The sequence below is a fragment of the Triticum urartu genome, chromosome 3 (genome assembly GCF_003073215.2).
Source record: "Triticum urartu cultivar G1812 chromosome 3, Tu2.1, whole genome shotgun sequence".
Classification (NCBI taxonomy): domain Eukaryota; kingdom Viridiplantae; phylum Streptophyta; class Magnoliopsida; order Poales; family Poaceae; genus Triticum; species Triticum urartu.
Genome location: NC_053024.1, coordinates 340422567 through 340485625, shown reverse-complemented (window position 1 = coordinate 340485625; position 63059 = coordinate 340422567). Strand labels below are relative to the sequence as shown.

General features: G+C 47.5%; 2 protein-coding genes across 3 annotated transcripts; one reads left to right on the top strand and one right to left on the bottom strand.

Moving 5' to 3' along the window:
• Positions 1–3033: 3033 nt before the first annotated feature.
• Positions 3034–39648, bottom strand: LOC125543952 (protein LNK2-like). Of its 2 annotated transcripts, XM_048707462.1 has the most exons (9): positions 39365–39648; positions 20230–20599; positions 19997–20114; positions 19797–19902; positions 19605–19700; positions 8322–9029; positions 8042–8199; positions 3605–3747; positions 3034–3508 (listed from the first exon to the last, which is right to left on the bottom strand). In XM_048707462.1, exons 1-9 carry the CDS (start codon positions 39395–39397, stop codon positions 3423–3425), a joined length of 1818 nt encoding a protein of 605 aa, XP_048563419.1. In that variant the 5' UTR covers positions 39398–39648; the 3' UTR covers positions 3034–3422. The 2 variants fall into 2 exon arrangements, with proteins under 2 accessions (XP_048563419.1, XP_048563420.1); XM_048707463.1 differs by lacking the exon at positions 19605–19700 and having other exon boundaries at positions 39365–39646.
• Positions 25445–29613, top strand: LOC125543953. Its single transcript, XM_048707464.1, has 3 exons — positions 25445–25940; positions 26019–26063; positions 27242–29613. Exon 3 carries the CDS (start codon positions 27784–27786, stop codon positions 28594–28596), a length of 813 nt encoding a protein of 270 aa, XP_048563421.1. The 5' UTR covers positions 25445–25940; positions 26019–26063; positions 27242–27783; the 3' UTR covers positions 28597–29613.
• Positions 39649–63059: the final 23411 nt, after the last annotated feature.

Here is a 63059-nt window from a genome sequence, read left to right as displayed (position 1 = left end):
GGTGCACCCCTGCAGGGAAGTTAATCTATTCGAATAGCCGTGATCTTCGGTAACAGGACGACTTGGAGTTGTACCTTGACCTTATGACAACTAGAACCGGATACTTAATAAAACACACCCTTCCAAGTGCCAGATACAACCGGTGATCGCTCTCTCACAGGGCGACGAGGGGAGGACCATCGGTTAGGGTTATGCTATGCGATGCTACTTGGAGGACTTCCGTCTACTCTCTTCTACATGCTGCAAGATGGAGGTTACCAGAAGCTTAGTCTTCGAAAGGACTAGCTATCCCCCTCTTATTCCGGCTTTCTGCAGTTCAGTCCACATATAATAGCCTTATTCCAGTTGATACCAATGCATACATATGTAGTATAGCTCCTTGCTTGCGAGTACTTTGGATGAGTACTCACGGTTGCTTTCTCCCTCTTTTCCCCCTATCCTTTCTACCTGGTTGTCGCAACCAGATGTTGGAGCCCAGGAGCCAGACGCCACCATCGACGACGACTCCTACTACACCGGAGGTGCCTACTACTACGTGCTGCCCGCTGGCGACGACCAGGAGTAGTTAGGAGGATCCCAGGCAGGAGGCCTGCGCCTCTTTCGATCTGTATCCCAGTTTGTGCTAGCCTTCTTAAGGCAAACTTGTTTAACTTATGTCTGTACTCAGATATTGTTGCTTCCGCTGACTCGTCTATGATCGAGCTCTTGTATTCGAGCCCTCAAGGCCCCTGGCTTGTAATATGATGCTTGTATGACTTATTTTATTTGTAGAGTTGTGTTGTGATATCTTCCCGTGAGTCCTTGATTTTGATCGTACACATTTGCGTGCATGATTAGTGTACGGTCAAATCGGGGGCGTCACACAATATGGGCATCCAGGTTTCGCTATTGGTTATTGATCGGAGAGGTGTCTCGATCATGTCTACATAGTTCTCGAACCCGCAGGGTCCGCACACTTAACGTTCGCTGGCGATATAGTGTTATATGAGTTACATGATTTGGTGATCGAATGTTGTTCGGAGTCCTGGATGAGATCACGGACATGACGAAGAGTATCTAAATGGTCGAGAGGTAAATATTGATATATAGGACGATGGTATTCGGACACGACACCGAAAAAGTTTCGGGATGCACCGGGTAGTCATCGGGTCACCGGAAGGGATTCCGGGCACCCCCGGTAGGTGTATGGGCCTAATGGGCCAATGGAGGGACAGACCAGCCCATAGGGGGCTGGTGCGCCCCTCTCCCTGGCCGGCCGGCCCTACGGAAGGAAAGGGGGAGGGCTAGCCCCTCCTGCCTTCCCCTTCTCATGGGAGAAAGGAAAAGGGGGGGGGCGCCTCCCTCCCCTGCCTTTCCCCCGCACCTAAACATGGCAGGGGGCGCCACTTGGGAGGAGACCCCAAGTAGGATTCGACGTAATTGGGGGCACCTCCTGGCTGCTCCCTCCTCCCCCCCCCCCACCTATATATATGTGGGAGGGGGCGCCTAGCACACCCTGAACAATTGCTTAGCCGTGTGCAGCGCCCCCTCCACCGTTTACACTCTCGGTCATATTTTCGTAGTGCTTAGGTGAAGCCCTGCGGAGATAGCTTCACCATCACCATCCCCATGCCGTCGTGCTGCCGAAACTCATCCACTACCTCGTCGTCTTTCTGGATCAAGAAGGCAGAGAACGTCATCAACGTGACTGTGTGCTGAACGCGGAGGTATCGTATGTTCGGTACTCGATCAGTTGGAACGCGAAGAAGTTCGACTACATCAACCGCCTTGTCAAACGCTTTCGCTTATGGTCTACGAGGGTACGTAGACACTCTCCCCTATCGTTGCTATGCATCTCCATGGATAGATCTTGCGTGTGCGTAGAAAAAATTTATTTTCCATGCAACGTTTCCCAACAGGATTACCACTATCTCTATCCAAACCCAAGCTAGCATTTTGTGCCCCTTTTGCAAAGAGTGGAGAGAAGATTGACTGGTTGCTCAAATATGCTACCATATGGAGAGAAACTAGTGCTAGTAAAATCAGTTTTTTCAAATCTCCCAATTTTCTTCATGAGCTCACTCTCTCTCCCTGTTGGAGTGGTTTCTTGGCTCAATACATATCTCAGGCATTGTTTTTGGAGAAAATGTGGGATGGGAGGTAAGGGCACTCTTTAATTGTTTGGGACAAAGTCTGTCTTTCTAAAGAGCAAGGAGGTTTGGGGTTCTGGATCTTGCAACTCATAACAAGTGTTTGTTGATGAAGCACCTTCATAAAATTTTCAATTCTGAAAATTTGCCCTGGATTAAATTAATTCAGGAAACATACTTTGAAGGTAAGTCACTCTCTAATAGATATGTGGGCTCTTGTTGGTGGAAAAGCATATCAAACTCATAGCAGGATTCAAAGCAGTGACCAAATGCACTATAGGGACATCATCATGATGGGTGTGGGCACATTTGGATGCAAAGAAACTCCTGGATTTTGAATCATGAATACCCAAGTGTTGCCTCTTGGAGATACCTCCTTAAGTCTGATCTTCTATTATTAACTCACACGATCAAGGATAAGTACTCGACAGAGTTCAAGAGCTAGATCTTTGATTGTCTTGCCTAGTTAGCAACTCTTTTCATTAGAGTTTCCTAGGGCTGGAATAGGTTGAGCCAATGGCTTTGTTTTCTCTTTTTTGTTTTGTCTTGTAAAACTTCGTAAATATTTATATTAATAAAAAGTATTAAAATACCATAGAATGATTGTTCTACAGCTTGGGCTTCAAAAAAACTTACCAACCCGGACATTAATTTCATTACATAAAAAAGGAAAACTGAAAAAAAAATATAACTTCAACAAAATTCAGCCCGATTGGTACGTGAGTGATCAAATCCAGTGGATGCATGCCGCCTCAATTAATACAGCCAAATTGGCACTGCCTCTATGCACATATATAAGACGTTTTTGTTTCACATACAGATTTGAAAAACATCTTATATTTGTTTACAGAGAGTACGAAATAAGTTCATCGACCAAAATGACCGTAACTTGCACCTTCGAAAATACAATGACATAAGTGAACTTTAGCGCGGGCGTATTTTACCCCCAAAAATAAGTACAGAGCAGCTGTCTTAGAGCTCTATACACGATTCCAGTCTCACTCTCATGTCGACAAGTCCACATTGGTCTAGTGCATGCAATTCTTGCTGGATCTGATGCAAAGGGGTCAAAAAGCCTGAAAACGGCAAACGTGCTATAAAATACAATACAAAGACCTGCGGGACGCTGCGGCCGCTGTCTATAGAAGTAGGGTACCATTCGGATGTCACGTTGGTCTCCATCTGCGTACTCTATGGAGAAAAACCAACCATCCAGGGGAAATGGGCGTATCAAAATGCAAATACAGAATTCCTATTTTACTATCATTTGAGTAAACTCTGAATACACATCCGTTACACTGAAGGCTGAATTGCCATTTCCTGCGCAGTCTGTTGATCTCCTGATGGTCGCCCAGGCATGGCCCCAGGCATCTTGGAATCTGCAAAATATTGCAATATTCAAGCCATCATGTTTGTTTGTTCTACACGTAGATCTCATGCTAGTAGTCTAGAGATATAGATAATAACATATTCACCAGCTTCAAGTGACATCAGAGTCGAGGATGCGATTTCTTCCTTTGCAAGTGTTGCAACCGTCGAACATGGTCTATGAAACAGCAAATGGGCTACAATTCGATCAACTGGATTGGTGTCTGTTTCTGCTTCCTTCACCAGAGATCTGATATCCAGATACAAGGATGAGCCATTGTGAATATTCGCAGAAAAAAGTACTATTAACTACTCCCTCCGTCCCATAATATAAGAGCGTTTTTGACAATAGTGTAGTGTTAAAAACGCTCTTATATTATGGGACAGAGGAAGTACAAAAAATGCACAAAAGGCAGCTTGCTGTTTACATGCCACAAAAGAAGACACACACGACATGACCTTAGGCTTGACCTAGGAGCATGTGAAGTTCAGATCCTTTCAATTACTTGCTAGGGTTATGAAGGAATTCCAGAGCATCTTACATGTGGACATGGTTGTATTTATTTACGTGGCAGTCCCTTTTCTGAATCTTCTTGTATCAGCCAACAACGATGCATGTTCCAACTACACCAGTAAATACCACCTTTACGCCTGCATCCCCAAGCGACGCCGAAAGATCCGTTGCGTTGCCGACGGGCTGCACGACCATGTTTGGGCTCGTGATATCCATGGCAACCTGGGCGTTCATGAGATTGGCCAACATCTCCTTCTATGGCATGCGATCCAACACACTACCCTCTCGGAAGAGCCGGACCAGCTTGTCTGGAGATGGAGCGCGAGCGGGAGGTACACTGCCCAATCATGCTACCTTGCCACTTTCCAGGGATCAACCAGCTGCAGCGCCTTGACACTGATCTGGAAGACCTGGGCTCCGCCAAAAGTGAAGTTTTTTCATTGGCTAGCCAACCTGGACAGATGCTGGACTGCCGAAAGACTACAACGCCGTGGCCTGCAGCACCACCCCTGCTGCGTCCTTTGTGACCAGGAACCAGAGACGATGCAACACCTTCTTGTCACATGCCCCTTCTCGAGGCAGGTATGGCACGACACCCTTGCCTGGCTAAGGATGACGTGCAGACCACCTGACCGGGTCTTTTTTTCTGGGTCAAGAGGAACTTGTCATTTTGAATTCTTGGGTTCAGGAATTCTTCTATAATTTAAATGACTCAATAAAAGCTTTTTTTATTCTTTTAGTTACTGATTTTTTTGTTGGATTTCACTCCACTCAATGGTGGGCCAATAATGAATTTTTTTGCATATGTATTAAGACGCTTGGCCTGATTTCGAAATTGTCCAGAGTTTTATATGTTGTTTTCATTGCAAAAGCTTCCATCTCCGAATGGTGGCTTGCTGCCAAGGCACTAACCCCCAAGCCACTCCGCAAGGGACTGGCATCTGCAACGCTCTTGACGGGATGGATGATCTGGAAACAACGAAACGGATGTGTATTCGAAGGGGATCAACCATCAGTGCACCTGCTAACAGAGAGAATTAAAGCAGAGGCTGCCTTATGGGTTCGGGCCGGGGCTTCAAGCCTCCGATTGGTGACCCCTAGCACCTGGGATGTCCACTAAGATCATTGTAAAATAAACTGCCAACCACCTCCTAGGAGGCGTGTAACCTGTTCCCCACTTTTCAATGAAAAGAAACGCAAAGTCTTTGCGTTTTCTCGAAAAAAAAAAACCTAGAGCTTCCAAATTTCAGGGGAATATTTGCCTGTTGCCTCAAGCACACCAAAGTGTCCCTATCATCAAAATGTCCATGCCAAAGGAACACTTGTAACCAAGGATTTCCTAGAGCTAAGTAAGAACCAATGAAATGTATATCTTTTACAAAATATATGTTACTTCAAGAAACATGATAAGATTTCCTATTTAACTAGTTTAATTTCTTTTTTTACACAAACCCCAACAATTTTGATATTTTTGGGCATTGATATACAAGTCTTCTTTTCTTTGCATTTTTTCAAGCTAAGCAATTCTGATATGTTGGTCAAATTTGGTATTTCAAACAAAACTAAAATCATTATAGTTGAAGTTGAACTTAATTGAAGCAACAACTATCATGGCATGTTTCGAGCCTTCTTTGCCCTTCTTTTATTTTATTTTCTTTCCCCTTTTTCTTCAGCAGAATAACACATATTGTGTATGAACTACATAAAATAATAAATAGGACCCCAATTTTATAAAGACAGTACAGCAAGTCTGCCTAGCTATACAATCTATCAGGGCATATATACATGCCTAGCTATACAATCTGTCAGGGCAAGTCTGCTTGAGCTAGATGTTAGATCTAGAATCACAGTGGAGTCACCAATAGCCCCTACATACCAGCACACATTTCAAGATTTAACTTTGACCATCAACTAGACCAACACTATAAGTTATGTGACTTCAAAATTATACTAATGAAAATAAAAATGTTGGCGCACATAACCCACATTTTGTTGGTTAAACTGATGGTCAAACTTGATTCTTGAAATGTGTGTGCACCTTATTCACCCCCTCACTTCCAAAACCGGGATTTTAATCCCCTCAACTATCCAAAACCAGGCAAATCATCCCCTCATGCCCTGGTAAGTGGTTTTTGATGGTGGTTCTGCAAACGTGGCAGCGAGGAGACATGGAAAAGGTCTGCTGCACTGGGTGAGGCCATGCGCTGAGCTGGGAGCGTGTTGAGAGCTTGCCGGAGGCGTAGTGAATCGAAGGAGGGGGCGCCATGTCCAGGCACGGAGGCGCGATTGAGGCTGCCGACCGTTGTGACAGCAGCGGAAACTATCCACAGCAGGACGCGTCACTCCATCCCGCACGAGCCATTGTTTTCGGGCTCCACCTGCGTCCATCCCATGGGAGGCTTCGTGTTGCAGAACAACATTAGGAGCTCGTTTCCCCATGATGTCTGTTGTCCGGTCACAGGCCACGTGCATCAGTTCGGCCGTTGTATGGAGCCAGAGAAAAAAGTGATGATGTTGCTCATGGCCTGCGTCTCCAGGGACATGAGATGGACGTGAGAAGGAGCAGGACGAGAGACGTGCAGATCATGTTATCATGGCATGTGCTCGTTCGGAGGTGGAGTTCTTGAATGCCATGGCCGAGGGAGTAGGATAGTCACTGCTCCACGGCACAAGAGTCTTCAGAGGTGCCCGCTCGAACGCCCCCACAGTACCTGCGCAGGGCGACGCAGAGGTGGTGTTGCAGCGTGTCGCCATCGCCACAACATCTCCGGACGAGCAGCGCGTTGGGGACCCTGCCGCTTCTTCTTTGCAGAAAACTTCATGACAATTGTGTGGGTATTGTCATCCCGACACTTGCGGCCTGCTTGATAGGATTTAGCATCTCCGGACGAGCAGCGCGTTGGGGACCCTGCCGCTTCTTCTTTGCAGAAAACTTCATGACAATTGTGTGGGTATTGTCATCCCGACACTTGCGGCCTGCTTGATAGGATTTAGCATCTCCGGACGAGCAGCGCGTTGGGGACCCTGCCGCTTCTTCTTTGCAGAAAACTTCATGACAATTGTGTGGGTATTGTCATCCCGACACTTGCGGCCTGCTTGATAGGATTTAGCATCTCCGGACGAGCAGCGCGTTGGGGACCCTGCCGCTTCTTCTTTGCAGAAAACTTCATGACAATTGTGTGGGTATTGTCATCCCGACACTTGCGGCCTGCTTGATACTCCCTCTGTAAACTAATATAAGAGCATTTAGATCACTAATATAGTAATCTAAACACTCTTATATTAGTTCACAGAGGGAGTAGGATTTAGCAGCGCCCAAAGTCGCCGACACTTGTCATCCCGACGCGCGCAGCAAGCGGTCATGCACCTCGGCCCTCGGCATTCCCACGGACATCGGGGCCACCATGCATGCTGACTATGGGGAAGGCGGCAGCACAACACTTCCGCCATAGCGCTGTGTGGAGGTGCGCGTAATAGGAATACGCTGACGGCAGTATCAGGTGGACACCCACGCTGGCCTACTCGGATTGTGTAGCGGCGGGATGGCAAGCTCCCTGGAGTCAGGGACTAGGGGCCGTATCTGCTAAACGCGTGTCTTGACTCTTGAGGAGATGGACGATCGAGTACCCTGCTGCTAGTTTTCCTCACCGGCATGCGCCACGGCCTCGTCAGGGGAGCACACGACGGAGTCGCCGGAGATGCGGACATGTGCAGCTCCATTGATGTGTCTTGAGGAAAGAAAAACAGGTTTTCTAAAGAAACAATTGATTACACTGACATGTGAGTCATGAGATGAGATGGCAGTGTAAGTCAAACAAAAAAATCTGGTCAGCGTGCCATGTGGGTAAAACCACCTGCCAAAACAGTTTGAAGGGGGTGATTTGCCTGGTTTTGGATAGTTGAGGCAATTAAGATCCCGGTTTTGGACGTGAGGGGGTTATCTGTCCAAAATGTGATAGTTGTGGGGTTATATACACTCTTTTCCTGGAATGGAGGGAGTACTAACCCACTTTGGCATTAAGCAATATACCTTTTTCTCCTGTTGGATGCGTCATTTTCTGAAACTTCATCTTCATCTCTTTTAGTCTTGTTACTGCTAGTTCTGTCACCAGCAATTTGTCTCTGTGAGGAACTATGAGCCAATCGAAGCAGACTGTCTCGAATGCAGAGTCGAGTTCTGGCATCCAGCTGCACAAGGAATAAAATATTTAGTCAATTTCATTTTCATAAGACCAAATCCTGCAACTGAAAAGTGTTTCACTCAACACATGAACATCAATAACGTTTTACAGAAAGAATAAAGAAATGACCTTCCCAAGGGCATCTTTAAGCTCATAATATATTTTTTCCTCTATAAAGGGATCATCAGGAATTCCAGAATTCTTATGAATCTCTTTACGACAAGCTGAAGTCTGCTCTGGTGCATTTTCGTCTATGATACCTGAACTCCCTAATGAATCTGAGTTCTTCTTCCTTCGGGAGTATGCTCGAGGTACCAAAGTGTCCCTGCCCGAACCCTCTTGACGAAATTGCTGCTGCTGTTGTTGAATAGCTCTCAGGGCATGTTGTTGTTGCCGGAGCCTAAGCTTTTCAATCTTTTCCTGGGGTGTCATCATCAGTGCCCTTGATGGCATATCTTGTGGCTTTTCTGTGGAACTTGATTGCTTCAGAGGATCTACTGAAGTTTGGTAACATGCAGCCTTTGGGTTTGTCTGATGGCCTTCAGCCTGAATATTTGACACCGCCGGAATGGTAGGACACAGATATGCAGGATATCCATAGCCAGGGAATACAAGCTGAATAGCATCTTGAAATAGCTCCATATTCTTGCTATCGTGGAGTAGTGCATATTGACGAGTCTGAAAATGCTGGACAGGAGGTTCGGACAATGAATGCAAACTGTCTGGTTGCTGGTGTCCTTGCTTCTGGGAGAAACCACTTGTATTGTTGGATGTTTTACTTTTGCTTCCTTCATCTGGTTTTCTTTGTGATTTCATTGGTCTCTTCTCTACATCTCCCTACAAAAGTGTCACATTTATACTGGGTTGTAACAAGCCAGGTCACTCACTGAAACAAGATGTAACCAAGTACCTATTGTTTTGACCAATTTTAAACTACATATAAATTCTAGGCTATCAAAACGGCAATTATAGTAGTGAAGACAGTTCCCAATAGGAGGGGGGGAAATGTCATACAGGATGAATCCAGAGAGGATCAACTGAATACATGTATAGAAAAACAGCATACATTACAAGTAGCATCTTTTGTTCAGAGGTGTGTGGAAACTTGCTATCCATGTGCCAGAGCCATGAGTTGGTCGCGAGATCTTATGAGTTTCACCTCTAGCCTACCCCAACTTGTTTGGGACTAAAGGCTTTGTTGTTGTTGTTGTTACTTTTCTGGTGAACATCAACTATTGGAGCCTTAGGCTGGATAACAGATATCAGATTGGTATAGCCAAATTTATCAGGATATGACCATCAGCTCCATTCAGGCCAGTTCAAAAGATCTCTAAATTGCAAGTGAAAAGTAAATGATAACTATGAAGTGAATACGTGTTTAAAAATCACTATACTGGACAATTGACACTCTTATACTATGTGTTAATTTATATGTTTACAAAGGATAGCAACCATGTGAAGAAAACAATATTCCAGATCATCATGAAAGATGGTGATGAATTCATTCATAAAGATGAGCATATGCATCACATGGCTAGCTACCACCTTCAATATCTATACCAATATAAAAAGAGCGAGTTGCAGAGAACCGACAAATCTCACCTGTTCAACCGCATCTATCCAACGGTCTACGCTGCTCTTGTGTTTTGCGTTAAACATTTTTAGCATTAAACATGTTTAACACCCTCCACTAATTAAAAGCATGCCTAATATCAATGTTAGCATTAACCAGGTAATTATATCTTTCCCTATTTAATAATAAAGCGGCTAATAATAAAGCGGCTATTGCTTCTGCCCGCTCACCGTCATCGAAATTACCCTCAAAGTTGTCAAGAATTACCCACCAACGCCACCCGTAAGTGGTAAATAAACGTACGATAGAAAAAAAACGTTTCGTTTTTCTTTTTCCTTCTAAAATTCGTAAGCGGCATGGGCTTCGGTGAAGCAGCACAAAGGTTGTGAAGGAGCAACTCCACCTTGCTGCTACAATGTGTACAGCACAAGTGTTGAAGGAACAGCTTCAACGTGCTGCGCTAGATATCGCTCTAGAGGCGAATGTAGGCTGATAGGGCAGCAAGAGTTCAATCCAGAACTCCTAGGGCACAAGATCTACTCCAAGATCTTAGATAAGAACAACAAGTTCTATTATAGGTAGGGGTACATAGTCTGGGTACAAAGTGGAGGTGAGGACCTCTATTTATAAGGCTTTGGGAAGCCTTCACATACTTCTACTTATAGCTGGAATACTCTAGAAAACATTATGTAAGTTTCACCATTCTACTCATAGCTACTCACAACTAGAAGACTCTAGAAAACAGTAGGTAGGATAGAAAAGAAAAGAAAAGAAATACTACACTAGAGTGGAAGCATTTAGAAGTAGCCAAACAGATCTGGCATGTGTTTTCTTTCTTCTCATCTAGTGTTCCTCATCATTCTCCCCTGGTTGTTTGGAACTCGCCCTCGAGTTATCTTCATAGAGCGTTTCTTCTGGATGGTAGAGAGTCAAGTCCGCAACATTGAAAGTGTTGGAGATACCCATGTCACTTGGAAGATCTATCACATAAGCATTATCATTTATCTTCCTCACGATAGAGAAGGGCCCATACCTTCGCTGCCTAAGTTTCCCTTTTAACACCTAAAGGCAGCCTCTCTTTTCGGAGGTAGACCATCACCTTATCACCGACTTGGAATGATTTTGGCCTCTTTTTGCAATCAGCAAGTTGTTTATATTTCTGATTTTGTGCTTCCAAAGCGCCGCGAATCTCTTCAAATAACTCGGTGTAATTATCAGCAAAGGACAATGCTGATTTTGAGTTTCCCCTTGATGGCAGCTTCACCAGGTCCACCACATGTGTTGGAACTTTAGTGTAGACAATGGAAAAAGGGCTCCTTCCTGTGGATCTATGCTTGGAGTTATTGTAGGAGAACTCTGCAAGAGATAAAGCCAAATCCCATTGCCCCTTTCTTTCTCCACAAATGCAACGGATCAGTTTACCCAAAAACTTGTTCACCACTTCCGTTTGTCCATCTTGGAACTCCATGAAGTCTGACCACTTCTCGAAAGAATAGGTTTGCCACATGATGAGCATCCGTTGTCTTGCTGCATGGAATGAAATGAGCCATCTTAGAGAATATGTCCACGACCACAAACATAGCATCACTCCCTCGTCTTGTTCTTGGCAAGCCCAAGACGAAGTCCATAGAGATGTCCTCCCATGGAGCGACAGGAACAGGCAAAGGCATGTATAACCCTGTGTTCTGGACTTGGCCTTTGTAGGTTTGACATATAGGGCATCGCTGAACAAACTTTCCAGCATCTCTCTTTAGTTGTGGCCAAAAGTAGCGAGCTTCCAGGCTAGCGAAATCTTGTCCCGTCCAACATGGCCACTAAGATCACTTGAATGGAGCTCTCTAACCAGCTTGTCACGTAGAGAACTTCTTGGAATGCACAAACGATCATTTTTGAAGAGATATCCATCTTGCATCAAATAGTCATCACCTAATGGTTGGCCCCTTGCGTGCTTTACCCAAACATGGCCAAAGTCTTCGTCACCCTCATACAACTCCTTTATTTGATCCATGCCTGGAAGTTCAGCTTCAAAAGAAGTCAAGAGGCATGCACGACGACTCAAAGCATCGGCCACTCTGTTAGTTATTCCAGATTTATGCATGATGAGATAGTTAAACCTCTCCAGATATGCTGCCCATCTTGCTAGCATGCGGTCAACATGCTTTTGATTTCTAAAATGCTTCAAGGATTGATGGTCGCTATAAACAATGAACTCTTTAGGCAGCAAATAGACTTCCCAAGTTTTCAACGCTCTGAAAACGGCGTATAATTCTTGCTGATAGGTACTCCATTTCTGTCTAGCTTCACTTAACTTCTCACTAAAAAAAGCAATGTGCTTCCTTTCTTGAGATAGGACAGCTCCAATGCCTACTCCACTTGCATCACACTCCAACTCAAAAGTCTTGTTGAAATCAGGTAGTACCAAGACAGGAGCTTGTGATAGCTTTTGTTTAATCTCATTGAAACTAGCTTCAGCTACTTCTGTCCATTGGAACTTTCCTTTCTTCAAACACTCGGTAATTGGTGCCATGATAGTGCTGAAATTCTTCACAAATCGCCTATAGAAAGTTGCAAGGCCATGAAAGCTTCTTACCTCAGAAATGGTCTTAGGAGTTGGCCATTCTCGGATTGCTTCAACCTTAGAATCATCAACACGAATGTCGTCACATGTTATGACGAATCCTAGGAAAAGAAGTTGTGTTTGCAGGAAAACACATTTCTTCAAGTTGACGTAGAGCTCATTTTCCCTTAGTACTTCTAGCACCTTCCGAATGTGATCAAAGTGTTCATCCTCATCCCTGCTATAGATCAAGATGTCATCGAAATAGACCACAACAAAGTGGGATAAGAAGGGTCTAAGGACTTGATTCCTTAAGTGCATAAAGGTACTTGGTGCATTTGCGAGTCCAAATGGCATGACTAGCCATTCAAACAACCCTTCCTTTGTCTTGAAGGCGGTTTTCCATTCATCCCCGGGTCTTATACGGATTTGATGATATCCACTTCTCAAATCTAGTTTTGTGAACACTCTTGCTCCACTAAGCTGATCCAACATATCATCCAGACGGGGAATAAGGAATCTATACCTTACAGTGATCTTGTTAACGGCTCTACTGTCCGTACACATGCGCCAAGATCCATCTTTCTTAGGCGCGAGCAGGGCTGGTACAGCACATGGGCTAGTACTTTCTCGAATGTGCCCCTTTTGCAGCAATTCCTCCACTTTCTCCTTCAATATATCATGCTCCTTTGGGCTCATTCGATAGTGTGGAAGACTAGGAAGACTTGCTCCCGGAATTAAGTCAATTCTATGTTGAATTCCTCTCATCGGTGGCAAGCCATGTGGCTCCCCAAGTATGTTCTGAAATTCTACCAATAAACCACGTACCTTTGCTGGAATTTCAACAGTCAGGTGCTCTTCTCCCTTTACAACAAGTGCAGCACACAAATCTGCCTCCAAGTCTTCCATAAACTCATGAGAGGTATGGGAGATAGTTAACATAGTTTTCCCCTCCTCCTTAGAGGTATTACCTTCGGTTTTGTTTGGTAGGATAATGATCTTTCTCTTGTTCCAAATGAAAGAGTAAGAATTTTCCTTGCCCCTGTGTGTAGTATCCACATCAAATTGCCAAGGCCTCCCAAGAAGAACATGGCTGGCATCCATGTCAACCACATCACACAACACATTTGAGCGATAATGCTTACCCAAAGAAAGTGGCAGGTTGCATTGTTTGGTGATCCTCATATTCACTCCTTTCTTGATCCATCCAATAGTGTAGGGATTTGGATGATCATGGGTTTCAAGCTTTAAATGGTCCACCAACTTCTAGGAGATAAGATTCTCGCAGCTGCAACTATCAATCACTAGTTTGCATACCTTGCCATTCATCGTGCATTTGCTCTCAAATATTTTCTTCCGTTGTGTGTCATCGAGTTGTGGTGTGGAACATAGGACACGCTGGATCACACATACCACCTCTTCACCTTCTTCTTGACAAACCTCTTGTCCGTCTACATCTTCAGATTCGTATTCTTCCTCATCGCTTTCACCATCATGGATAGTCGTGTTAACAAATTTCCTTAGTGGGCAATTAACAAATTTCCTTAGTGGGCAACCGTTGGATATGTGTCCCTCTTTACCACATTTATAGCACTTTGGGCCTTCATTTGCCTTACCCTTGCCTCTAATTTGCTTCGGGATGGGCTGTTTTGTCTTTGGTGGAGTGGTCTTTTCTTCCACTCTATTAGGTTGGTTCCTAGATGAGCCTTCGGTATGAGGATATGGAGCCTTAGTTGTCTTTCTCATCCTCACAAACCTCTCGGCCTTTAAGGCTAGAGCTTGTGCTTGATCAACGGACCAGATTTGTTGCATCATCAATCGATCTTGAATAGCATCATTGAGACCATTGATGTACCTTGCAACTTGTTGCTCTTCAGTTTCAGCAAGGTTGCACCTCACTTGTAGCCTTAGAAACTCCTCCGTGTAATCTGAAACAGTCCTATTTCCTTGAGCACAATTTTGAAATTGGATAAATAGGATCTGGTCATAATCAACGGGCAAAAATCTCCCTTTCAAGAGGCCTTTCATTTGTTGCCAAGTTCTAACACGAGGTTCTCCTCTCAGCCTGCGCTCTTCTTGAACGCGATGCCACCATGCACCGGCTCCTCCTTTCAGCTTGTATGCGACCAAAGGAACTCTACGATCTTCCGGAACCTCCATGACCTCAAAGAAAGTCTCCACTTCATATAACCAATCTAGGCACCCTTCAATGTCAACATTTCCATTAAAACTTGGGATCTCAGCTTTCATCTTGTATGTATCTCTTGCATATGTAGCGTTGGGTGCTCTCCGATATGCGTAGAGATTTGGTTCTTCAAGGGCATCATCATATTCTTCACCTCCAGAAGCTTCAACATAAATTGGCCTTCTTGAAGCACGTTGAACAACATGTTGTTGTGGCGGTCTTGCTCCAAGATTACCTCTCCTTCCTTGGTGAGGAGAGCTGTTGATATCCTTTGCGTCCAAGAAACCAAATGGAGAGGACAGAAGGCGGAGGAGGTGGAGGATACCGGCTTTAAGTTGTGGTACACGGGGACGGCTACAAACAGAAATGGCGTAGGCATCTTGATCAACAAGAGCCTCAAGTATGGAGTGGTAGATGTCAAGAGACGTGGGGACCGGATTATCCTGGTCAAGCTGGTAAGTGAGGACTTGGTTCTCAATGTTATCAGCGCGTATGCCCCGCAAGTAGGCCACAATGAGAACACCAAGAGGGAGTTCGGGGAAGGCCTGGAAGACATGGTTAGGAATGTACCAATTGGTGAGAAGCTCTTCATAGGAGGAGACCTCAATGGCCATGTGGGTACGTCCAACACAGGTTTTGAAGGGGCGCATGGGGGCTTTGGCTATGGCATCAGGAATCAAGAAGGAGAAAATGTCTTAAGCTTTGCTCTAGCCTACAACATGATTGTAGCTAACACCCTCTTTAGAAAGAGAGAATCACATCTGGTGACTTTTAGTAGTGGCCAACACTCTAGCCAAATTGATTTCATCCTCTCGAGAAGAGAAGATAGGCGTGCGTGCCTAGACTGTGAGGTGATACCTGGAGAGAGTGTTGTACCCCAGCATAAGCGGGTGGTTGCTGACTTCCGCTTTCGGATTCATGTCCAGCGGGATAAGCGTGCCAAAGTCGCTAGAACAAAGTGGTGGAAGCTCAAGGGGGAGGTAGCTCAGGCGTTCAAGGAGAGGGTCATTAAGGAGGGCCCTTGGGAGAAAGGAGGGGATGCGGACAATGTGTGGATGAAGATGGCGAATTGCATTTGTAAGGTGGCCTTGGAGGAGTTTGGAGTGTCCAGGGGAAGGAGAAGCGAAGATAAGGATACCTGGTGGTGGAATGATGATGTCCAGAAGGCGATTAAAGAGAAGAAAGATTGCTTCAGACGCCTATACCTGGATAGGAGTGCAGACAACATAGAGAAGTACAAGATGGCGAAGAAGGCCGCAAAGCGAGCTGTTGGTGAAGCAAGGGGTCGGGCATATGAGGACCTCTACCAACGGTTAGGCACGAAGGAAGGCGAAAGGGACATCTATAAGATGGCCAAGATCCGAGAGAGGAAGACGAGGGATATTGGCCAAGTCAAATGCATCAAGGACGAAGCAGGCCAACTCTTGGTGAAGGACGAGGAGATTAAGCATAGATGGCGGGAGTACTTCAACAAGCTGTTTAATGGGGAGAATGAGAGTTCTACCATTGAACTGGACGACTCCTTTGATGAGACCAGCATGCGTTTTGTGCGGCGAATCCAGGAGTCTGAGGTTAAGGAGGCTTTAAAAAGGATGAAAGGAGCCAAGGCGATGGGCCCTGATTGTATCCCCATTAAGGTGTGGAAAGGTCTCGGGGACATAGCGATAGTATGGCTAACCAAGCTTTTCAACCTCATTTTTCGGGCAAACAAGATGCCAGAAGAATGGAGACGGAGTATATTAGTACCAATCTTCAAGAACAAGGGGATGTTCAGAGTTGTACTAATTACCATGGAATTAAGCTGATGAGCCATACAATGAAGCTATGGGAGAGAGTCATTGAGCACCGCTTAAGAAGAATGACGAGCGTGACCAAAAATCAGTTTGGTTTCATGCCTGGGAGGTCGACCATGGAAGCCATTTTCTTGGTACGACAACTTATGGAGAGATAGAGGGAGCAAAAGAAGGACTTGCATATGGTGTTCATTGACTTGGAGAAGGCCTATGATAAGATACCGCGGAATGTCATGTGGTGGGCCTTGGAGAAACACGAAGTCCCAGCAAAGTACATTACCCTCATCAAGGACATGTACGATAATGTAGTGACAAGTGTTTGAACAAGTGATGTCAACACTGATGACTTCCCGATTAAGATAGGACTACATCAGGGGTCGGCTTTGAGCCCTTATCTTTTTGCATTGGTGATGGATGAGGTCACAAGGGGTATACAAGGAGATATCCCATGGTGTATGCTTTTTACGGATGATGTGGTGCTAGTTAACGATAGTCGGACGGGGGTAAATAGGAAGTTATGGAGACAAACCTTGGAATCGAAAGGGTTTAGGCTTAGTAGAACTAAAACCGAGTACATGATGTGCGGTTTCAGTACTACTAGGTGTGAGGAGGAGGTTAGCCTTGATGGCCAGTGGTACCCCAGAAGGACACCTTTCGGTATTTGGGGTCAATGCTGCAGGAGGATGGGGGTATTGATGAAGATGTGAACCATCGAATCAAAGCCGGATGGATGAAGTGGCGCCAAGCTTCTGGCATTCTCTGTGACAAGAGAGTGCCACAAAAGCTAAAAGGCAAGTTCTACAGGACGGCGGTTCGACCCGCAATGTTGTATGGAGCTGAGTGTTGGCCGACTAAAAGGCGACATGTTCAACAGTTAGGTGTGGCGGAGATGCGAATGTTGAGATGGATGTGTGGCCACACAAGGAAGGATCGAGTCCGGAATGATGATATATGAGATAGAGTTGGGGTAGCACCAATTGAAGAGAAGCTTGTCCAACATCGCCTGAGATGGTTTGGGCATATTCAACGCAGGCCTCCAGAAGCTCCAGTGCATAGCGGGCGGCTAAAGCGTGCGGAGAATGTCAAGAGAGGGCGGGGTAGACCGAATTTGACATGGGAGGAGTCCGTTAAGAGAGACCTCAAGGAGTGAAGTATCACCAAAGAGCTAGCTATGGACAGGGGTGCATGGAAGCTTGCTATCCATGTACCAGAGCCATGAGTTGGTTGCGAGATCTTATGGATTTCACCTCCAGCCTACCCAACTTGTTTGGGACTAAAGGTTTTGTTGTTGTTGTTGTGTTTAATTTCCGCCAGCCGACTAGTCCTGATCGTTGGCCCAAAACTGCGGTGCGGGTATTTGACAAACTTTGGCCATGGTGGTTCGCCATGCATCATCTCCAGCCGGCTGTACCATAGTGCAGCTGATGAGGACATCAATACCATTGTTACACCCACAGCCCCTACTGTTACATATACTGGACCAATTACTAGAGCTCGCGCACGCCAATTAAATTACCAGGTACTTTCGTTTCTTGGTAATGATTCTAATGTTCATGAGATTATGATGCTGCCTAAATTGGATACATTTGTTTTGCTTTCAAATGAAGGGCCTAGCTTGGAGAAGGATGAACATTGGAGCAAGAACACGCATGAAGTTGATGGCATGCGCAAGGGGATCAAGAACGGAGTTACAAGTGATGATTTCAGGACTTAGAACCCGCCATAAGGAGTGCATGAAGCCATGGACGAAATATACAAGATGCCACTTCATAATATTCGTCCATAGGCTATTCTAGGTGCTGCGTCACCTTATTAATGGGCCAGGCCCATGTAATTTCGAAATACTTAAGTATAGGCTATTTTTAGAGTCCGTATGTGTGGGGAAACAAGAGTTAGGGTTGGTTTCGGACCCCACCCTCAAGGGCCACGAAATTCCCCTCTCTTCCTCCATATATACAGCCCTTAGGGCGTCGTTTAGACTTTGGGTTTTGTTTAGATTAAAAGTTCGCCATAGCTGCAACTTCGCGTACTTCGTTTGTGTCCAACGACCAGACCAAGACGTCACAGAACCCCACCTTGATCAATAAAGCTTTCATCTTATATTCGCAATATCCAGATTGCAATCTCAGTTTCTTGCTTGTTCTTCGTTTGCTCGCAGGAAACAGGCCCTCGTGGTCAGGTTGATCGTGCTCCGGCGTGGTCAATAACCCCTCGGAAGTTGGTTTAGCGATTGCTAAGGCGCGACGTCTCGCACGTTCGTAGTCGGATCGTCAAGGTCGACTCCCACAGAAAACGATAGCCACCATCTCATCGAAACATCGGGACACCTTTGGCTCTATCAGCAGCATCATCGGTTAGGTGATAGGAGGCCATCCACACCTTTTCCTTGTCCTCCGTCTGGTGGCCCTTGAAGAAGCGCTCGACACGGTTCAACCAAGGCAACAGGTCGCCCTCCCTGTTATAGGTAGGGAATTCCAGCTTGTGGAACTTTGGAGCCTCCCGGTAGGCAAACGGTGCAGCCAGTGCAGCAGCAGCAGCTGTGTTGTCAATCTCATCTTCATCTTTGCTCTGTGCCTTGCTGGATCCTCCCTTCTCCAGAAGGTCAATGGACACCCTAGCAGCCGCTAGTTGTTCCTTCAATGCTGCAACATCAGATCGCATCTCGGGTAGTGCTTTGAGGTCAGGTAGAAAAGGGGGGGGGGGGGGATTGGTTAACACAGATTCTAGGTTTTCGGTGGTGATGGGTTCGCCCATGGTGGCTGTTCGTGGTGGGTGGCCGAGGAAGGTCCTCTTTGATACCAAGATGTTATGTGCGTGGAGTTGGGAGGTGGAAACTGGGATCTGATCGGAGGGGATAGTGAGGTTCGCCCGTAGGCGCATGTAGGGGCTCGTCCCCTGCCGTGACGCTGGAGGCTCTGAACTTTCAGTTTGGGGCAATTTTCTCTATTTCTTGACTGATAATCCTAATACAAACTATCCTCTCTTTATATAGATCAGAGAGATCACAAAACTTGGAAAGCAAACCAGATCCTAACCGTTTGGGAAGTAAAGAGAACTTCCTAATAGAAATATATTTCCTAGGGATAAACTTGGACTTCTTGGCCGTCAAGGATTAGCCATGTGCCTGCCTAAGGCCCGCCTGTTGGTATTGTGGTTACGGACTGTGTGGCAGGTCCGGGCCTGCGGCTATAGTGCTGCCCCCAATACCTGTCTGTAACATCTACTACCCCCCAAAAATCCTATCGTATATACAAGAGCAACCAAGAGGTGGTTGCTAGGCATGTCAATGCATTTAGCCATGTACCTTGATTTCTTGTTTGGCTATTTTACTGGGAATACAATTAATCAGAACCGAAGAAGATCCACAATCAGAAGATGGTTGCTTATTTAATGGTACACGCTGTAAAACAATCAAGTCGCATTGATAAAAAAGAGCTCAATGCTACAGAGGAAATGAAAATTAGCAATAAAAGATCCTAGTACTACATATACATACCGGAAAGGGGATTGATTGTACAGTACCGTCAACCACATCTGAACTCGTAACAAGGAAATCACTGCCATTAAAAATCATCTCATTTCCAAATAAGGCTTCAGTGTTGCTGCAGAACCACATCAAGCTATAAGTTTATTAAACCGGTAATAGTATCGTACCAACTATCCATACTTATTGTTTCATTTGATTTCCAACCTTACCTAAACAAGTAGTCAAAATCATCAAAATCTCCAATATTGCCCCAGTCACAGTCGAGAAAGTTGTTGCTCTTTTCTTCATGCTCGTTGCCAAACACTTCAGGTTCACCATCCAGCTGCACTGTATATGGGCTAACGAAAGATATATAATTTGCTCTGAAAGTATTGTCTTTACCTTTTTTTTTCCTACATGTGTGGCATGTTTGAATGTAGAAATGTTAAATAATGAAACAAACCTGACACGCTTCTGGTAACTTTTTGTAAACTAGATGCAGAATTGAAATCCAAATATGTTGATGCTATATTATCGTCATTGTAGTTTCTGTCAAATGTAGTGCTCAGGAGAGGCAGGTCAGGCAAGGATTCTATGTCATGTTGTGCAGCTGAATAATGTCCACTAGCCTCAGTGGCAGCCTGCTTTTCCAAACCAGGATGTTCAGTTTGACCCCCTGAAGTACATTCAGTAAGGCCCACAACACTAGCTGCTTCATCATCATTCTTCTTCTGGTCTCGAACACAGATTGATCTACTATCCTTCGTATCCTTGGGGCAAGGTGTTATATGGTCTTCATTCTCCCTGAGTTCAGCCCAGATTCCATCCCCTACCTGCATTTCAAAACCAAAGAATAAATCACCTGGATAAAAAGTAGCAGTGTCTCTGCGTCGCTAATCAAAATTAATTTGCGCATCATACTGAGGAGGGTTGTGATAGGCTTGGCGAGACAACGTCAAAACACAGCCACTTTTATGGAGATAAAACCCAAAAGAGGCGTAACCCACTCAGCGACACGTCACATCGGAACCCGGGTGTTGTGTCGAATGGGCAAGGGCCGGCCATCATCCCCTCGATGGCGCGCCATATCTTGATCTGGATATGGTGGCAAGTGAGCGAGGATCGGGTCGTCGCATCCTTAGTGCCGTGCTACATCGGCGCCCAGATGTAGTGGAAAATGAGCAAGGGTCTTCACATTTGACTCGACGAGTGCGAAGGATAAGGAAGCTAGCCGAGTCTAGGAGTGCTTAGGTAGCTGGAACGTAGGGTCCCTAACAGGGAAGCTTCGGGAGCTAGTTGATGCAACGGTGCGGAGAGGTGTTGATATCCTTTGCGTCGAAGAAACCAAATGGAGGGGACAGAAGGCGAAGGAGGTGGAGGATACCGCCTTCAAGCTGTGGTACACGAGGACAGTTGCAAACAAAAATGGCGTAGGCATCTTGATCAACAAGAGCCTCAAGTATGGAGTGGTAGACGTGGGGACCGGATTATCCTGGTCAAGCTGGTAGTTGGGGACTTAGTTCTCAATGTTATCAGCGCGTATGCCCCGCAAGTAGGCCACAATGAGAACACCAAGAGGGAGTACTGGGAGGCCTGGAGGACATGGTTAGAAGTGTACGATTGGCGAGAAGCTCTTCATAGGAGGAGACCTCAATGGCCACGTGGGTACATCTAACATAGGTTTTGAAGGGATGCATGGAGGCTTTGGCTATGGCATCAGGAATCAAGAAGGAGAAGATGTCTTAAGCTTCGCTCTAGCCTACGACATGATCATAGCTAACACCCTCTTTAAAAAGAGAGGATCACATCTAGTGACTTTTAGTAGTGATCGACACTCTAGTCAAATTTATTTCATCCTCTCGAGAAGAGAAGATAGGCGTGCGTGCCTAGACGGTAAGGTGATACCTGGAGAGAGTGTTGTCCCTCAACATAAGTTGTTCAATGGGGAGAATGATAGTTCTACCATTGAACTAGACGACTCCTTTGATGATACCAGCAAGCGTTTTGTGCGGCGAATCCAGGAGTCTGAGGTCAAGGAGGCTTTAAAAGGGATGAAAGGAGGAAAGGCGATGGGCCCTGATTGTATCCCCATTGAGGTGTGGAGAGGCCTCGGGGATATAGCGATAGTATGGCTAACTAAGCATTCCAACCTCATTTTTCAGGCAAACAAATGCCAGAAGGATGGAGATGGAGTATATTAGTACCAATCTTCAAGAACAAGGGGGTGTTCAGAGTTGTACTAATTACCGTGGAATTAACCTGATGAGCCATACAATGAAGCTATGGGAGAGAGTCATTGAGCACCCCTTAAGAAGAATGACAAGTGTGACCAAAAATCAGTTTGGTTTCATGCCTAGGTGGTCAACCACGGAAGCCATTTTCTTGATACGACAACTTATGGAAAGATACATGGAGCAAAAGGACCTGCATATGGTGCTCATTGACTTGGAGAAGGCCTATGTTAAGATACCACGGAATGTCATGAGGTGGGCCTTGGAGAAAATACAAAGTCCCAGCAAAGTACATTACCCTCATTAAGGACATGTACAATAATGTTGAGACAAGTGTTCGAACAAGTGATGGCGACACTGATGACTTCCCGACTAAAATAGGACTGCACCAGGGGTCATCTTTGAGGCCTTATCTTTTTTGCTTTGGTGATAGATGAGGTCACAAGGGATATACAAGGAGATATCCCATGGTGTATGCTCTTTGCGGATGATGTGGTGCTAGTCAACGATACTCGGATGGGGGTCATAGGAAGTTAGAGTTATGGAGACAAACCTTGGAATCGAAAGGTTTTAGGCCTAGAAGAACTAAAACCAAGTACATGCAGTGCGGTTTCAGTACTACTAGGCACAAGGAGGAGGTTAGCCTTGATGGGCAGATGGTGCCTCACAAGGACACCTTTTGATATTTGGGGTCAATAATGCAGAAGGATGGGTGTATTGATGAAGATGTGAACCATCGAATCAAAGCCAGATAGATGAAGTGGCACCAAGCTTCTGGCATTCTATGTGACAAGAAAGTGCCACAAAAACTAAAAGGCAAGTTCTATAGGACGGCGGTTCGACCCACAATGTCGTATGGCACTGAGTGTTGGCCGACTAAAAGGCAACATGTTCAACAGTTACGTGTGGTGGAGATGCGCATGTTGAGAAGGATGTGTGGCCACACAAGGACCGAGTCCGGAATGATGATATACGAGATAGAGTTGGGGTAGCACCGATTGAAGAGAAGCTTGTCCAACATCATCTAAGATGGTTTGGGCATATTCAACGCAGGCCTCCAGAAGCTCCAGTGCACAGCGGACGGCTAAAGTGTGCTGATAATGTCAAGAGAGGTCGGGGTAGATCGAACTTGACATGGGAGGAGTCCGTAAAGAGATACCTGAAGGATTGGAATATCACCAAAGAGCTTGCCATGGACAAGGGTGCATGGAAGCTTGCTATCCATATGCCAGAACAATGAGTTGGTCGCGAGATCTTATGGGTTTCACCTCTAGCCTACCCCAACTTGTTTGGGACTATGTTGTTACTGTTTTTTAGTCTCACATCATAAAATTTAGCAAATCGCAAACTCTATCACATGCCTCTATTTAAATTTGTAATTTGATGAAATATTAATATTCTCAAAATGCATAAAAGACCACGAATATTCAGGGAGAATAAAGAACATGTAGTCCAGTTCAAAACAAGCCAGTAAATCTATTCAAACTCTAATACGATCTCTAAACTGACTGGACTCTTTCCTAACGAAGTTGCTTAATCAACTAGGACACTAATGTAACAAGTACTTAAGCCGATTGAGTAGAGGAGTGAGACATCGGAGAAGACTGCCCCTTGAGAGAAGTGCATATTTCAACCCCGAACTCATGCCCTAGTCTAGACGGTATTGGAGTTTGGGGTTGTAAATTAGACTAGGGCATGAGCTTGGGGTTGAAATATGCACTTCTTTCAATGCCCTTCTGTTCTTCCTGCTCATCCCACCTGCCTCTATCTCTCTCAAACAATAGTAATCACCTGCGTGTGGGGTTCAGGACTAGCGAATGTAACCAGTACTTAAGTCAAAAGCGTAGAGTGAGGCATCGAAGAAGACTGTAGCAAATCCCTTTCTGGTCTTCCTATTCTTTCCACCTACTTCTATCGCGCGCTCTCTCTCTCTCTCTCTCTCTATTAGGGTATGGCTAGCTACTGACTAGATTATATTGTGAAAGAAGAAACTTTGAAGATTTTAGTGCAAATTGGCTCGAGTTACTAGGGTTTCTATTGCGAAATACTCCCTACGTCTCAAAATAAGTGTCTCAACTTTGTACTAAGCTTGAGACACTTATTTTGGGACGGAAGGAGTAGGAAATTAGGGCACTGTAGCACGCCACAGGCAATTACGGTTACAACCCAATTACACAATTATATAAAGTTGGTCTCAAACGCAAAGAAATGGTGGCTTTATAGCCATTACAGTCGTAAGCAGATGAAAAGCTAAAACAGAAAACAAAGGCAACCAGTCGGCGTTGCCAGATGCTGAACAATGATGCGAGAGAGGTGGTGTAGCATCTGATCTTCGATCAACGGCTGACAATGAACATAAACAGGCGAACCGGTATCAAGCGATGTGAGCCCTACGATCAAGGATGAACGTTGAGCGCGACCTCAGGAGCATCACGCGGAGACAGTAGAAGTGTCACTATTCTTCAGTTGATTCAGTCTCGAACCTGAGAATACCCCCCCCCCCCCCCCCCCAATTGGGACAATGCTTGTCCTCAAGGCTGAAAGGAGGGAAAAAACTTTTGTATAAATGTTGAGTCCTCCCATGTTGCTGCTTTGATCGACTTGTTCGCTCATTTGACTAGCAAACATACAACAGGAATACTGATGTTCCCCTGTGGTCTGGGAATCAATTTCCTTTCCAGTACCTTTTCTGGCTCCATTTTGATCAGTCCATTCTCATCCACTAGAGGCAAGTGACGAGTTGGTATGACATGATGGCTGACATGCTTATTGAGCTGCCTGACATGGAAGGTATGATGTAGTTGACACCCTTCTGGAAGGAGCAATTTATATGTAGTGTTCCGAATTTATAGCAGCACTCTGAAGGGACCATAAAATTTGGAATGGAGTTTCAGGTGTTTATGGAGACTGAGTGAGGTGTGCTTGTAAGGTTGAAGCTTGAGATAGGCCATGTCACCCACTTGGAATTGCCTGTCAGTTCTCTTATCAGCAAAGTACTTCATTCTGTCTTGAGCTTTCAGCAATTTTTTCTTGATCACTTCCAATGCTAGCTCTCTGTTTTGTAATAAGTTCTCACTGTCCTCACAAATGGAGTCAGGTAGTGTAGACTCAGCTACCATGAGAGGTGGAAAACCATACAAAGCTTAAAATCGGGTCATTTTCAGGTAGGTATGAAAACTGGTGCTAAAATGGGGTCATTTTCAGATAGCCAGATTGCAGCAACACTACACACATCAAACACATTAGGTGTCGCGCAAAGGGCGAGTAACCGCGGGGTACACGTGTCTGTTTACTGTGCTAGCGATAGGAAAAAAAAAACAAGACGGGTATAGGAGATCGAAAGCAGCCGGGCAAGACCTAGCCAGGTCCCCTCCGCACGCCCCCCCCCCCCCCCCCCCCCCCCCCCCCCCCCCCCCCCCCCCCCCCCCCCCCCCCCCCCCCCGCCTTTCTCACTTGACGCCGCCGCCTTCTCTCCTCCCTCGATTATTCTCCTCGCGCCGCCACCTCCCCATGCGACGCCCCTCCACCTCGAGCAGGCCGGAGGCAGCACCGATGGGTCGAGCCCCGCCACGGTGGTGGACCCCCGGAAGGGCAAGGAGCTCGCCGCGATTCCTTCTCCTCCGAGCTCCACGGGCAGCAGAAGTTCCTCCACCCCCTCCCACGACTACACCGGAGGAGGCGCCGATGGGTCGAGCTCCGCTGCGGCGTGGGTCGACGAGAAGGGCAGGCTGGCCGCCGTTCCCTTTCCGGCACCTTTTTCCCCAACCTCCGCGGGCAGCATCCTCGACTTCGCCTTCCCCTTCGCCTTGGGTCAAGCTCCACGGCAAGGAGGAGGGGGATGGTGCCGAGGGACGCGATGGGGTCGTTCAACTAGGAACTGGAGTTCCACCATATCCTGCGACAGCAGTGGGCGGTTATCATGGAGGACGGTGAGGAGGAGCAGGTGATGGGCGTTCATGATGTTGTTTCTTGGAGTTACTGGAGTGTGTTCTTGAGCGTTTCTTGGTTTCTTCTCAAGCAGGTGGAATCGTCGTACGCCAAGGACATGCTCCCGAGAAAGGAAAAGGTATAGCCTGAATCTTCTTGCTTGCTGGCTTGTGATTTGGAGTATGGAACTGTGATTATTTTCTTGTTCAGGGTGTGGAACTGCGATCTCTTAAGTTTGTTGAAATCTTGGGGATGGTTTAGAGTAATACATGCTCAATCTTGGGCAAATGTTGGGGACAGTTTGATTAGGTATTTCATGATTATGGCTCGGGTTCTTCTTGCAGTGCAGTCTGAATTTAGAGACCAACGAGCATCTAGTTGTGATTATTCGAAACTGTTCAAGATTTAGGTGTCCAGTCTTTTACTCAGTGTGATGGCATATTTTGCTGCAAGTGGAAAATGCAGGGAGATATGAGGATCATGTCGTGGCAACAAATCCTTAAGCCAAAATGAATCACTTTTCAGTGTAAATGACTCATATTATAGGAGAAGTTAATCTGAATGCTTACACTGTATTACTTAACTTGACGTACATTATTTAGATCCTCGGCCACTTTTATGCAAAATCCTTTGATCTCTTACTCCACCCTGGAGTTTGGTCAAGAAGTTTGGGCCTTTGACCATCTGTTACCTAAGCGTTTGAATCTGACTACAAAGCCTCGAAAGTCGAAACTCAATTCATATAAAAATCGGCAAGAGTATAGAGGATTTGAACACTCTGCTCTCCTCCCATCGCCCTCGTCCCACTCACAGGGGCGGCGGCGATGTCGGATCTATCCGTCTCGCGGGGCCAGCCCTCCCATTCGCGCCGTCACGCAAGGCCTGGCCGAGGGCAGCGAGTTTAGGGCATTTGGTGCCCTGCATACTTCGTCGGGGTAAACTGTGATAGCTTTCAGATTATTCATTTTCGTTTTACCCTGTCGAAGATCAGCTTAGTTTAGTTAACCAAGCTATGTAGTGATGGTGCACATTTGTTTCTGATGTGAGAATGTAGATGTTGAAAATGGAGGAAATGAGATCTTAGGTAGTCAGGCGTGTGCTTGCAGTCTGAAGTAACACAAAGGAGATGGTGGCGAGTAGTTTGAGTCTGAAGATCATTTGTGTCTCTCTTCTCTGTTGCTTGTGGAATTGTGGAAGCAAAGATTAATGTGATGTATGTGAGGGGGCCATTGAAGTTACTTAACTGGTGAGAAGATGTGTGTGACATGGATTATAAAAACAGGGCATTTTCATCTGATTGTGTTGTCTTAATTCCAGGAGAAGATGTGTGGATTGCTGAAACTGGATACAGAGGGTGCTTCCCTTCCAGGATATCGACCAAGCCTGGCAGCTATTGCAAGGACCTGGGCTGTGCCCACCCGTGTGTGTGTGTGTGAGTGACCCGATGGGCCAGCCCACTGTGGCCTGTAATGATAACTACATATAGCCTAGCTCGAGGAGAGGGAGACATCGATCTGTAAACTGAATACTGTTATCTCTAATTCCAAGCTTTCCTCTGTGCTTCTTCCTCCTCTCCAAGCTATTCCACTCTGTCTCTACCTACCACATCCTGGCGTGACGCAAGGAGTTGCTGCGATCCCATAGCATCTGGTACTCAGAGCCCAAATCGATCCGCGTCCTCTGATCCAAAAAATTCTCGCGATCTTCAGATCAATCCATCGATCAGCTCCTAAGTCCAGGCAAAAGGTGCGGATCCCCTCGGGTGATTCCGTGCAAAACACTTCGGTGTACCTGCGTCTGGTCGAGCAGATCGAACGGCACCAACGGCGCGCTCCCACAAGTCGACGCTCTCTGCGCGCATGGCGGCGGCGGAGCTCTCCCTGGCGGATCTGCAGAAATTGGTGCAGGACACGATCCAGCAAAGCAAGGCGGTCTTAGATGCGGGGGCTGCAACATCGGAGCGGGTGAACGAGCTCCAGGACTCTCTCAACAAGTACGCATCCTCGTCCGCCAAAGCGTTCGATGCGCTTGCGCAGACGACCACGGCCTCGCTGGGCCATACCGAGGCCACCCTCGGCCGCGTCCTCATCGCCAACAACTCACTCGACGCAGCGATGGCAGAGATGAAGCGCGCGCTGGATGGAGTGGTACGCCGGGTGGACCAGTTGGAGAGAGTACCAGCAACGGGCCCTGTGCAGCCACCACCATCACCGCCACTGCAACGCTCCGGGCCGCTGCACATGGAAGGACAGAGCAGTCTGCCAGCGCCGCAGGCGACAGATCTGCGGGGGCCTCGTCAGAATCGTCCCCAACCACACGGCGGTGAGCTATCTCAGACCCGACCCGCTGCCAGTGAGTATTTCTCGGATGATCAGGAGGACCCAGATCACTCCACTGATTACGGGCACCGATCGCATCACAACAGATACAAACCACGTGTTCCAAGTTCGATGGGGTGGATCCCAAATGGTGGAAACAACAGTGTGAAAAGTACTTCCGGATGTACAATGTGCAGCAGGAATTATGGGTCGATTTTGCAACAATGCATTTTGCAGGCAATGCAGCTCGTTGGCTTCAGACTTACGAAGCCATGCACACAGTCGACAGTTGGGCAGCCTTGTGTGTTGCAGTGTTCGCCAAATTCAACAGAAAAAATACACCAGAGATATTGATGTATTCTTTGCATTGAAACAAACTGACACAGTGGATGAGTATGCCCATCTCTTCGAGGAGCACATGCACAAGATGTTGGTTTACAATCAGTCTTATGATGAGACCTTCTTCATTAACCGCTTTGTTCAAGATCTCAAACCAGCTATAAGAGCACCTGTGAAGCTGCTGCAGCCAAGCACAGTGGATTTGACTTACTCATTGGCACAAACACAAGAGGCACTCCTAGTGGAAGACAACTAAATTCAGCAAGAAGTGGGAGCCACGGTTCAGTTCCAAACCATATGTGCATCAAGGTATAATGGGTGCCTCACCAACTGACAAACGATTAGAAGATCAAGCTAAAGTGCCGGACAAAGTAGATACACTCCGAGCTCAGCGTAGAGCGAGAGGGGAATGTTTTAAGTGTGGTGAAAAATATGGCCCTGGACACAAATGCCCCAACAAGGTGCAATTACATGTGATGGAAGAATTGTGGGACGCACTGCAGTCGTCTGAATCGGTTTCTAGTGAGTCTGACAATGAACAAGTGGTTTCTCAACCTTCAGATAAAGACAGTGACGACTGTATGAAACTGTCAGTGCAAGCAGCTACAGGAACATCTTCTAAAGAGAGTATTAAGTTGCAAGGCATGGTGGGAAAACGTCAGCTACCAATCTTGGTGGATTCAGGCAGTTCTACCAACTTCATTCGAGCTGATTTGGCGAAAGAACTCAAGTGCACAACTGAAGAAATCCCTGCAGCAACTGTGACTGTGGCAAATGGAGGCACTCTGCCCTGCAATACACAAGTGCCAAATCTACAGTGGTTTTGTCAGGGAAACACCTTCAATACATAGTTCAAAGTGCTTCCCTTAGGCACCTATGATATCATATTGGGAATGCAGTGGCTAGAAACAATGAGTCATATGTGGGTTGACCGGAGAAAGAAGGTCATGAGGTTTAAGTACCAAGGAGCAAGAATCACACTCAGAGGAGTTAAAGATAAACTCAATTCTTGCACAGCCATATCTGGGAAACACTTACAAGGACTCCTCAATACTGGAGCAGTCGAGCAAGTAATCCACCTCTGCCATATGGCAGAGAGACCCATGACAGAAACCTGCATTCCACCTGAAGTTCAGCCACTTATTGACAAGCATCAGCAACTGTTCACTGCTCCTGACTCTCTCCCTCCCCATAGAGAGTTTGACCATCAGATACCTTTGTTACCTGGAGCAAAACCTGTCAGTGTTAAACCATACAGGTATAACCCCATGCAAAAGCAAGAAATAGAAACTCAAGTGGCCACTATGCTTAACCAGGGAGTTATACAGCATAGCACCAGCTCCTTTGCTTCACCTGCGTTGTTGGTCAAAAAGAAAGATGGTACCTGGAGATTCTGTGTAGATTATAGAATGCTCAACTCAGTCACAGTACAACATAAATATCCCATGCCTGTTGTAGAGGAACTGCTAGATGAATTAGCAGGAGCAAAATACTTCACCAAGTTAGATTCTATGTTTTTAAGGCGACGCCTTACCGCCTTAGGGAGGGGGGGCGCTTTGGCGCCTAGGCGACGCCTAGGCGGGCGCTTTGGACGCCTAGGCGCCCAAAGCGGTCGATTTTCCAAAGCGGAGGGGGAGCGCTTCGACGCCTAGGCGTCGCCTTAGGGACGCTTTAAAAACATAGGTTAGATTTGAGAGCTGGCTATCATCAGATCAGATTGGTTGATGGGGAAGAACACAAAACTGCCTTTAAAACTCATCATGGCTTGTATGAATTCAAAGTAATGCCATTTGGGTTAACCAATGCCCCTGCAACTTTTCAAGCTGCCATGAATATCCTGTTTGCACTGTTACTGTTTGCACTGTTACTGAGAAAATGTGTACTAGTTTTTATGGATGATATTCTTATTTATAGTGCAACCTTGGAGGAGCACTTAAAACACTTGGAACAGGTCTTCACCATCCTGCAAGAAAACCAACTATATGTCAAATTGAGCAAGTGTTCCTTTGCCCAACAGGAGCTGGAATACCTTGGTCATGTGATCAGTGGAGCTGGAGTTCAAACTGACCCTACTAAAATTTCAGCTGTCAGAGATTAGCCAGTACCAACAAATGCGAAGCAAGTGAGGGGGTTTTTAGGCCTTATTGGATATTATAGGAGGTTCATCAAACACTATGGCATTATCAGCAGGAGTCTCTTTGATTTGCTAAAGAAGGATGTAGTGTTCACCTGGACACCTACTACAAAAGCTGCATTTCAGAGTCTGAAAACTGCCCTAGCTCAAGCCCCTGTACTGGCTCTGCTTGATTAGAAAACATTTGTGATCGAAACTGATGCCAACAACAATGGAATTGGGGCAGTGTTAATGCAAGAAGGTCACCCTATTTCCTATCTAAGCAAAGCCCTGGGCCCCAAAGCTCAAGCACTCTCCACCTATGAAAAAGAGTGTTTAGCTGTCATACTAGCAGTGGAGAAGTTATTTACAGCATGCTCCATTTACATTGGCAACAGATCACAGGAGTCCGACACACTTGCAAGATCAAAAAATCAGCAGTCCTATGCAACAGAAAACATTGTTGAAGTTATTGGGACTAAGATATACTATACTATACAAGAAAGGGCAGGAAAATACTGCAGCTGATGCTCTCTCAAGATCACCTTTCCCTAGTGAACTGCATACAATTTCCTTTTGCACACCTAAGTGGTTGACTGTGGTATCTGAATGATATCAGCAATATGAGGAGGACAAACAACTGCTCCAATAATTAGCTCTCTCTGGCTCAAATGACAAGGGATATGTGTTACATCAATGTATCATCAGATACAAAGACAAAGTGTGGCTGGGTCATAATACTGAAGCCCACAAAGCAATCATGTTATCCTTATATGCTAGTGGAGTGGGAGGTCACTCGGGTTTCCAAGGTACTTATCAAAGGATTAAAGCTCGGTTTGCCTGCCCTGTCATGAAGCGAGATATTCAAAGCTATGTGAAAGAATGCACTGTGTGTCAACAAGCTGAACATATTAAAAAGCCTGGCTTGCTCAGCCCTCTCCCAGTACCTAAAGAAGCATGGAATTTAGTTACTATGGATTTTATTGGAGGTAGCCCTCTGCCAGTACCTAAAGAAGCATGGAATTTGGTTACTATGGATTTTATTGGAGGTCTACCCAAGAGAAAGAATTTTGACACTATCCTGGTGGTCATTGACAAATTTAGCAAGTATGGCCATTTCCTACCTCTGGCTCTTCCATTCACTGCTCTCCAAGTAACACAAGTTTACCTGGATAATGTGTATAAACTCCACGGTCTTCCCATGGTTATAGTCACTGATCAGGATCCTATTTTGACAAGCACTTTGTGGCAGGAGTTGTGCAAATTAACTGACACAAAGATGAACATGAGTTCTGCCAGTCATCCAGAAACTGATGGTCAGTCTGAGAAACTCAACAGTGCCTAGAAACATTTCTACGGTGCATGGTACACTCTGCTCCAAAGAAATGGGCTTATTGGCTGCCCCAGGCAGAGTACTGGTACAATACTAACCACCACTCAGCTTTGGGCAAAACACCATTTCAAGTTCTCTATGGATACCAACCCGGACAATTCGGCATTGCCAATCTCCAAAGCTCACTGTCATCTGATCTGTCAGGGTGGCTAGCTGAACATAACCTTATGCAAGGCCTGATCAGGAGCACCTATTGCACGCTCAGTAGTGCATGAAAGCATAGGAAGATAAACACCGGTCAGATCGGCAGTTTGCAGTGGGGGAATGGGCATACCTAAAACTTCAGCCGTATGTGCAACAATCAGTAGTCAGAAGTAAAAAGTGGGCGAAGTGGCTTAGGGCATCTCCAGCCGTTGGCCCCCCAGGGGGCGTCTAAAAGCGCCGCCTGGGGGTGAGCCGGCGCAAAAAATGGCCTTGGGGGCGAGTCGGTCCCCAGCCGTCGGCCCCCAGGGCCGCCCCCAGGCGCATATTAAAATAAAAAAAGAAGGACCGTTCGGCGAAGTTATGATAAAAACTAGTTAAATTTCGGCCAACATGGCAAATTTCGGTGAAATTCGCGCATTTTCATTACATTAACCTAATCTAAAAAAGAAAGGGGCTGAAGTCGTCGCCGCCGTCGCCGCCATCGTCGTCGTCGGCCTTCTCCTCCTTGACGCAGGTGCCCCTGCTGGACCCCTGCCCGGCGTCGCCATGGCGGACTGGCGGCGGCGCGTCGTCGTCGTCGTCACTGTCGCATAAGACGACGACCCCGTCTTCATCACGGCCGCGTCGGCGCTCCTCGAAGCGGCGCAGGGCGGCGCGCTGGCGCTCCTTCTCCTTCTCCCGGCGCGCCTTCTCCATCGCAATGGAGTCCTGGCGCGCCCATTCTAGGGCCGCGTCGTCGTCGTCGAACTCCGCCTTCACCGGCGCCAGCCCCGGCTCCGTCTTCACCAGCGCCAGCCCCGGCTCCATCTTTGGCTTGACGAAGCGCGGAGGAGCCGACGAGGAGGAGGCGCGCCGGCCGCCCTCGTTGATGACGATGCCGACGCTGCAAGTGCGCCGACCGATTGGCGTCTCCGCCGCGGGCTCGGCCTTGACGCCGAGAAGCGCTGGAGAACCGGAGGAGTGGGAAGATGAGCGAGAGGAGGAAGACGAGGAGGAGGCGAACCTCCTTGGCGCCCATGCGCGTCGGTGTTGCGACGGGGCGGCCCCCGTCGCAGGATAGGTCAATGGCGGGTTGTTGCCGCCGTCGAGGTACGCCAGCACGCCATCCAGCGTGCGGCCGGGGACGCCCCACCACAGGTGGCGCCCCTCGCTGTTCTTCGCGCCACCGACCACCGGCGCATCGTTGGTGGAGGCCAGGCGCTGCTGCTGGCGGCGCTGGAAGTACGCCGCCCAAGCCGCGTGATTGTCGGCGGCGTACTGGGGGAGGGAGCGCTCATCGTCGGTCAGGGAGGCGCGCGCGACCTCGACCTCCTCGGCGAAGTACCTGGGCTTCGCCACGGCGTCGGGTAACGGGGGAACGGGCACTCCCCCGTCGCTGAGCCGCCACCCCGTCGGCCCGGCGCGCATGTCCGGCGGCGACGGGATGTTCGCCTGGAACAGGAGCCAGGACTCCTGTTCGCGGAGCGAACGGCGGCCGAAGCCGTTCACCGCCGCCTCGTCTCCGGGGAAGCGCTCTGCCATGGCGACGGGCTCGGCGATGGTAGAGAGGGAGAGAGAGGGGCTGCCGGTGGCGCTCGGGAGAGGAAGACGGAGACGGAGAGAGAGGGGCTGGGCAGCGGCGAGGGGCGAGTCTGGTGTGGGCACAGGCGACTGAGAGACCGCCGGCTTTTATAGCCGCTCCGCGCCCGTGTGTACGCGTGCGAGGGAGGGGAGGCGTCGGCGCGCCGTCCCGTGACGCGCCGCCCGTGAGGAATCAATGGCAAGGCTCACCGACGGCAGCCTTGCCATTGATTCCCCGTGGGAACCGAGGCAGTTGGGGGAAGACGAGCCGCCGTGTCCCTGACGCGGCTGGCCCGCGGCTTTTTCGCGCCAAAACAGTTCGCCCCGGCGCCCCCGGGCGCCCCCCAGCGCGCCGGGTTCGGCCTGGGTCCGCCGGCGCTGTTTTCGGCCCAGGCCGGCGAAAATCGGGCTCCTGGGGGCGCGACTGGGCCGTTTTTTCGGCGCCGGCGCAAAAAAAACGCCTGGGGAGGCCTTCCTGGGGGCGCGGCTGGAGATGCCCTTACCGGCTCGCCCTTCCAGCGTCCAGCAAGATACATCCAGTGGTTCACGTTTCTCTGCTGAAACCTGCACAACCTCCAGTGCAAAAGGATAGCACCATCGATCTGGCTGCTCTTCAGATCTCAACACCGCTCAATCCTGCTCAGGTATTACAGTCTTGTTTGGTGCAGGTAGGCGGACATACTCGGCCGCAAGTCAAGATAGCCTGGCGTGGCCTTCCTCTCTCGATGGCAACCTGGGAGTGCGCATCACTGCTTGCACCAGCGACAACGGCAAGATGATGAACAGTACAAGGGCATCCTGTTTCTTAAGAGGAGGGGCATGCAACGACCTGGGCTGTGCCCACCCGTGTGTTTGTGTGAGTGGCCTGATGGGCCGGCCCACTGTGGCCTGTAATGATAAGTACATATAGCCTAGCTCGAGGAGAGGGAGACATCGATCTGTAAACTAAATATTGTTATCTCTAATTCCAAGCTTTCCTCCGTGCTTCTTCTTCCTCTCCAAGCTATTCCACTCTGTCTCTACCTACCACATCCTGGCGTGACGCAAGGAGTTGCTGCGATCCCGTAGCAGCTATGGATCCGTTCGAGGACCAACTTTGGTTCAGAGCCAGGTTTTGGGCATATCGCAGCGCAAGCGGAGGCAGATCTCAGTCAATGCTACTCCGGTTGATAATGCCCTGAAGCTTCATTCAGTAACTGGTATGACTTGACGCCGGTGTTGTTTTGTGTTCAGAGAAGATGAGTTGTTGTATATTTATTTTGTAGTTGTTGCAAGTTCTGCCATATCTAAATCCATAGAAAAAGTACTGATTGCTAGCTGTCTTGGAGCTGTTATAATTTGCACAACTATTTTTTAAGATTCATTTTGCTTACATTCATTCAGTGAAGCTCCTGCAGAAGTCGATATTCATTTGAGTGGTGACCATGCGCATGATTTTGTTTTGTTTACATTCATTTTTAGTGAAGAGCTCCAGTATGTCAGGCTAGCTTGGTGTGAAATGATGAAAAAATGTAGCTGCAACTATGCACATGATGCAAGAGTTATATTTGTGCAGAGGTAGCTGCAACTATGCACATCAGTTGGCTGCCCTATGTTACTATCTTATTTTTTGTTGAATTAACCAATACCCCCACATGAACTCAAGTGTTATGTTGCATGCCATTTTCTGTTGTAGGAGGAGCAGTACACAGAGTGAGAGTTCAAGAGAATCTGCTGAAATTGAGGTCACAACAGATCAGGTACTTTACACTGACGTTTGTAATGTTTTTTCTGTATATTGTGTGCTGATGTTTGTAATGGTATGTGGTCCTGTACTTACCAAGCCTCATGATGCCAATTGAAATGACATCCATGTTAATTAATGCATGTCGATTGAGCTGGCCAGTCGCCAAAACATGACTTCTTGATGGCGAGCATTGTTGGACTCCTTCACTGATATTATTTGCCATGCTTTTATATTTGCCATGCTTCATATTTTTGCCACGCTTCTACATATCTACCACACTTTTTATTTGCATTTACCTGCTGGTTTAGGCATTATACTATATGATTAAACCTCTCTTGATGCTAGATGTTTTGCCTCTTCGAAATAAAACAAGGGATTATGTGCTCGCATGTTTGTTAATTACCAGTAAAATTGTCAAAGTGTGATTTTTGAATTTTCATATATTGGATAAAATTTTCTGTATGATCTTTGTGTGCTTCTGTTCTTTCATCGATTTGGCCATGTAGAACTAAGATTTTATTTATGATTGCATGATGATTCAGATCTTTTCTTTTGACGCTTTCACAATTCTACTCTCTCCATCTCATTCTGTCGCTTATCTTCCTCTTGCGCTTTGTTTTATCTGTTCAGTAGCTTGCTTGTGATCCATGTGCTCATTAACTCCATTCTCATGTGTTTCTATTTTTTTCTCTGCGGCAATGCTGATGAGCCACTCTCGTGTGAGTTAGTTCTAAATTCTCAATCTGACTGCATGATGGTTCAGATATTTTCTTTTCATTTGTGCTTTCCCAATTCTATTCTCTAATCTGTGTGATAACTAAGACTTCATATGTTTGGAATTCCAATTACTTTGTTGAGATTGAAGAAATTCATAACCTTGCTGTTTTTTATGTGAGCTTATCCCTCTACCCTTATAGTAGCTTACAAAATTTCAATGTACTTCACTTTAATGATATAATGTACTGCCATGTGTGGTTTGGTTAAAGTACTATTTTATGTTGACAATCAATTACAGGCAACTCATCCTATTTGTTTTACAGTCTCAGGTTCACATTAGTTTCTCTGCATGGAGACTCAGCTTTGTCAGTGTCACTTTCAGGTCAACAGTCATGAATCAAAGTTAACTTCCTCTCTACTTATCATTTAACTGCAACAAAGAATTCGAGCCGTCAGTAATACAACTGTCTGATGCTTTGCAAAGTAAGGATTGAGAATATGAAAGAGAACTTGCAATTCCATTCATCAATGTGCAGTGCCAGGGAACCCATTTACATTTTGCAGGTATGTTCTGGTTCATACTTCTAAAATTTCAACTTATAATTTGTCGTTGCTTTCCACTCCATTTATACAGATGTCTGTTCGAGCAATTCATTAGAATTAATCACAAAATAATTTGCTTAAGATTTCATTTTCCATTTATAGGTAACAAGCTAACAACGACATCAAGTTGTCGGAAGCAGCGACATCAACGGCTGCAGTGGACTTCGTCATCTCATCGGCATGCTCACCCGCCACGGTACACCACTGCAGCTCCGGCAAGACACTGGAGCTCATGGCAGCATTCACGGCGATGTGCCTCGTTCTGTACCTCAACTATCTTTATGCGCGATGGAGCGGGAGGGACGGTGTGCTCCGGACGGGATCCGGCACAGTCAGCGGGCTGAAGAGGAAGAGGACCGGCGGAGGGGGGCTTGACAAGGTGGCGCTGGCAGCCATGCTGGTGTTCATATTCAAGGCGGCGCGTGCGGCGAAGGCAGCAAGGTTGGAAGGAGTGCACGGTGTACCTGTGCGTCGGGCCGACGAGTAAGAGGACCATTGGAGTGGGGCTCGACAAGCCCCAGATTCAAGGCGGGGGCGGGTGACAGCTCAAAGGTTGGTAGCTCCTGTATACGTATTGCATCATGGTCTTGCCTTCTTGGAAGCGTGGGTGTCCTCGTCTCCCCTCCCGTGAGCGCCGGGGGGGGGGGGGGGGGGGGGGATCCCTAGCACCGTCGCGAGCAGCCCCCCTCCTCCCTCCCCTCGCCGCCGCCTCGACGTACTGGCGGCGGCGGGGCGCTCTCCTTCCCCCGCTCAATCTGGTGGGCGCGGGCCTCCGGGTCGGGCGGCGGCAGACTCGCGGGTTGTGGGCAGCGGTGTGAAGGGACTGCAGCGATGGTGGTGCGCGGTGGGTTCCAGTGGCGTCTCGGCCAGATCTGGGCCCAGGCGGCGCGAGCTGCGGGCGTCCGCCCCTGTCGTGGCCGCGGCTGGTGATGGTGGAGGCGCAGCGGCGGTGGTAGGTGGGCGTGTTGGTCGGGCTCCAGGCGTTCCGCCGGCTGGACGACGGCAGCGCAGATGGGCTCCCAGGTGAGTATTCTTGGCGATCGGCGGTGGTCCGTGGGGATCCTCCTTGCCGGTGGTCGGATCTGTGTCGGTGGCTTTGCGCAGGTCTGCGTCGGCCACTGCGGTGGGGCGGCACAGGGGTGTGTCCGGTGGGGAGGTTGGCTACAGGGATGGGTGCCGCCGACGTGCTTGGGCCACCCGTCACTGGCACAGGGGTGTGCCGGTCCGGATGCGTCCGCTCCCCCACCTCCCCCTTTCCCCGTCCGTGTATGTGTCGTCGCAGCTCCAACGACGTTCAAGGCGGGGCGTATGCTACGGTTTTCGTCGGTCGGGGCAGTCCCCGTGGCTCAAAGTTGATCTCTTTGGATGGTCTTGGGGGTGTCTGGATGCTGGGCGACGGCCCTGGCGGCGGGAGGCACGATGTTCATGGGCAGAACTTGCGCCTCGGGTGCGGGCGAGCGGCCATGGCCACGCGGATGGGTGGTCGTTGGTGGTGCTAGGATGCGTCGGAGGGGTGGGCGTACCGGGGTACATCACTTGCCCAATCTTGTATTGGCCGACAGCGGCGGCGGCCGTGGACACCGTATCCTTCATGAAGGCTCCGTGGTGCCCTTACTCCTTCGAGTTGCTCCAGGTGAAAACTCGATCTTTGGGATCGGATGGTGGCGGCTATCAGTGGTTGTTCCCTTCTAGGAGGCACCATCTTGGAGTCCTTGTCCCGTCGTTTTCCGTCTCACCTCTCCTCGGAGGCTTGGAGGTCTCCGTTGGCTCCAAGCGGTTCATCCTCGCGCATGTGTAGTGGCTTGGTAGTCGTTAGGGTGGTGTGGTGGTGCTCGGCACCTTTGTATCTTGCCTTGCGTGTGTGTCATGTGCGGTGGTGACGTGAGTTTGTATCGTGTTGCTTGTGGATCGTGCTTTATATATAAAGCGGGGCGAAAGCCTTTTTCGGCAAGCGTGGGTGTTGCTTCAATTGGAACCGTTATTTTTTGTCATGACTTTTGCATCAGTGATATTTGACGTTCATCAAATGACTTTATAATTAAGTTCATATAGTTGATATCTCTCATTTGTATATGCTAACTCTAACAGTATGTGCTAACAAGAGATGAACAAACTAGCTGAAGGGGCGCTTTCCCACCTGGCACCGCCGAGCTACCGCTCAGGTGGCGCGCCCCAGCTGCTAGTACAAAATATTTGTTGTGATTTTTCCCCTCTCAAGCACGTGGCGCAGCATTCCAGTACTCCTCGAAGCAATAGGCAGTCTTACCGGCTACATCCGTAACTAGTACTAGTAGTAAACCATGACTGCTCCCCCGTCAAAAAAAAAGCATAGAGATGTCAAAATGACTTGCTCTGCTGCGCAACCACGCTCAGACCTCCATGGAAAGCATCTCCTACCCCTTCTCAAACCACCACATCTAAACCTAGAACGCAACATACATGACACGTCGTGAACACATAGCAGATCTAACCGTGTGAGGAGAACGCAAATTAGAACAGAGCAGAGAAGAGGGAGGCGGCGGCGCACCTGCTGCTGGGATTCGCCGTTGCAATCAAACATCCTCCTCCACTCCAGCTCAGGTAGCGGCGGCCGCGCCCGATTCGTGCTATCTCCCGAGTGCCAGCGGTAGCATATCCAGACGGCTACGAACAAAAGAGAGAGAGGGAGAGGAAAATCCTCAAATTCGCAGACGGCCTCTTCCCCCCTCCCTGTCTTCTCTGCTCTCTCTCTCTCTCTCTCTCAACCGATACGAGCGGAGTCCGAGTCCAGGGAGCGGCAGACGCGTGGTGGCCGGCAAATGGCCGAGCGGTGGGGTGGGGCTTGGACCGCCACGTATGCAGGGAGCGGCATCCGGGTAGTGGCGGAGAGAGCTCGATCAAATGCCGCGCTCCGATTGGCCCCGGGGGTTTACCACCATAGGCTAATTTGGCCCGCGGACGTGCAAAATGTCCGCTTTGAGCCCATATTCGTACGTATTATTATTGGGACACATCAATCAGGGCGCTTCCTATTTAATGGCCTTGTTTGGATACTCTAACTTAGTTAGGCTGGTTATAGCGAGAAGTAATTTATACTAGTGTCATGTATATGACACTAGTCTAAGTTACTATCTTCATAGTGTAGAGTAATATAGTAGTAGTGTCATAGAGTTCTTCATTTATTAGCTTGTAGACTCATCCTATCTTAAGAAGCGCTATGTTATAGTAACATATTATGTTATCACTTTTTATTAACTAAATGCCACGTGAGTAAAATTTCCTTGGAAAGCGCTATGTTACTTGCTAAGTTACTCTCACTACAACTAGCCTTAGAAGTTAGAGTTAGATTCTAACCCTGAACTAACTCTAGCCAAAAAGGTGCTTGGATGGCAGAGTTAGATAGAGCGCGGATACGTCGAGGCGCCTTCACGAACGGTGCGAGAGGGAGGGAGGAAGAGGACGAGAAGCTTCGAGAAAGTGGGGGAGGGGGTCTGCTGCAGGGAGAGCGAGAGAAAAATGTGTTTTTAGTGATCCCAAGAAGAACTAATCCAAATAAACACCTCTTGGATGGGTTAGATGCATCTAACCCAAACTAACCCTTCTGTTTGGATATACCTCATGTTTGGATATATTTGGGTTAGTTGAGTCCAAACTAACCCAAACTAACTCTAACCTATAGATCCAAACAGGGCCAATGTGTAGAGATGCTCAAAAAAATTAATGTTGTAGACACCCGTTAGAGCAACTCCAACAGGGTGACCCATTTCGTTCACCCGCGACTGTTTGGGTCGGCGTGGACAAAAGTGGCGGCCCAACGCGTCGACCAAACGGACGCGCGTCCGTTTTTCGTCCGCAAGCGATCCATTCCCGGCCTAATTTTGAGCCTGATTTGCGTCGGCGCGAATACGAGACGGACGCGCGCGCGCCTACTCCTCTCACCGGGCCCGCCAATCGGTGGCAGCCACCACCATTTCCTCCCATTATTCCCAAAAACACTTCCGCCTGCGCGCGCCCCGCCCCCCAACCAGCCATGGAGGACGTCATCGACCTCGACGCCGCCACCGGCCTCGCCTCCCTCGCCTCGTCCGGCGCCGTTGCCCTCTCCGAGAAAGGCAAGCCTCGTGCCCCGCGCAAGACCGTCGTCGCGACCAAGCCGAAGAAGGCGCTGACGCCCGAACAACGGGCAAGGGAGTCGGCCAAGAGGAAGGCCCGGAGGCAAGCCGCGGACGCGAGGGATGAGGCCGCCATGTCGGCCGCCGCTGTCACCGCCGTGCAGCAGGAGTTCACCAACGCCCGCGTCGCGGCGGCAACGAGGGAGGCGCTCTACATGCTAGGGGTAAACCCTTGCCAGCACAGCCTCGTCCAAGCCGCCGTCGCCACCGCCAACACCGGCTCATCGGTGTTTCCTCGGATGGTGCTGCCGGACTCACCCCGCGCGTCGGCTTGTAACCCGGTCCCCGGCTTCCACGTCTATCCCGCAGGCCTCCCGCCTCTTCGTGGAGTGCTCACCCGACGTGAGCGTGGTCGCGCCTTCCACGCCCGCGCCCATCGACCTCAACGCCACCCCGGTGGTCGGTGGCTCGTCATCCGGTGACATGAGGAAACGTTCGCGGCAGACGCCAGCCGGCGGGCTCCCGGACGCCCGTAACCTGTTCGAGGAAATGCCGTCCGCCGTCGACGAGGACTACATGCAAAACCTCATCTTCGAGGATGGTGTGCCGGGCGCTGGCTACGATCCCGAGGAGACACAAAGCCAGGACGGTCGCGGGACGTTCACGTCGACCGCTGGCTATGATCCCGATCAGGCGGCCTTCATGCGTGATCAGGTCGACATCGACCTGGATCGCTTCCCCCTCGACCACGAGTTCTCGGACAACTATGGGCTAGAGGAAGAGGACGAGTGCGACATAGAAGTGGAGTCTTTGTTTGAGGACGAGCTCCCCAACTAAGCCGTCAGTCCTAAGCCGAAGCGCAAGAGCAAGCGCACGAAGGTATACACAGCTGCCGAGGACAAGCTTCTTTGCGAGTGTTGGCGAGACATTGGACAAGACCCAAAGACGGGCGCCGAGCAAAAGCATGCAACCTTTTGGACTCGTGTGCACCGAGAATTTCATGAGCGCAAGAAGTTTCCACCTTACCAATTTGTGAGCACGCGCGGGTGGGTCTCCATTTCCAAGCGGTGGAGGGTGATCCAACAAGAGTGCAACAAGTTTTGCGCCACCCTTGAGAGCGTCAAGGCCCGCCCCATGAGCGGCATCGGCATGCAAGACATGGTATGATAGCAAGCAAGCCGCTCTCTTTTGTGTCATCAAGATCATCCTTTTACGTCTTCATTTGCTATCACTTGCCCATATGCTTGCATGGAAACATTTTGTAGGCATTTCAAGCTTGGGAGGCATTCAAGATTCAACACAATGGCAAGTGCTTCAACCTCTCCCATTGCTATCGGGTCATCAAGGACGAAGAGAAGTTCAAGGCACAATATGCCGCACTCAAGGCATGTGGGGGAAGAAAGTCGTGGAGGATGTTGGGGAGGGCGAGCTGGCAAGGCCGCAGGGGAAGACCAACTCCAAGAAGAAGGACAAGCGAGATGCGGCCACCAACGCCTTGATCGCAAGCGTGGACGGTATGATGAATAAGAAGGACTCAAGGGAGGAGGAGCGCCGGCGTTTCAAGGCGGAGCAAATGGATGCTTTCATGGAGATTCAAAGGAGGAGGCTTGATCTTGACGCCGAGAAGCAAGCCAAGATGTTCGAGCTCGATGCGGAGAAGCAAGCCAAGATGCTAGAGATCGAGCCCGCCAACGCCAAGACCAAAGCGAAAGAAGTGGCTCTTGCGAGTATGATGATTGGGGTAGAGATCATGAAGGTGGATCTCAACACCGTGTCGCCAAGGCAGAGGCCATGGTTCGAGAAGATGCATGCCGACATGCTCAAGTTCGACGACGAGTGATCTATGGCGGCGAGGGCCATCTTTTTTGTATGCCGGCAGGTGTGTCGGCATGACCACGGGAGCCGCAATGGCGTGGTTGAACTCAAGTCGCATCATTTTTTGTGTGCTGGCATGTGTGCCGACCGGCTAGCGAGTGTGCCAGTATGAACTGTGGTGATATTTTCTGAAGCCGACATTGTACGCCGGCGCTGGCATGAGGCCGACACGAGACATGGTCGCTGGCATGATCGACAGCGGGCCATTTTTATTTAAAAGTTGAATGCGGGCATAAAATGAGTCAGCGCGTTGGGTGTACTGCCGGCCCAAATGCAAAACTGAGCGGACGCCGGACAGGCAGCCGACTCAAACGAATAAAAAGCGGACAAATGCGCCGTCTGTTTGGGTCAACCCGTTAAAGTTGCTTTTATAGGTCATTTTTGCAAACGGGCACATGAAGCTGCTATGAGCTGGGCGGCCATGTATATCTTCTTTTTTCGGTTTAACATTAAAAAAAATGCATCTGCGGGATTTCGAATCCGCGATCACTTGCAGTGAGGCCAACATAGTTACCATTAGGCCATCAACAAATGACTAGTGCTTAGTAACTTGCTTTTTAATTTTTATTTGTATCTTTAATCGCTGGAATCCTTTGGTTTTGGGAAGTCCCGAAACGGTTTTTTCCTAGTTCGCTGGTCATTTTCGAGGTGGTTTTATTTAGTTTTTATTATTTCATTTTTATTTTTAAAATGCGTCTTCTTTTTTCATCGAATTTGTTCTTTTTAGGTCTTTTTTAAATGATGAATCGTTTAAAAAATTTGAATTTTTTTCAAATTTCATAAAGTTTTTTAAAATTTCATGAACTTTTTCCAAATTGGATGATTTTTTTCAAATTATATGAACTTTTTAAAATTTGATGAACGTTTTCTCAAAATTGAAGAACTTTTTGCAAATTCGATGAAAGTTTTTCCAAATTCAAAGAACATTTTTTCAAATCCATGAACTTTTTTCAAAATCTTGAATTTTTTAAAATTCAATGAATTCTTTCGAAAATCGATGAACTTTTTCTCACAATCGACAAACTTTTTTCATTTTTGACGAACCTTTTCATATTTTTGAACTGTTTTAAAATTTGTTGTTTTAATATTTTCTGAATTTATTTTCAGTTAAATTAATACTGGGTATATAACATATATTTGTGTAGTACTGGAAGAAGGGTCAAATAGATCTTTTTTCCACTCAGCGGACAAGGAAGACAGCTAGATCCGGTGCTAACGGCAATAGCCTGCTGGTGGTCACGTCATGAGTTCAAATATCTGTTCCTCCATATATATATATATATTACTAGTGATCAGTTTTTTTGTTCTTCTCTTCAACGGGTTGCTGGACCGGCCCGGTACGATCGCCCTGCGAGTGTCAGGAGCGCCAACTAGCAGGAGCTCCCTATAGTTAGTGGGGTAATTTATGGTCCCTCAAAAAAAAAAAGAGCAAAAATGGTCTGAGTGAGTCAAATTCGATGTGGCGAACTGCCCAAATACCCTCATATCCTTTTTATATATGGTCTAAGCATGGGTGCTTGCAGACATCCACAACATATGGGGATGAAGTGAAGCGTCCAAGGTAGGCTTTATACTATTTATCATCCAGGTTGCAGAATAATTTATTCCTCACCCGAGGTAATCTTACGATCGCTTCATAAATAAATTACGTTTGAAATACAAATAGTTACATTCATATTGATTCACTACGTAAAATTTAGTATAAGAAAACAAAAAAATAGGTTATGAGACTAGAAATGTCGCATTTTATGTATGTTTTTACGTTCGTAATTTTAGTATCATAAAATATATTTTTACGACGAGTATGTGATTTCTTACTTCTCTTTTTACGTATGAAATAAGATAAAATTTACGAAACCTAAAAATACGGTGCATTGACGTCAAAATAAAGCTGGGGTGAAGAATAACTATTTCTCACCCAGGGTGACGAATAGCGCGACCCTATATATATAGGACAAATTGTATCTACCACTAGTGGTAGTTACCACCACTTTAGTTTTGTATATTGTATGTAGTATCTATTAAATCAGAGAGTACGTATGCGTAGTATGTAGTATATAAGAATGTTTAGGTAGCATATATAGTATTTTTTAGGTAGTATGCATCGTATTTTGAGTATGTGTTTTTTACGTACAAATATATACGTATTTCACAAATATAATAAACCATGGGTCAACTTGCAAATTTTTCATGTCACTCACTTTGGAATGTGTTATATATAATATATATGAACATGTTTATAATAACAAAGTAGTATGTTTAATACAATATGGTTGTATATGAGATATGTGGGGTAACTGCCATTGGGTGGTAGGATGGATTTTCCCTATTGCAAATCTCCCATACGATCCTCCCCCTCCTACGTGGCGAGCACCCTCCCGCTCACGAGGCCGAGCGTCGTACCAGGCCCAATAGAAAGAAGCCCAACGCACTCAACCCCCCTCCCACAACGCACTCAACCTTTCCCCTACCCCCTTACCTCCCACGCAAGTATACCCTCTCCCCCCCACCCCCCCCCCCCCCCCCCCCCCCCCCCCCTCCCCAAATCAACACCAGAAACCTACCATTCCTCCAGAGGCCTAGTAGTCTGCATACATCAAACCAGAGTCCTAGACGGTGGGAATTACCAGGGATCCGGTGAACAACTCACCAGGCAACATCACCCCACCCCTCGTAAGAAAGAAAATCATCCAACATCTCTCAAAAATTCTGCTTACTACAAAGACTTACCCTCCCCCCAATCTGTGCAAAAATTACCATCCATCCCCATGATGGAAACAAAACCAGCAAAATTCTCTGATAATTCTGCCTATTACAGTGACTTACCATCAAAATCTGTGCAAAATTACCAACCCCTTGAACTGTTTGTTACCAGCTATATGCAACATAACAGACTACCCACCATATACCCCACCCCCTGCTATAGAAAACATAGACCAGTGGTGTTACCATGTAAAAATACATAGGTAAAGAAAAGAGGAACCTTTATTGATCACAAAAATCATATTGTCCTACAATGGAAAATGCATTACAATAGGTTCATATTTGTGTCTACAATGCTATATTGCATGAAGAAAACAAGTTCCCAATTTGTACATAGTAAAAGTTATCACCCACTTTTGTTAAGAACTACCATTGGATAAAGAAAAGTGGTGCCTTTTAATGGAGATGCTCATGTTGTACTGTAATTATCCTGTTTAATGTTCTTGCCAATCACCGTTGTGTTTCTTGCCTTCAAAAATCTATGTAAAGAATAAACAAAACAATGAGTTCCAAAATAACAGTGACCATGAAAGGATCGAGAAGTGGGGTCTAGAGGGGGTGATTAGACCATCAACAAGTAAAAGTGACAATTTTTAAGTTCTTCTAGTTGAGGTGGAGTTTTAGCACAAGTTTAAGCATTCACAATACATTTCAAGCAAGCATGACAAGAGTATGAGCAGCGGAAAGAGTAAAGCATGCTAATTGCAAGAAAGTAAAGGGATGGTATTGGAGTGTGCAAACGCAATGAAGACTCAGAGATTTTTGGCGTGGTTCTGATAGGTGGTGCTATCGTACATCCACATTGATGGAGACTTCAACCCACGAAGGGTAACGGTTGTGCAAGTCCACAGAGGGCTCCACCCATGAAGGGGCCATGAAGAAGCAACCTTGTCTATCCCACCATGGGCATCGCCCATGAAGGACTTGCCTCACTCGGGTAGATCTTCACGAAGTAGGCGATCTCCTTGCCCAAACTTCTTGGTTCAACTCCACAATCTTGTCGGAGACTCCCAAGTGACACCTAAGCAATCTAGGAGACACCACTCTCCAAAAGGTAATAGATGGTGTGTTGATGATGAACTCCTGGCTCTTGTGCTTCAAATGATAGTCTGCGCAATGTTGGGAAACGTAGCATGCAATTTCAAAAAAAATCTTGCGCTCATGCAAGATCTATCTAGGAGATGCATAGCAACGAGAAGGGGAGAGTGTGTCTACGTATCCTCGTAGACCAAAGCAGAAGCGTTTGAAAACGCGATTGATGTAGTTGAACTTCTTCTTGTTCCGACCGATCAAGCACCAAACGTACGACACCTCCGAATTCTGCACACGTTTAGCTTGATGACGTCCATAGAACTCTTGATCCAGCAAGGTGTCGAGGAAGTAGACGAGTTTCGTCAGCACGACGGCGTGGTGATGGTGATGGTGAAGTGATCCGCGCAGGGCTTCGCCTAAGCACTACGATAATATGACCGAGGGTGTAATCTGTGGAGGGAGGCGCCGCACACGGCAAACATATGTTGTTGTGTGTTCTAGGCGCCCACTCCCCACGTATATATAGCTGGGAGGGGGAGGGAAGCAGCCACGGGGTGCCCCAAGTAGGAGGAATCCTACTTGGGGCCTAATCCAATTTGGCCCCCCTTACCATATTTTTCGGAGGGGGGAGGAAGGAGGAGGGAGGAGGGAAGGAAGGGGAGGCCGAATCCCTCCCCTTCCTTCTCTCTTCCCCTCTTTCCTTATCCTCTGGTGCGGCCCTTATGGGGGGTGCAGCAGCCCTTGCTGGCTGCTATGTTTCCCCTCTTGGCCCATTAGGCCCATATCTTTTGCCGGGGGTGCTCGGAACCCTTCCGATGACCCGATATGTACCCGGTACCCTCCGGAACACTTCCGGTGTCTGAATATTGTCGTCCTATATATCAATCTTTACCTCTCGACCATTTCGAGGCTCATCGTCATGTTTGTGATCTCATCTGGGACTCCGAACAACATTCGGTCACCAAATTACATAACTCATATAATACAAAATCGTCATTGAACGTTAAGCGTGCGGACCCTACGGGTTTGAGAACTATGTAGACATGACTGAGACACCTCCCGGTCAATAAGCAATAGCAGAACCTGGATGCTCGTATTGGCTCCTACATGTTCTACGAAGATCTTTATTGGTCGAACCGTTATGAAAACATACGTTATTCCCTTTGTCATCGGTATGTTACTTTCCCGAGATTCGATCATCGATATCTTCATACCTAGTTCAATCTCATTACCGGTAAGTCTCTTTACTTGTTCCGTAATACATCATCCCACAACTAACTCATTAGTCACTTTGCTTGCAAGGCTTCTTATGATGTGTATTACCGAGAGGGCCCAGAGATACCTCTCCGATACTCGGAGTGACAAATTCTAATCTCTATCTATGCCAACCCAACAAACACCTTCGGAGATACCTGTACAGCATCTTTATAATTACCCAGTTACATTATGACGTTTGATAGCACACAAGGCATTCCTCCGGTATCCAGGAGTTGCATAATCTCATAGTCGAAGGAATATGCATTTGACATGAAGAAAGCAATAGCAATAAAACTGAATGATCAATATGCTAAGCTAACAGATGGGTCATGTCCATCACATCATTATCCTAATGATGTGATCCCGTTATCAAATGACAACTCATGTCTATGTTAGGAAATGTTATCAACGAGCTAGTCAAGTAGAGTGTAACGCCCCAGATGTAACTTTCCCAATTTGTACTCCAACTCTTGCCGTTTCCGGCGTTAAGTTATTTTATTTTTCTCGAGTTCGGGTTTTCGTCTCCGTGTGCTGTTATCATTGTCATGCATCTCATATCATGTCATCATGTGCATTGCATTTGCATACGTGTTCGTCTCATGCATTCGAGCATTTTCTTCGTTGTCCGTTTTGCATTCCGGTGCTTCGTTCTTCTCCGGTGGTCATTTCTAGCTTTCTTTCGTGTGTGGGGATTAAAAATTTCCGGATTGGACCAAGACTTGCCAAGCGGCCTTGGTTTATATAACGCCCTCGATGCGGCTATAGCTCCCCTCCCACGTGTCGAGGCACGACTTAGAGACATAACCGCATTGAAAGCAATGTCGCAAGTTAGGCAATCATCACAACATCCCATGTAATATAATATAAAAGGGGAGAACATAGTTGGCTTACACTCGCCACGTCAATCAAAGTACATAAATAACATACATCATCCAAACACTCATGGCCCGACTACGGCGCCAAAATAGAAAGAAACCCAACATGCGACACGGTCCCAATCACCCCCAACTGGGCACCACTACTGATCATCGGGAAAGGAAACATAGTATCGTTGAGAGTCTTCGTCGAACTCCCACTTGAGTTCATACGCGTCTCCTGGAGCGGAATCATCAGGCCCTGCATCTGGTGTAATAGTAATCTGTGAGCCACAGGGACTCAGCAATCTCGCACCCTCGCGATCAAGACTATTTGAGCTTATAGGAATGGCAAGGTAAAATATGAGTGGAGCTGCAGCAAGCGACTAGCAAGTATGGTGGCTAACTTATTCGCAGAAGAGAGCGGGAAGAGGAGGCAAAGCACAAGCGAGAAGCTAGAGAACAACCTGTGCAAACATTACTCCAACACCGTGTCCACTTCCCGGACTCCGCCGAGAAGAGGCCATCACGGTAACACACTCGGTTGATTCATTTTAATTATTTAAGGTTCAAGTTATCTACAACCGGACATTAACAAATTCCCATCTGCCCATAACCGCGGGCATGGCTTTCGAAAGTTCAATCCCTGCAGGGGAGTCCCAACTTAGCCCACCCATGACAAGTTCTCACGGTCAACGAAGGAATAGACCTCCACCCGAGACGTTCCGATCAGACTCGGTATCCCGGTACAACAAGACATTTCGACAGGTTAAAACAAGACCAACAACACCGCCCGAATGTGCCGACAAATCCCGATAGGAGCTGCACATATCTCGTTCTCAGGGCACACTCAGATGAGACATCCTACGAGTAAAACCAACCCTCAAGTTGCCCCGAGGTGGCCCCGCAGTCTACTCGATCGGACTAACACTCAGAGGAGCACTCGCCCGGGGGGGGGGGGGGGGGGGGGGGTTAAATAAGATGACCATCAGGCTCCGGAAACCCAAGGGAAAAAGAGGCTAGGTGGCAAATGGTAAAACCAAGGTTGGGCATTGCTGGAAAAGCTTTAATCAAGGCGAACTATCAAGGGGTTCCCATTATAACCCAACCGCGTGAGGAACGCAAAATCCGGGAACATAACACCGATATGACGAAAACTAGGGCGGCAAGAGTGGAACAAAACACTAGGCGAGAGGACGAGCCTTCCACCCTTTACCAAGTATATAGATGCATTAAGATAACATAGCAATATAATTATATCCCAAAAAGTAAATAAATGTTCCAACAAGGAACGGCCTCCAATCTTCACCTGCAACTAGCAACGCTATAAGAGGGGCTGAGCAAAGCGGTAACATAGCCAATCAACGGTTTGCTAGGACATGGTGGGTTAGAGGTTTGACATGGCAATTGGGAGGCTGACAAGAAAATGGTAGGCATCGTAGCATTGGCATAGCAAAGAGCGAGCAAACTAGCATAGCAAAGATAGTAGTGATTTTGAGGGTATGATCATCTTGCCTGCAAAGTTGTCAGAGTTGATTGGATCCTCAAAAGCAAACTCAACGGGCTCCTCATTAGCGAACTCGTCTCCCGGCTCTATCCAAACAAGACAAACAAGCAACAAGGATACAATCAACCACGTGCAAGCTCAAACAACAAGATGCAATGATGGTATGCTATGCGGGATGCGATGCGGGATGCAAAATGCAAGATATGACAGGAAATGCATGAACCTGGCCTCAACTTGGAAAACCAAGTGTGCCACTGGAAAGATGAGATGAAACCGCTTGAAAACGATATAAAGATCGCCGGAATCGGAGTTACGGTTTGGAAATGGCAAGCGATTCAAAATTGGCTCCGGTCTGCGATTTATAGCAAGTAGGCATCTAAATGCAACGAAAAGAATATGCTACAACACTCAAACATGGCATCAAAATACATGGCAGGAAAGCATTCAAGATGCTTAACAAAAGTCTAGCACTGAGCCACGGCCAATTCATCCATTAACAGGTTTAAACAAGCATGGCAAAAACGCAAATGGTAAACAGATCTCAGACTTAGTGAAATTAACACTTGTCTGAAATTTCAGATCATATAGCCCTCTTCGGAGCAACAAAACAACCTGCTACAGGACCTGAACATGACAAAGAAGAACATGGCATGGAGCTACCCAAATAGCTTAACAAAAGTCCCTTAGTGACCTTGATCCAAAAGGGATCCGAAAATATACTAACACGCACACGAACATAGCAAAAATATAATCAGTTTTTAGACTTAGTGAAAACTGACACATGCTGAAACATAACTCAAGTAGGCATGTTTACGAGCTCGATGCACTCACTACGGTGCAATTCATGGAAAGGAAAGCATACATCCATTAAGAAGGCACAAAATTCAAGCTAGACATGGCAAGAACGATAGCATAGCATGCACGGATCAACTACAACATCACCGGCAAAATTGCAAACGAGCTGACAATCTGCCCAGATTCACAACGAAGCAAAAGTAGAGCTCGATTAACTCAAGCTAGGGTGCTCCATAATTGCAAACAAAGACATGGATGGATAGAGCATCACAATATTAACAAAATTCCTTTACTGATCATCCTCAAAAGAGGCACATATCACTAGGAAACAACACGAACATATGGCATCATGAGATAAACAATCCCAGGACTTAGTGAAATTACTAAGTCCCTGAAAACATAGTTACCGGGTGCCTCACTTTGCAAGCTTGCACTAGGCACCACACACATCACAAAAATACATGGGTTGCACCTCTGGAAACATGACAAAACCCTTAACAAAACATATGTAGAACTCATGGGCATATCATGCACACATTAATCATGGCAAAAATGACAAAAGTCTAAGATGAAGTAGCAGATCTGACAATTAACTCAAGTAGCGCTCTTCTAACAGCATTTCGGGCATCAAGATGATCTCAAATGAAAATGATTCAATGGGATGAAATGATGTACTCTCTAAGACGAACATTTTGATATGCTATATGCATGATTCCGAGCTACGGATGCAAAGTTACGGGGCCTCAAACAGGAGCATATGGACTGAAAATTATCAGGGACAGAAAAAAAACAACCCTCAGATCCAGGGTTTGACCGGCGCGCGAACCGAGGCGGCGGCGCGCACTGTAGCTGGCCGAATCGCCGGCGATGGCGTCGTGGTGGCCGGGAGCTTGACGGGGAGGCGGCGGCGAGGCACTCCCGGGCCGGATCTCGCCGGATCCGGCCGGCGGGGAGCCTCGCCGCCGCCTCCCCGTCAAGCTCCCGGTCCCGGGTCGGATCTCGCCGGATCCGGCCGGCGGGGAGCCGGAGCGGCGGCGGGGAAGGCGATGGCCGGCCGGTGCGGGGCGCGGCGCGGCGCCGGCCAAGAAGAGGCGGCGAGGCTGCCGGGTTGGCGAGGAGGCGACGGGCGGCGGCTCCGGGCACCGGCGCGGAAGAAGACGGCGGCGGGGCGACCGGACGTGGGCGGCGGGGCGATGGGCTCGCTGGGGCCGGCCGTGGGCTTGGCGGGCCGCGGCAGTGGAGGCGGTGGTGTTGCCACATGGCGCGCGTTCAGTGGTTGCGGGCGGCGGGGCGGACGCGTCCGGTCCGTCCGGACGTGTCCGGCGGCGGCGGAGGAGATGATTTAGGGTTTCGGGGGAAGGAGGGGATCCGGGAATTTTTCAAGGGGGGTGTATATATAGGCATAGAGGAGCTAGGAGAGTCCAAATGAGGTGCGGTTTTCGGCCACGCGATCGTGATCGAACGCTCTAGATGACTGAGCAGGGTTAGGTGGGTTTTTGGCCAAATTGGAGGGGTGTTGGGCTGCAACACACACGAGACCTTTTCGGTCCCTCGGTTAACCGTTGGAGTATCAAACGAAGTCCAAATGATACGAAACTTGACAAGCGGTCTACCGGTAGTAAACCAAGGCCGCTTGGCAAGTCTCGGTCCAATTCGGAAATGTTTAATCCCCACACACGAAAGAAAGCTAGAAATGACCACCGGAGAAGAACGAAGCACCGGAATGCAAAACGGACAACGGGGAAAATGCTCGAATGCATGAGACGAACACGTATGCAAATGCAATGCACATGATGACATGATATGAGATGCATGATAACGAAAACAACACACGGAGACAAAGACCCGAACCCGAGAAAATAAATATAACTTAACGCCGGAAACGGCAAGAGTTGGAGTACAAATTGAGAAAGTTATATCCGGGGCGTTACAACACTCTACCACTACGAAAGGATCTCGTCCCGAGATCTAGGACTGAAAGAACGCCGGGTACTCAGAACGGAGGTGATCCTCGCGTTCCCAGGTAGCTTCACGGTCGGAATGGTGTGACCACTTGACTTTGAGAAATTTGACTGACTTGTTGCGAGTCTTGCGTTCAGTTTCTTCGAGAATAGCAACTGGGTGCTCACGATAAGAGAGATCTTCTTGGAGCTCAATGTCCTCGAAGTTGACTATGCGGTCAGGAGTCTTGAAGCACTTTCAAAGCTGAGAGACATGGAACACATCATGAACATTTGCAAAGTTTGAAGGAAGCTCGAGTTGATAGGCGAGGTCGCCTCTCTTGCTGACAATCTTGAAAGGTCCCACGTATCTAGGGGCAAGCTTCCCTTTGATACCGAAGCGACGAGTACCTTTCATAGGAGAGACGCGGAGGTAAACATGATCTCCGATCTCGAAAGCCAAATCACGGTGCTTACTATCATAGTAGCTCTTCTGGCGCGATTGGGCTGCTTTGAGGTTATCACGAATGACTTTGCACATTTCTTCTGCCTCTGTGATTAAGTCATTACCCAGCAGCTGACGTTCACCGGTTTCAGACCAGTTGAGAGGGGTACGGCACTTCCTGCCATACAGAATTTCAAATGGGGCCTTTCCCGAGCTTGCTTGAAAACTGTTGTTGTAGGAGAATTCAGCATAAGGAAGACAATCCTCCCACTTCATGCCGAAAGATATCACACAAGCCCTGAGCATATCTTCAAGAATCTGGTTGACACGCTCGACTTGACTGCTTGTTTGAGGATGGAAAGCTGTGCTGAAGCGGATGTTGGTGCCCATGGCCTTCTGAAAAGAATCCCAAAACTTGGAGGTAAAGATGCTGCCACGGTCTGAAGATATCACTTGAGGAATACCGTGCAGAGTGACAATTCGAGAGGTATAGAGTTCCGCCAATTGAGCTGCAGTGATCGACTCTTTGATAGGCAGAAAATGAGCCACTTTGGTGAGCTTGTCGACAACAACGAATATAGCATCATTGCCACGCCTGGACTTTGGAAACCCAGTCACGAAGTCCATTTCAATGTCGTCAAAATTCCATTCTGGAATGGCAAGAGGTTGGAGGAGACCAGCTGGCCTTTGGTGTTCTGCCTTCACTCTTCTGCAGACATCACATTCATTCACGAATTGAGCGATCTCACGCTTCATTCGAGTCCACCAATAAGCTTGCTTGAGGTCCTGATACATCTTCGTACTCCCAGGGTGGATGGAGAGGAGAGAATTGTGAGCCTCGTTCATGATCGCTTTACGAAGTTCACCTTTGGGTACAACAATTCGATCCTCGAAGAAGAGAGTGTCCTTGTCATCAAGGCGGTAGCACTTGTACTTGGGTTGACTCTTGGCAATCCCAATCTTCACCTTTTTCACCATAGCATCAAGAAGCTGGGCTTGGCGAATCTGGTCTTCCAAGGTAGGAGAGACTTGAAGGTTGGCGAGGAAACCTTGAGGAACAACTTGCAGATTAACTTTGTGGAAAGCTTCACAAAGCTCGGGTTGATAAGGCTTAAGAATCAGACTATTGCAATAAGCTTTTCTGCTCAATGCGTCAGCAATCACATTGGCCTTGCCTGGAGTATACTCGATACTCGGATTATACTCTAGAATCATTTCGACCCATCGAGTTTGCCTGAGGTTGAGATTAGGCTGAGTGAAGATGTACTTGAGACTCTTGTGATCAGTGAAAATGTCCACTTTTCTTCCCAATAGAAATGTCTCCAAGTCAAAAGAGCATGCACAACTGCCGCCAACTCGAGATCATGAGTGGGGTAGTTCCTTTCATTAGGCTTCAACTGGCGAGAGGTATAAGCAACAACTTTCTTCTCTTGCATCAACACTGCGCCAAGACCTTGGAGAGAGGCATCACAAAAGACCTCGTACGGTTTGGATTCATCAGGCGGAGTCAGAACTGGAGCAGTGATCAATTTCTCTTTCAAAGTGTTGAAAGCAATATCACACTCCGGAGTCCAAGCGTACTTGACGTGCTTCTGGAGAAGATTTGAGAGAGGCTTCGCGATCTTAGAAAAGTTTTCAACGAATCTTCGGCAAGAGCTTGCGAGACCGAGGAAACTACGGAGTTGCTTCACGTTCTGAGGAGGTTCCCAATTCACAATTGCAGACACCTTCTCAGGATTCACGGCAATGCCCTTGGCGGAGATGATATGACCAAGATAAAGAACCTCATCTAGCCAAAATTCACACTTGGAGAACTTGGCATAGAACTGATGTTCTCTGAGTTTATCAAGTACCAAACGCAAGTGCTTGGCATGATCTTCCTTGTTCTTCGAGAAAACCAGAATGTCGTCGAGATAGACCAAAACGAAGTCAGTGGTGTAGGCGTTGAAGATGAAGTTCATCATGCGGGAGAACGTCGGAGGAGCGTTGACGAGGCCAAAAGACATGACAGTGTATTCATATGAACCAAAGCTTGTCCTGAAAGCCGTCTTGGGAATATCTTGCTCAAGAATTCGAATCTGATGATAACCCATACGGAGATCAAGCTTGGAGAATACTTGAGCACCTTTGAGTTTTTCGAACAGCTCATTGATGTTGGGAAGTGGGTACTTGTTCTTGATTGTCTTCTTGTTCAATGGACGGTAATCAACACAAAGTCGGTCCAATCCATCCTTCTTCTTCACAAAAAGAACACCACAACCCCACGGAGAAGAACTAGGCCGGATGAGACCCATTCTCTCTTGCTCATCGAGTTGTTTCTTCAGCTCCTTCAACTCTTCAGGTCCGAGCTTGTAAGGACATTTGCACACAGGTTCCGTACCAGGCTCAAGATCAATAACGAATTCAACTGGCCGGTGCGGAGGCATTCCTGGGAGCTCTTCTGGAAAGACGTCTTGATATTCGCAAATGACTGGAATTTGCGAGATAGCATCCAGTTCACCCTTCTCATTGAGAGAAAACAGACGGATGGTATTATCCCGAGCGGCAAAGACAATAACATCCTCAGACGAATGAGTCAATTGAATCTACCTGGCTGCACAATCAAGCTGAGCCTTGTGCTTAGAAAGCCAATCCATCCCGAGAATAAGATCAATATCCGAGTTACCAAGGATCATTGGAGAAGCCAGAAACTTGAAATCCCCCATCATGATAGAAATATCCGGAACTTCATAGTTAGCAAGCAAGCATCTACCTGGAGAGACAATTGTTAACGGCTCTGCATAACTTGAGAAAACCACCCATGCTTAGATGCAAAAGGTCTCGAGATAAAACAATGCGATGCACCAGTGTCAAAAAGAACTTTTGCAGGAACATCGTTAACAGGAAGGTTACCCATGATGACATCTGAAGAATCCTCTGCCTGAGCTGCATTCACCATATTGACCTTGGTATGCTTGGGGTTATGCTTGACCACTGCTGTACTTGCCGATCTCACAAGAGGAGGAGGAGGAAGACGCCTCTGGTTGAAACATTTGTTGGCATAGTGACCCTTCTGTTGGCACTTGTTGCACGTGACCTCTGAAAGCGGATGGTGGTACGAAGCACTCGGTCTTGGAGGTTGAGACGAAGACTTGTTCTGAAAGCCAGGGTTGGGTGGGTGGGAAGAACCATTGCCACCTTTGCTCTTCTGCTGATACGGCTGACGGAACGGAGGAGGAGGAAGCCAATACTTCTGCTGCTTGGCCACTTGAGTAGAGGAAGACGAAGTAACATCTCTGACTCGCTTCTTGGAAGCATCACACCTCAACTGAGCGGCCTCTTGCTTCAGTGCCATGTTGTAGAACTCATCGTACCTCAAGGGCTTAAAGAGAACAAGAGCGAGCTGAATTTCTTCTTTGAGACCACCCCTTCACTGGTATATCATGCTCTTCTCATCAGGGACGTCCTGCTTGGCAAAGCGGGCGAGCTTCTAGAACAACTTGTTGTAGTCATAGACAGACAAAGAACCTTGCTTCAAGTTGCGGAATTTCTCACACTTACTTTCAACCACGCTCTGAGGGATGTGATGAGCTCGGAAATCTCGACGGAAATCATCCCAAGTGATCACACGTCCACCTCTGGAATCCTTGTACTGCTGGAACCACTCTGCAGCCTGATCTTTGAGTTGGAAAGAAGCGAACTTGACGAAATCTTCAGGCCTGACGTTGCTGCACTCAAAATGCTTACACAGATCCACAAGCCAATCGTCAGCATCGGATGCCTCAACACAATTGCTGAACGTCTTTGGCCCATTAGCAAGGAACTGGTTCAGTGTAGAAAAATGATTCTGATTGCTGCCTTGATTCCCTTGACTGCCTTGATTGCGCTCTTGGAGGATTTGCATGATCAACTGTGCGTTTGCATTTGTTGTGGCCATCACAGCTTGCCATGCCTCCAGAGGAGGTGGAGGTGGTGGCGGATCTTGATTTTGATTCTGACTGGTGCTCTTAGCGGGAGCCATCCTGAAGAGGTTGACCACCAGTAGCACATGGACGGATAAATGAAGTTGAAACCAACGGAATGAAAATTGCAACATAAAGTCTTCACATCCGAACAAAATGAACGAATGTATTCCTCTTGAAATGGTCACATGTCCATAAATTGCGAAGCCACGTAGAATGAAGGTAGAGAACTAAATCAACAAGGTACGGCTCAAGAACGAATAATTGGTAAGAAATCCCAATCTCAAACCAATATCCGTGGAAGAAGAACTAGAGCTACAAGAATTCCCACCTATGAAACTCCCGAACCCTTCCGGTTATGCAATCAGGTATTGGGGATACAGGGGAAGCATAATATCTCACCCAAACTAGCAAATCCTACACCCAGCTGTATCCATCCTTCAACACATAACCAAGAAACCTTCGGAAACCATCTACCTCAACCTTCGAAAAGCATCCGTTATACAAGTTATGGCGATACTCCCGAACTCCCGCCCCAGTACAGGGTGGCGTCGAGGTTATCTCATCAACGAACTACATAAAAGAGATTTTCGATGTCGGCGTGCTAAACTCAAGTATTCCAGAATTGTAACGATAAAATTCTGATGACAACACCTCAGAGCTCAACTCCCCGGGACACTTCCACTAAACCCCTGACAGGAGGCACCAAGACAATGTTCTCATCATAAAACCATCGGAACGATTCCAAGATACCCACGTGATCCTAAGAAAAAATTTTAGTGAAATTCGAGAAGAGAAGAGTCAAAACTCTACGTCAGGATGCCTTACCAGAGCGATGAGGAGACTGGGAAGTAAAAAGAATTCCTAAGCTCTCCAATATATAATTCCTAAATGACTCAAAACATTTTTCTAGACACAACTCGGCCTCTAAAAATGATCAAGCAATGGGGCTCCTAAGGTCGGGGAAGGCTCTGATTACCAACTTGTAACGCCTTGTAACGCCCTCGATGCGGCTATAGCTCCCACGTGTCGAGGCACGACTTAGAGACATAACCGCATTGAAAGCAATGTCGCAAGTTAGGCAATCATCACAACATCCCATGTAATATATAGAATAAAAGGGGAGATACATAGTTGGCTTACACTCGCCACGTCACATCAAAGTACATAAATAACATACATCATCCAAACACTCATGGCCCGACTACGGCGCCAAAATAGAAAAGAACCCAACATGCGACAAGGCCCGAAATCGAACCCCAACTAGGCACCACTACTGATCATCGGGAAAGACACTAGTAATCGCTGAGAGTCCTCGTCGAACTCCCACTTGAGCTCGTACTCACCTGGAGCGGAATCACCTGGACCTGCATCTGGAGTTATAGTATCTGTGAGCCACAGGGACTCAGCAATCTCGCACCCTCGCGATCAAAACTATTTAAGCTTATAGGAAGGTGGTAAGGCAATATATGTGGAGCTGCAGCAAGCGACTAGCATATATGGTGGCTAACTTATACGCAAAGAGAGCGAGAAGAGGAGGCAAAGCGCGAGCGAGAATCTAGAGGAACAACCTGCGCAAGCATTACTCCAACACCGTGTCCACTTCCCGGACTCCGCCGAGAAGGGGCCATCACGGTAACACACAGTTGATTCATTTTAATTAAGTTAAGGTTCAAGTTATCTACAACCGGACATTAACAAATTCCCATCTGCCCATAACCGCGGGCACGGCTTTCGAAAGTTCAATCCCTGCAGGAGTCCCAACTTAGCCCATGACAAGCTCTCACGGTCAACGAAGGAATAGACCTCCACCGAGACGTTCCGATCAGACTCGGTATCCCGGTACAACAAGACATTCGACAGGTTAAAACAAGACCAGCAACACCGCCCGAATGTGCCGACAAATCTCGATAGGAGCTGCACATATCTCGTTCTCAGGGCACACTCAGATGAGCAATCCTTACAACTAAAACCAAACCTCGAGTTTCCCCGAGGGGGCGCTGCACAGGGCTCTAGTTCGGACCAACACTCAGAGGAGCACTGGCCCGTGGGGGGCTAAAATAAAGATGACCCTCGGGCTCCGGAAACCCAAGGGAAAAAGAGGCTAGGTGGCAAATGGTAAAACCAATGTTGGGCATTGCTGGAAAAGCTTTAATCCAAGGCGAACTATCAAGGGGTTTCCATTATAGCCCAACCGCGTAAGGGACACAAAAATCTGGGAACATAACATTGATATGACGGAAACTAGGGCGGCAAGAGTGGAACAAAACACTAGGCGAGAGGCCGAGCCTTCCACCCTTTACCAAGTATATAGATGCATTAAGATAACATAGCAATATAATGATATCCCAACAAGTAAGTAAATGTTCCAACAAGGAACGGCTCCAATCTTCACCTGCAACTAGCAACGCTATAAGAAGGGCTGAGCAAAGCGGTAACATAGCCAATCAACGGTTTGCTAGGACATGGTGGGTTAGAGGTTCAACATGGCAATTGGGAGGCTGACAAGCAAAAGGTAGGCATCGTAGCATTGGCATAGCAAGAGCGAGCAAACTAGCATAGCAAAGATAGTAGTGATTTCGAGGGTATGATCATCTTGCCTGCAAAGCTGTCAGAGTTGACTGGATCCTCAAAAGCAAACTCAACGGGCTCCTCGTTAGCGAACTCATCTCCTAGTTCTACCCAAACAAGACAAACAAGCAACAAGGATACAATCAACCACGTGCAAGCACAAACAATAATATGCAATGATGGTATGCTATGCGGAATGCGATGCGGGATGCAAAATGCAAGATATGACAGGAAATGCATGAACCTGGCCTCAACTTGGAAAAACCAAGTGTGCCACTGGAAAGAGGGGATGAAATCGCTTGAAAACGATATAAAGAACGCCGGAATCGGAGTTACGGTTTGGAAATGGCAAGCGTTTTAAGGTATGACACCGGTCTGCGATTTACAGCAAGTATGCATCTAAATGCAACGAAATGAACATGCTAAAACACCCAAACATGACAACAAACTACATGGCAGGGATGCACACAAGATGCTTAACAAAAACTGGCACTGAGCCACGGCCAATTCATCCATTAAGAGGTTCAAACAAGCATGGCAAAACCGCAAATGCAAAACAGATTTCAGACTTGGTGAAATTAACACTTGTCTGAAATTTCAGATCGTGAAGCCCTCTTCGGAGCAGCAAAACAACATGATAAATGACCTGATAATGACAAATAAGAACATGGCATGGAGCTACTCAACAATCTTAACAAAAGACCCAAAGTGACCTGGGGCCAAAAGGGTTCACAAAATATACTAACAAGCACACGAACATAGCTAAAACACAATCAGTTTTCAGACTTGGTGAAAACTGAGACATGCTGAAATATAACTCACGAAGGCATGTAAACGAGCTCGATGCACTCACCACGGTGCAAGTCATGGCAAGGCAAGCATACATCCCTTAAGAAGGCACAAAATTCTAGCTAGACATGGCAAGAACAACGGCATAGCATGCACGGATCAACCACAACAACATCGGCAAAATCGCAAACAAGTTGATGATCTGCCCAGATTCACAACGAAGCAAAAGTAGAGCTCGATTGACTCAAGCTAGGTTGCTCCAAAATTGCAAGTAAAGACATGGATGGATAGAGCATAACAAGATTAACAAAACTCCTTTACTGATCATCCTCAAAAGAGGCACGGATCATTAGGAAACAGCAAGAACATATGGCATCATGAACTAAATAAACCCAAACTTAGTGAAAACTACTAAGTCCCTGAAAACAGATTTATCGGGTGCCTCTTTTTGCAAGCTTGCACAAGTCACACACACATCCTAAAAATGCATGGGTTGCACCTCTGGAAAGATAACAAAATGCTTAACAAAACATATGAAGGACTCACAGGCACATCATGCACACATTAATCATGGCAAAAATGACAAAAGTCTAAGATGAGCTAGCAGATCTGACAATTAACTCACGAAGCCTCCTTCTAGCAGCATTTCGGGCATCAAGACGAACTCAACTGAAAATGATGTAACGGAATGAAATGATGTACTCGTCGAGGCGAACGTTTTGATATACTATATGTCCAAATCGGAGCTACGGATGCGGAGATATGGCAGGTCAAAGTATGCACAAAAAATTAGGGTTAGGGACGAAAAAGTCAACCGAAAATATCTCCAGATCCAGATTTGGAATCACTGTTCACGGGCACGGACTTCGAGGTTGCCGGATTCTTCGCCGGAGTTCGTCGGGGATCGCCGGAGCTTGGAGAGGAGGAGGCCGGACGGTGGGGCCGGCCGGAATCCGAGGCGCGGCGGGGTCGGTGGCGGCCGGGCGGTGGCTCGGCGGCGCGGGCTCGGCGCCGGGCGGGGCGGCGGCGAGGTGCGGCGGTCGCCGGCGTCGAGTGGCGGGGCGGCTCCGACCACCGGGCGCGGGGACGGAGGAGAGAGGCGGCGCGGGGGCCGGGGTTGGGCCTGGCGGGCCGGGCGGCGGTGGGGCGGCTGGGTGACACGTGGCGGCGGTGGATTGGCGCGGCGGCGGAGCGGACAAAGTCCGGCGCGGCCGGACACGTCCGGTGCGCGGCGGATCCGATTTTTTTAGGGTTTTGAGAGGGGGAGATGATCCGAAAACGGGGGGGGGGGGGCTATTTATAGGCATTATAGGCATAAGTGGAGCTAGGAGAGTCCAAATGAGGTGCGGTTTTCGGCCACGCGATCGTGATCGAACGCTCTAGGTGATGGAGTAGAGTTTGGTGGGTTTTGGGCCAAATTGGAGGGGTGTTGGGCTGCAACACACACGAGGCCTTTTCGGTCCCTCGGTTAACCGTTGGAGTATCAACCGAAGTCCAAATGATACGAAACTTGACAGGCGGTCTACCGGTAGTAAACCAAGGCCGCTTGGCAAGTCCCGGTCCAACCCGGAAATATTTAATCCCCACACACGAAAGAAATCTAGAAATGACCACCGGAGGAGAATGAAGTGCCGGAATGCAAAACGGACAACGGGGAAAATGCTCGAATGCATGAGATGAACACGTATGCAAATGCAATGCACAAGATGACATTATATGAGATGCATGAAAATGAAAACAACACACGGAGACAAAGACCCGAACCCGAGAAATAAATATAACTTAACGCTGGAAACAGCAAGAGTTGGGGTACAAATTGGGAAAGTTATATCCGGGGCGTTACATGATATGACCAAGATAAAGAACCTCATCGAGCAAAAATTCACACTTGGAGAACTTGGCATAGAATTGATGTTCTCTAAGCTTATCAAGAACCAAACGCAAGTGTTTGGCATGATCTTCCTTGTTCTTGGAGAAAACCAGAATGTCGTCGAGATAGACCAAAACGAAGTCATTGGTGTAGGCGTTGAAGATGAAGTTCATCATGCGAGAGAACGTCAGAGGCGCGTTGACGAGACCAAAAGACATGACAGTGTATTCATATGAACCAAAGCTTGTCCTGAAAGCCGTCTTGGGAATATCTTGCTCACGAATACGATTCTGATGGTAACCCATGCGGAGATCAAGCTTGGAGAATACTTGGGCACCTTTGAGTTGTTCGAACAGCTCATTGATGTTGGGAAGTGGGTATTTGTTCTTGATGGTCTTCTTGTTCAATGGACGGTAATCAACACAAAGTCGGTCCGATCCATCTTTCTTCTTCACAAAAAGAACACCACAACCCCACGGAGAAGAACTAGGC

What these genes read in the sequence shown, in the direction of transcription:
- LOC125543953 (XM_048707464.1), top strand. Translation starts at nt 27,784, where the DNA reads ATGGCGGCGGCGGAGCTCTCCCTGGCGGATCTGCAGAAATTGGTGCAG.
- LOC125543952 (XM_048707462.1), bottom strand. Translation starts at nt 39,397, where the DNA reads ATGTTTGATTGCAACGGCGAATCCCAGCAGCAG. An exon ending in ACGGCGAATCCCAGCAGCAG is followed by an intron (nt 20,600 to 39,364) that starts GTGCGCCGCCGC and finishes TTTGAAATGCAG; the next exon opens with GTAGGGGATGGAATCTGGGC. An exon ending in GATTTTGACTACTTGTTTAG is followed by an intron (nt 19,903 to 19,996) that starts GTAAGGTTGGAA and finishes GTGGTTCTGCAG; the next exon opens with CAACACTGAAGCCTTATTTG.